Source organism: Malurus melanocephalus, unplaced genomic scaffold (assembly GCF_030028575.1).
Source record: "Malurus melanocephalus ecotype Western Australia unplaced genomic scaffold, MMel_1.1 scaffold_52, whole genome shotgun sequence".
Taxonomy (NCBI): Eukaryota; Metazoa; Chordata; class Aves; order Passeriformes; family Maluridae; genus Malurus; species Malurus melanocephalus.
This window is the reverse complement of record NW_026623284.1, coordinates 692,549-764,637: the sequence shown is the minus strand read 5'-3', so window position 1 is coordinate 764,637 and position 72,089 is coordinate 692,549. Positions and strand designations below refer to the sequence as shown.

At 43.4% G+C, this 72,089-nt stretch overlaps 2 protein-coding genes across 13 annotated transcripts in view; both read right to left on the bottom strand.

The window, feature by feature from the left end:
• The window catches only part of KMT2C (lysine methyltransferase 2C), a 189,509-nt gene extending 180,084 nt beyond the window's left edge, over positions 1–9,425 (bottom strand). For 11 of the 12 annotated variants that reach the window (XM_057365384.1, XM_057365382.1, XM_057365392.1 and 8 more), the window contains exon 1: positions 9,079–9,254. In XM_057365384.1, coding sequence (XP_057221367.1) covers positions 9,079–9,254 — 176 coding nt within the window. Of the gene's footprint in view, positions 1–9,078; positions 9,256–9,366 lie in introns of those variants that run through there. The other variant, XM_057365380.1, reaches the window with a different exon arrangement.
• Positions 9,426–47,663: 38,238 nt separating this feature from the next.
• Positions 47,664–60,795, bottom strand: XRCC2 (X-ray repair cross complementing 2). Its single transcript, XM_057365378.1, has 3 exons — positions 60,732–60,795; positions 56,290–56,371; positions 47,664–50,737 (listed from the first exon to the last, which is right to left on the bottom strand). Exons 1-3 carry the CDS (start codon positions 60,768–60,770, stop codon positions 50,022–50,024), a joined length of 837 nt encoding a protein of 278 aa, XP_057221361.1. The 5' UTR covers positions 60,771–60,795; the 3' UTR covers positions 47,664–50,021.
• Between the last annotated feature and the right edge of the window lie 11,294 nt (positions 60,796–72,089).

The window sequence follows — 72,089 nt, the reverse complement described above, 5'->3', positions numbered from 1 at the left end:
TCTCTCGAGACTGCAATTTAAAGGACTGGCAGTTATTGTGCTGGAATACGCACAATGGCAAAGTAGTGCAAAGCAGGGGAGAGATAGGAAATGTATGTGAACAATACGGGCTACATCAAAAGCAGCCAGTAATAAGGGTCTGAAACTAGAAAGAATCATATTAGGAATGGAAACAAGGGCATTTTAATGAATATAAAGGAACAGCATAAACTGTCAGGGATAAAAATCAGAAAAGATAAAAGCACAGCATGCAGTATTACCACTGTGCAGTATAAAAGGCAAACAAAGTTTCAGAAATATTTCAGAAGTAAGAAGAAAAACACCAAAGTCTGTACAAACAGTGTTTAGAAAGAACAAACGGGTAACAAAACAGACTCAAATGCCATTTTCTGTATTTTAGCCTTCATAAAACAGATTTATTGTAGCTAATACTAAAAACTGATTCTGTTACTAGACTAAATAATTAGAAAAATTCAAGTCAACAGGACTGGAAGAATTTCACACAATGCTTAAGAAACAAAGAGAAGTAATCTCTAAACTTTGAGCAATCATCTTCCCTAATACAGTCCTGGTGAATATGCCATAAGAGAGGCTGGCAACAATGAGTTAGAGCATTCAGAGGGGTTTTATTTGCAAATTCTTTTCAATCAATGTGGGAGAGCATCGAAAGAAAGTCCCTTCCTCCAGGACCTGTGTGAGGACATTCACACACACAGGAGAGTTATGCAGGACACAAGCTGAGGCTGGGGCTACAAACATTTTTGAAGACAAGATCTTAAMAAAACTCATTCTGCTAAATTGAAAAGTGACTCATTAACCAAGTGAAACTTAATAAAGATTAGCAATCTTTTAAAGGATAAATAATTTAAATCAATATGATGTTGCCATAGAGGTTAAGCTTGTTCAGAGCAGAACAAGGAGGTAGTCACCTAATAAATAAAAGTTTCATATAATAATTTTTCTCCATTTCAGCTGTGGAGTCTTAGCTGTGAGTAATACAAGACCAAACTGGGTTAATCAGCAGAAAAGAATATTTATTTTATACTGTAMAAAATTAGTTACTGAAACCAACTGCCTAGAGATACAGTGGAATTGTATTCACTACATATTTCAAAAACAAGTCAGAGAACCATTTGTCAGAAATGGTACACATACACAACACTCAGAAGGATGAGCAAGATCACCCTCTAGTCTTTTTTGCCCATACAGTTCCATTTATCTCCAGTGATACAGGAAAACTAAATATTCCTTTTMTTTAAAAGAATTTCATTGTACTTCTGAACTCCACACTTCAGGGAAAAGAACCCTAAGTAATTAACATTCTGGGTTTATGAAATGGCTTACTAATAAATCTCCCAAATTTTAAAACAGAATTACTTCTCTCTTTATTAATAACAATATGGAGTCATCCCAAGCTGTTCTACTGAGAAAACATTTACTGCCTAAGAACACTGCAGACAGTCTTCACTGCCACACRAAGACAGGAGGGTAAGACACCATTATTGGTGTCCATAAAGATTCCAAGAACACAAGGATGTTCCAGAAGTCATTCTGGATTAGCTGAAGCTGCCACACATGACTTTTAATTGGCCACCTCAGATATCAGTAAATGTTTAGTGCCAGAGACTGCACTTTTGGACCACATCTTTACTACCAAAAACCCCCTTTATCTTACTGTGCCATGAGTGAGTCAACTGCACATGCTCCAAGGAATATAAATATATAATAAGCAAACTAAAAAACTAGTACATTTTCCTAAAGCTGATTTTTTTTTTTCCTGATAGCCTAATTAAACTTGTTTTGGCAAGACTTTCTTTTCAGTAATAACATAGTAGAAGAGAAAAAGGCCTGGTTTTTTTCCTCCTCCTACCCAATGCCAAAAGTCTGGGTGGAAACATCCTAGGTTTGATAGTGCTTCCAGCATTTTCTTCAAGAAAAGCAATTAGAATGTTGATAAATACAGCATTGAAAAAATCAGTAATTATAAATTCRTATTGGAATGGCAATAGGATTGGGTGCATGTGTGATTTAAGAAAATACTTCCCGAAAGAATGTGAAAGTGAAAAATATTCTGAAAGAAGCAAGATCTCATGTGAGTTTATAATATTGCCTATRTATTGATATACTATTGTTAGGAAGGAGCTTCCAGAATATCAGAAACTATAATTAACATAAAACACTTATACTGTTATTTTAGCGTATTTTACATACTCAATTTAAGAATGATTCTCAGAATCAAAGTGGGAACTGAAATTCCTTCTTTAATCAATGCCAATGTCTGGGGCAAGAAAGATGAGAGCAACTCCTTTATATGCCATGAAGAACACTCCCAACATTTTTTTTTTTTCTAACAACCAATGAATCAGCATTATGTGACTACAGGCTGTAAAAATCTCAACYTCCTGAAATTACTCCTGTATTGGAAAGATCAAAGGATTCAGCCTGAAAACCAAAGACCCTCAAATTTCAGACCTCCAAGGCTGTACCTCCGCAGACAGCGCTRCAGGCTGGCAGGGCTGCCAGGAGCCRCAGCTCTGCCTCCCTCCCCGCAGCCTGGCCCTTGCTCTGGCCTCCTCCCTTGTGCTATCACAAACACATTTCTTTGCCAGGTTAGTTCTAACCCAGCTCAATTTCCCAGTGCAGCTCACCACAAGCGCCTGGGTCAGCACAGGGGAGAGAACAAACAGCTGGTAGCAGAGGGAGGGCAGCGCTGCTGCTCCTTTTCGCTGCCAGAACCAGCTGAAGATTTATGATGTTTGGGGAAAATAACCACCTGATGCACTCYGTACACTCCCAGCCTATGTTTCTTTAAGCACTAAATATTTCAGGTTTTAAGGGGTTTCCTACTTCATCTTACTTGCTTTCAAAAGCACCAATGGTGTTAGAAGAACTTACTCAATGCAGTTCTTGAAATAAGTGCCCAAACTTATTTTGAYTAACAGAAGAATGGCATGAACAGCAACGTCCAGTGCCATCTTTCCAGTGAAAAACCAAAGCAAAAAATGCAGAATTCAATACAAGTTACTAGCAAAAAAMGTACTTGCTGTAGTAAAATCTTGTTTCTTGGTATTTATCCAAACTATATGAACCATATATATGACCTGGTGACCACACCTATTAAACACAGAAAGAAGAGCTTTCGGTATTTCCTGAAATTGTCAGTCACTTAATTTTTAGCAATTAGTAACATTTTAGTGTACCTATGACAGCATTTTTCAAAAAGCTAATTTYACAGCATTAGTGTATAGTAATATAAGGGAGTGATCATTAGTGGTAGATAAGGAAATTCCATTTTTCCTAATAATACATAATCCTGCTGCCCCTCCAATACTGCTGTGGTGCAAAGGGTTAAAGAACAACTCCAGCCTGAGAAAGGCATAGTTCACCTATTCTCAGCAAGGCAACTGCCTTGGAAAACCATCTCTCAACTGAAATGATGACAAAGAATAGAAATGTCCATTTCCAATTACTTATCTTATAAAAGAACAATGATAAGAAGTCAGTAGGAGTTGAACATGCTAACAAGGAAAAAAAATCCACAAGCAAAGCCAAGAAAATGGAACTGTTTTATTGTTTTAAGCTGGGAAAAGTCTCCTTTGTGTCACTGCACACAGGATGAAGAGATGTCTGGTRTGTAGATGGCTCAGAGCAGCAACCAAGAGACTGGGTAAGACACACCTTGTTAGAATCTGTTGAGGTTTCACAGACTGCCATCAACTTGGTCTGTCACAACACTGTCCCACAGCTCTCGGAGGTGCTCTCACAAGTGCTGCAGAAAGTCAATGGATCATTAAATACAAACAAAAAAGAAACTAACAACTGAAYGTCAAAAAAAGTCTCAGAGCCCTTCACAGCAAGTGCAGTCTGTTTCAAATTGCGGAAACTCTCCATCTATTTCCAGCATTAAACCTAACTTCACTCGCCCTAAGACACTAGTTAGGACACCACATGAATCTACATTTTAACAACTTTGTGGCAAAACATTTTTAATAACTCCATGTATCATAGAAGTTCTCTTCAAGAACTGRAAATCTGAAGATTTCATTCACCTCCTAAGCACTGTGAGCAGTTCATGCCAGGCTCCTATGCAAAAAGTACATGAAGCAGTTGGGGAATTGCTTGGTAATTCAAACACAGTGCAGGAAGTCACAGAACACGGGGTGCTGAAGAAAATGGCACAAAGCTCAGCCCTGTTCTGCAAAGAGCCAGCTTCAATCCTCACACCTCATCTCCTCACTCTGTGTTCTACTATGTGTTTTCTGGCTTTTGGCCAAACAGTTTGATACACRTGGCTTGTACAGGCCAGTGTTTGCTTTAATACCTTAACCCTTCTCTGGGCAAAAATTGTACAAAACTTGTCCATCAAAAGACCTTGGTCTTGCCAGGTAGTGATGACCTTCATGAACTGCAATCTTGGATTTAGGAACATTTTTGCTCTACAACAYAATACATATCTTACATTTGCAAATGTTACATTTTGAATTGAGAAAAGGGCAGGCAAGTAAAGACACCAGTATCACACAGAAGGTGTGTGAGGAACTAAAGAAACACAGCTGAGCTATAAAGTTCCATCCAACTCGTTAAGGTTCTTTTGAAATGAGCGTAGGTATCTTTAAATATTGGCCTGCCCTAATGCAAATGCAACCAAAGTGATGATGGTAAAATTTCACAAATAATCATTTCCTGGCAAAACCACTATGCTTAAGGGTGCTCAAAACTATCTGCATGTGTAAAATCAATGGCCTTTGAAAACCTACTGGCGCTTGCATTGGCCCAAGTAATGAAAAATTACTAAGGAAATTAAAACACAGGTAATTAATAATAAACACACAAAACATTTTCCACAATTCTGAAATCATTAACATATGCTGCTTTAAACCACACACATTTGCAAAAATAATTTGCAACACACATCAAGAATTTATGGATGCTGAAAAATAAAGTTTCAAGTGACCTCAGACACTGATCTACGAAAGGTCACAATCAATGAAACTTCTGCTTCTAAATTTTGCTAAGAACCTGCATCTGTCTGTGCTTCTTATAATCTGCAGAGATTAAGAAAGTGTTACTACTTAAAACTGATTACAAAAATGTTTACTGCACCTGTACAATACTATTCTGGTACATTTTCACAAATAACCAGCTGTTCATACAGTGACAATACAGTTAAAACAAAACTCTTCCTCTATAACTTCTTTCTTTTTGACCACATTTCTATCCTTCAGCTCCCTACCCTGGTACTTGAAGTATAATCCAAGCAAGAGTTAAGTTCCCAAGATTTCAGGCCATTCAGTGAGAGGACACCTAATTATTTCTACTTTTTCCTCTACAATATCTGCAAGAGTTCTTTTAACCACGCATCTGAAAGCTTCTTTCTTCTCCATCATGTACTAGCTTCAGTAATGCAACTTTATTATCCTTTCCTGACTTTCATAAATTCAATCTCTCTACCRTTTAAGGTAGAAGGATGATAGTACAAAAATATTTTCCTCATTCACTGCTTTGTATACAGTTCTCTGTATTCTTCCTGACACACTGTATTCATGAACTTGCTCTCTATTTCAAGGCTCTGCATGGCCAGTTCTTGCCCTACCTCTTAAATTTGAATTGCTGCTCTGTACAGATATCCCCTTGCCAAAATGCAAGGAAGAAAATAKGAGTGTTGGCCTGACAGTTCAGGCAGAAAAACAACTATCTGTGAAAATCCTCGGGGTCCCAACCCTAACCCCCTCCTTTAAATACATCCTCCAAGGYGGATGGCAATGAATCACTCCCCAAAGCTGAGATAGCCACGGTTCTTGAACTTCTGCAGGTTCTTTTGCTCACAGCATTCTCACAGCTCCCTTGTGCTTTCCCAATACATTTCTTACATTTGCATGTGCTCTTATCTTTACATTTAAATTAAGAAATTGTTTGTGCAGGAGCAATCTTTGCTTATGCATTTGTACTGCATGTAGTGTAATGGTGTCCTGGCCTCTAGGCACARTTACAATATAAATAATAAAAATGAACTGTTCACCTAAGATTAACTTTCCTGACAGTCCTACCATGAACCTACATCCTTCAAACAATGATAAAAGGCTGTTCCAGCATCACATTCTACCATCTGTACGTTTCTCCAGGTACTGATGACACTGACTCCCAGATCTTCACCAACAGGAAACCTCCACGGTTCCCTGTCCCCATCTCTGTCCCCAGCACCACTGGAATTTTTACTGATACCCAGATAAAATGCAGAATGAGATGTGGCAAAGCACTGTCCTACTATAGAACCCTCTGCTCCCTTAACATAGACTACTTCTGGGAAGAGTTGAGAATCCCTGGCATCTCACAGGAGCAGATCCAAGGCAGTTTTCCATCTGTCTGCTTAAACTCATCAAATTTGCTTAAAAACACGGCCTGCAAAGAAGGTAAAGTACCAACCTACATCACTCTTCAATATGGCACTGCTGCTTAATGGAGGCATCCATAGCTGAGGAATTATTCTATTCTGGCTTTGCCAGTTTAATGCAGGGCTCTTGGTTTTATCATTACTTAGGCTGCACTTAGACTGAACATTCAGTGAAACATTTCCTATAATGGGATAAAGCGGTAGAACAATTTGACTGGCTAATAGTGATTTAGACRTGTGATTACAGTACAGAAAATGGTCTGACATATGCTCTTTTATCTGGTTTGCATGAGGCACATTAATCCAACTGGAAAGCATAGAAGTGAAAAGGAAGACAAGACCAAGCACCCTTGAGGAAAAAACAGAGTATAGTCTTACTTGTCTCATTTCTGTATTTGCTAGGCTAGTTGTAATCAGTATCTTKGAAATAGGGAAACTTACAAAACAAAACCATTTTCTTCACAAAATGGATGCAACTACAAACCACCAGTCCATACCTAYGTTGCACAAGTTAGAAAAATATCCATTTTTTATAAAATTTTGGTTTCAAAAACATTTATGACTTATGTAATGATGCCTTTACCAAAAGTACAGGGTTTCCACAAAGATGCAGTAGGACACTGAGCAACACACCAGCCAGGAACAATCAGTGTGGGAAGAAAAAGAGTATTGATTCATTTTAATTTTTGTCTCAGSTAATTTAATTTCCCACTTTTAAACAAACACTTAGGTGTTTGTCAGCATAAGCACGTATTTTTACAGGAATATTTTATTTCTTCCTAAACCTCGCCAACAATATTCCCATGACACCAAAAACCTAAATGAATACAAGGAATTACCTCTTCAACACCCACTTTTCCTCAAGAATGTATATACAACCTCAAACTGGCCTAACAAGACATGTCAATTTTCACATATAACACTCTTTACATTTTTTGTGTAGACTGGTACATTTCAGTTGCATTTACAGTTTGGTTGGTTTTGTTTTTTTTTTAAATCCTTTAAAAAAATAGCCTTCAAAGGTTTCCTATGTAAGTTTTCGATTCTAGTAAGTGGAGATTAAACCGAAGTATGTAAAACTAAGAGTAAAGGAGATGAATCCAAGAATTTGACCACAACTACATGTTTGCCAACTACTTTCAACAACCCCTATATTAAAATTTCTATCAAGCAGGTATGTTAAGATAATGAAAAATGRGAGTTGCAAACAACACACCTTCCCCAAAGCCAGAGGTGACACGAAAATCTTTGCAGGTAAACTTTCACCAATGACAACAAYAAMAAAAAAAAATCATGTATCCCAAACTAATGATAATTCTATCCTGGGATACGTGTAGYTCTGTAAAAGCAAACGCACACAGAAGATGCATATTCTTTGCCTGCGTTTAGGTCCAGCCCAGTAGAATCCCTTGTCGTGTTGCGGACTTCCACTGTGACCTTATGGTCGGGCTTGACCTTAAAGGTCTTTTCCAACCATAATGACTCCGGTACCGAAAGTGGCAGCGAGGTTTGGGATGGGCGTTTAGGGAAGCGCCAGGACCTCTCCAGGACAAACGCGGCAGCATCAAACTGARCGCGTCCCCCAAAACAAAGGGAACAACCTCTGAACCCCGAGGCTCGGACAGAGCCCACAGCGCAGGAGCTGTTTCGGTCACATCCTGACGCTCATTCTCCAAACGTGCCGCCCAGCTTTGCCCTATTACCGCTGCCATCAGCTATGCCATGGCAAGCTCCATCCTACTCAAAAATAACCCGCGGGGAGCGCAGCCAGCGCGGCAGCGGCGCTTCCCGGGCAGCGCCGGCCGGGCCCTCTCGCCGAGAGCAGCCCGGCCCCACTCCCCAGGTCCCCTCAGCGGCAGCGCGGCCACCCCCGCTCCCTCAGCGGGGTCCCCGCCCGGGGCCGCGGGGAGCGGGGCGGCCCCTCGGGAGCGGGGTGGGGGGCGAGCCGGGGCGGCCGAGCGCCCGCGCTCCCGGCGGGGAGAGGCCCCGCGGCGAAGGGAGAGCTGCCAGCGCCTGGGAACGGGCTCCCCCCGCCATCCTCCGCCCCCTCCCTCCGTGTGTTTGTTGTGCTTCGGCACCGTCCCGCCGGCGCGTCCCTCCGTGCGGCGGCCGCTGACAGCTCCCCCCGCGCCGCCCAGAAACTCCTGCCTCAACTCTGCGTGTGCGCGGGGGGTGCGGGGGTGTCCTCCCCGCCGCCCGCCGAGAACCGTGTTTGCCTTCCCAAAAAGAGGAGGGGAAGAGGGGGGGCATAACAAGGGAAAGCGACGAGGAACTGCCGTCAACGCACAGGGAGTACCCAGGCGACGCTGAAGGCAGCCGAGCGTCCTGGAAGGGAACGGACCCAAAAAGGAGAAGGGGGAAGGTGCAAAGGCAAGGGAAAAAGGAGGAAGAGGGTGAAGGGGGAAGAGCTAAAGACAAACTCCGAAGGAGGAGGAGAAGAAAGGGATAGGGATGGTGAAAGAAAAGTGGAAAAGGGAGAGCAGGCGGAGGAAGACAAAGGTGAAAAAGGAGGAGGAGGAGGGGAAAGTGCAAAGGGGAGAGGAGGAGAAGAAAGAAGGGCCCTTCTCAAAATGGCATTAGGCAGAGGGAGGGGGCGACGAGCAGCGAGTCTCCACTGACAGCTCTGCCTGCGCCTGGCCGCCTGCCCCGGCCCCTCTCTGCCTCGCACACACAAACGCTGAACTTACTTCTTTCTGGCTCTCTGGAAAGGGGAAGCGCCATCTTTGCGAGGCCGGCCCCTAGGTCTTTTGTCTGTGGCTGCTGCTGCTGCTGCTGGGGGGGGAGCTCCAGGCTCGGGGGGCTGCTGCTGCTGCTGAGGCGGCTCCACCACCGCCACCACCAGACTCTTGTCCTCCGTTGACATCCTAGTCAGCAGGACGAGAGAGACACATGGATGATGATGATGAGGATGAAGATGAGGATGGTGATGGGGATCCCGATGCTCCTCCTGCTCCCGCGGCTCCTCTCCTCCTCACCTCCGCCTCCTCCACCTCCGCCTCGCATCGCTGGCCTCAGCCGCCGCCGACCAGCACAGGTAGCAGGGGGAGCAGCATGGGGAGAGCAGGAGGAGGAGGTGAGGGGGGGAGGCGAAGAGAAAGCGCAGAGGAAGGCAGGAAGGAAGGGTCTCACACACAATAACACCCTCCCCGGGCTCGGCGGGGTCTGTCGGGGCTGGGGGAGGTGAAGAGAGCGAGCGAGAAAGACGCGGCTGGTCCCGCCGCTGGGCGCCCCCGCTCAGAGGCCCCGGGCGCTGGCGGCGGCTCCGGCTGCTGCGCTGCCCGGCTGCGGCGGCCGCCGCTTCATTGTACCCTGGCCCTGCGCCCTCCCCCCGCGCAGAGCCCCCGGGGGCGGAGGAGGAGCGGGCGGCGGCGGCGGAGGCGGCGGGGGCCGAGGCCGAACGGAGGAAGTTTTGACAGCTCCAGCTGTTGTGTGTGTCGAGGGGCTGAGTCCGGCCGGGCTCCGAGTCCCCTTCCCAGCCGGGCCGGGAGCAGGAAGTTTAACTTTGGGGAAAGAAGGAGGAGGAAGGGTGAAAAAGGGGGAGGAGGAAGGGGGAGGAGGAGGCGGTGCCCTGCCCCCCTCCCCGCGGGGTGGAGAAGGGATCCCGGCGCTGCCCTGGTGTGTAACCCCCCCCTCCCCGCCTCCCTTCCCCCCCCGCCAGTGCGACACATAGACACAGCGACCGCCCGCCCTCCTCCTCCTCCCCTGCCGCGGCCCCACACTGCGCCTGCCCCGCCCGCCCACCGCCCGTCCCCCGGCGCAGACACCCATCCGCCGCCTCGCTGACCTCACGGGCTGGGCTGCTGCCGCGCCGGGCTGCGGGGAAACCGCGGAGYGGCCCCGGACGGGACGCGGCGCCACGGGGCGCTCCGCGCACCCCACCCCGCACCGCGCTCCGGCCGCTGCCCCAGCGATCCCCCACCCTCTCCCCGCCCTTGTTATTTTTTTTTTTTAATTTATTTCCCTGTGGAAAAGGAGAAGCCCCGTCTGGATGAGAGCGGCCGCTCCGCAGCGGGGAGCTCCCGCCGCTCCCCGCACGCGGGCTGCGCTCCGCGGAACGCAGCTCCGGGGACAGCGCTCGGTGCCCGCCCCGGCAGCGCTCGCTCTCCCCGAGCCCCGCGGAGYCCCCGGGGAGGCGGCTGCAGCCCGGCGGCGGGAGCGCTCCCCCTTCCCCCCGCCGCGCGTCTGCGGTTCGGGGCGGTGGAGGCGGGGGGAGCCGCAAGCGCCCCGGGGGATGGGAAGGAGGGAGGGAGCAGAGTTCAGCGCTGTGTGCGAGGGAGACAAAGTCTGGGGAGCGTGGCCGCTTTCCAGCAGCTCCGGCTGGAACAGCTGCGGGCGCTTGGGGCGGGGGCGAAGCTCCCCGGGCAGGGGCCCGCTTGGCTGCCTGCCCGCCCGGCTGCGGGGCGGGGTTAAGCCTCATTACACGGGATTTAACGTGTCCCGGAGGCCAGCAGGGACTCGGGCTCCGAGGGGAGGCGGGGGAGCCCCGCAGCTTCGCAGCCGGAGAAAAGTCCGGCCACGGGGCGAGGAAGCGGCCGCTCCCCCGGACTTTCCTCCCGGGCGCTGCCCCGACGCGCTCYGCTGCCTGCGGCGGGAGCGGCTCCAGCGGAGCGGGGCCGCCGGTGCGGAGCGGCYGCTTCCCCGCGGCTCCCGCACCGGGCACCGCCCCAAGGGCACCCCTGAGCCGCCCCCGCGGGGCCCCAGCCTGGCCGTCCCTCCCTCCCTTTCTCCCTCCCTCCTTCCTTCCTTCCCTCCCTCCCTCCCGRGGCCGGAGCGGCGGGTGCGGAGGGAGCGGCTTCGGGGCGCGGATGCTGAATCACGAAACGGGGCGCACGGACGGAAGAGCAGCGCGGTGACTCGTGTTTGGGGCGGGCGGGTTCGGGAACTTCGCCGGACTTGCAGACGTGGTGGGGAGCGATAGCCCCAAGGGTGCGAGTAAACACATCCCGAGAGCCCAGCGCTGAGCGCGTCTCCGGTGGCTTCTAGGCTTCCGTTTGAATGCCAGTTAATAAAATGGCCCGGGGTATCAGACAGGTACAAAGAGGGAAGGAAGGGCTGATGTCTCCTTTTTTTTCCCTTTGTTTTTGCGTAAAAACAAACGCAAAACAAAGCAATCCAGACCTTTACAGTGCTATTCATTCCCCAATTTTTCATTTGTCAGTGTCGGAATTCTAAATTAAAATGATATACTGTGGCAAATACGACTTCTGATGGCCTGTTTTCTTCAGAACCACTTCATAACAAAACCTTTGCTGATTGCTTTTCTAGTTTGAGTAATTAAATTAGACCTTTGTGACATTTTCATGCAATGTGTGAAATATATCAGAAAATAACACATTTGTCTCCACTTATATATGTATAAAATTATATAAAGCCATCCCTATTGTTCAGCCATGCAAAGGGAACAGCTGGATTCTTGGTTTGGCTTTCTTGGCCCTATCACTGAAAATGTWCTCATTTATGCCAAATAAAAAAAAATCCTGAGTTAAATGTTTGTGTTATTAAGTCTGCAAATGACAGCATAGACAAACTGCTCATAGAGTTTCAGATATGGGATCTTAATGTGTTTACATGTTGTCTAACAGAAGAAAGTACYGTTGAATTTTGTTAACTCAGGCAAGTTAGCATAATTTAACTGAAAACATTTMATGTTATACAGGCCCAGGCTTGGGTGGAGTAAAGAGAAAAAGGGCAGGGAGARGGAAGGAAAGGGCCACAGCCTCTGYACATTGGGATCGCTGGTGTGGCATTTGCTGGAGTTGCCAGGTTGCCATCTGGTCTACTGAAAAAAAATGGCCATCTCCTGGAACACTGGCTGTGCCTGTGCGGAGGCAGTGCACATGCGCCACGGCTTGGGTGAGCCTCGGATGTGTCAGAGCCACTCTGCATGTGCAAATTGATTGGAGCTGCGACCCGTGAGCGCACCATGGGCTCACACCGACTGCTCCGTGTGTGAGGAATAGCTGTCACATCCCACGGCAGGAGCGCGTCCGGCCACATCGCTGGGTTCACTTGGCCATGCTTCATCCAGTCCTCCCATGGAAATGTTTTCTAATACCTTTAGATCACCTGCGAGTGGTTGAGCTTTGGGATTTGTCTCTCATACAAAAACAGATGTGCGATTTAAATTTTTTTCTCCTTTTTTTTTTTTTTGTTAATACATTCATTAGATGTCTCTAAATCAATATAAAATGGGAGTGGAGGCAGGACGAAAGTCAGCTTTGGTGTAGAGTGGTGTAGCGCAGGAGCGAATTAAGGGACTTAGCCCATGAGTTCTGCTGCTGTGCCTTATCTCCTTGCGTGTCCAAACACAGCTGGGCAGGTCTGTGCTGTGAACGGCTGCAGCCACCGCTGTGGCAATCTAAGGTGTGAAGATCTCAGTAGGACTGAGAGAGACTCCGAGCAGGAACCTGAAGTGGAGATGGAATTGGAAACTGTATTTGCTGGCGTTATCTATCACTCGGAGAAGGCAGGGGGACGAGTCGGGAGACGTGTCACCACACATAAATCCAGTGTGGGAGTGCTTTGTTGATTCAGGATATTTGAACAGTTCTGTCAGGAAAATTTTTACGTTTATACCTTGGCCACACTAACCACCTATTATAAATTATCGCTGTCTGGAAAACACACATTTTTACAGCAAATATGTAATATTGAGTGAACAGATTGTCTGCTTTACTGAATGTTAAGATATCCTCTAGTTCATTGTAAACTAACTCAGGTGAGCTGACACACCTGCTTTTTTTTAACTTTCAAGGGCAGGCAGCATTGAAACTTTCAACTAGGATATTGCATTCTAGCCTTCCTCTAAATAAACATTTCTGTAGTTTTGGAATTCTGTCTGAAATGTAAGTAAGATCCTTGCAGTACTGATTAAACAAAGCATGCTACTGGTTTTAACTTCAAAACATCTTAAACTGTCCCAATGTGGTTAATAACAAAGAGTGATACTTTCATAATATAAAAAGTTGAAGGCGGGATGTTTTCTTGAAACAGCTAGTTAAGGAAAATGATCCTGTTACACTTAAAGGAAAATGACAACTGGAATGTAAATACCATTTTGCCTTTATACAACTAAAGTGGTGTGTGTAACATAAATAATAAGAAAAAAAATCTGGGTTCTATCAGAAATGGAATCCAGATACTTTCTGGTTTATGATATTAGTTCAGAACTCTGCCAGCTGAATGATTGTTCATCACTCTACATAAAGCAAATAAAAGTTTGATTTTTGTTCTCCTTGCGTTTGTGTTCCCATTGCAGAAAAGTTATCACAAAGACTTCATGTAAGCTACATCAACAGCCTGCTAACATTTCAGATGATACATATTTGAACCACTTTGTCTTAGCCTGTGCTAAATTGATAATTGACTGTGTTCAACATCTGCTTACTTCAGTGTGCTGCTCTGAAAGATGGGGAGAGTTTGGTGCTGCTGCACATCCCATATGGTTCTTGTAGCAAACTTCAGGATAAAGGTGCAGGGGCAGTTGAGTGCAGCAGCCACATCAGCTGCCTGTGATACCTGTTTTACATCTGCATTTATATTCACCCAAGTAGTTCAGAAATATCCACATTACTGACGTTTTTTTCAGTATTAAAAAACAAAAGAGTTCTAGACAAAGCCTAAAACAAGTGACAAAATCAGGATTACATCATACAAATACGTGACTTCTGGTTAATTTGTACTAAACTTGGCTGGGCTACAAAAAATGTTAGCATATGTTAATTGTCGTATGCTAACCAATGTGTTGTGGAAGCCTAGTTTTAAACTCAAAATGTTTGTTTCTTCTTTTTATCAGTTTTGCTTACTTGTCATCTCACAGCTCTGCCTGACTTWAGGCAGCAGCACAGCCTGGGTAGTGGCTGTGACACACACGCACACACCCTTGGGCAGTGGGACTTTCCCAGCAGTTTGGGGAGATGCTTTTTGTTGCAAAGGTGCGAAATAAGCCTGGCTTCTCATCCTGAGTAGCATTCCCATAGCCAGCTGGAGAATTCCAGTGACCAGCTGCTCTGGAGCAGTGGACAGATAGTACGGAGGTCCAGTCCACCCAGAATCCGTATAACTGCTCTCTTTGGCGGCATTCACAGTCCATGAGGACTGTACATTTCATTCTAGTTCATGTTTTCTCACCTCCCCACTGTGCAATATCCTGATTTCTGTTGTAAAACAGCGGCCCCCCACACAAAGGGATCCAGAGTTTGTAAGAACGCAGGGCTAACACAGGCCAGGCCCCCCATCCCTGCCTGCTCCCCATCCCTGCCTGGGCTAACACAGGCCAGGCCCCCCATCCCTGCCTGCTCCCCCCAATCAGTTCAGCGTGTGCTGAAAGCAGCAGTGCCCACGCTGTGATGGATGTGCTGCCTCACACCTTTACACCTCAGCCTCACCAAACCCTAAGGCCTTTTCATCATATTAAGCTCCTTTGACTGGGCTAATGTGACTGAGAAACACACCTTTTTTTATCCATTAAGATGAGGCCAAAAATGTTAAGTGCTCAAGATGCAAGCCCCTAGGGCTTGTCTATMTATCGAGTTATTACACGTGGAGGCTTTTATCTTCATAAAAAAATGTTCTTTTTGTGCACGCCAAAGTGTAAATTTAAAACCAGTGGTTGTAGTATAACCCTCATGTAGACCCACTCATTCTGGCATCTTCTGGTTTTTTTYTYYTYTTTTTTTTTTTCAGATTAAATCTAACCTCTTTAATTCATTTAAGTGAAATTAAAAAAAAAGGTACTCGAAGTGAGTTTGTCCACATGAGGAATTATGCTTGCCTGCCTCTGGTAGCAGTATTAATAATACCTTCCTATGTGGAGAAGCTTTGTCTATTAGGAATGTTAAYTTTGCACATGTTTGCACTTATTTGCATTTGAATCATCCTATTTTGACAAGTGGTAGCTGAGGCACTCTACTGAAATTCATTAAGTTATTCCAAACTGAGGCCATGATCCCRGGGATGCTAAATTAGGCAGATAAATAACTCGATGCATAAATAGGTTCACAGAAGACAACTGCCTCCTGAATAAAGTTTGTTCCATATTTAAACATTTGCAGAAATGCCTAAATTCTTCCTAAACTGACAATTTATGTATTTTTTCTCAGAAGAAACAATGAACTGTGCTGTGTTGTATTTTTTAGCATCACTGTGAAGTCACATAAAGTATCTACAAATTACTTAGGAACTTCTGTTAGTTCTTTGTGATTTCCTGTCTGGTTTACACATTTATGAAACTGTAATTTTATAAACTTCAATATTCTTTTATTTATCTATGTGGTAGTGGGCAGCAGAAAAATAATCTTTTGTGACATATTATTAATTGCATGGATGTTTCAATCCAAAAAGGTAKAATGCTAGCAGTTTGAGTAAAATCAAATTAATACCTGGAACCAGTACATGCTGAACTGAACACTGCAGATGGATGGAAAAACCTGAGCCAGCAGCAAGAACCCAGGGCAGTAGCTGGGCCCTTTGTGTGCACCTCTGGGAGAGACAATAGATTGCTGTGAAGTTGGGACTTTATCATGCAGAAAGTTAAATAAATGTCTGAGCGGTGTTTGCTATTTGCAGGAGTGGTGTGTTACACTCAGATTACTTAACAGAAATTGTACAAACCTGGCCATGGAATGGGGGGAAGGATTTGTTTGGGTGCAGTCACATAAGGGGTTTTATTCTGTTTTATTCTGTTTTGCRCAGCACCTCGTGCACAGGTGTCCTTGTCTGAGATCTTGGGTGCTGTGATAATAGGAATTTAAATACTGTTTGTAGAAATGAGTTTGCCATAGATTGGCAGTTTTGCAGGGAAATAATCTCTGTCCCACATGAGATAGCCTCATATTCTGTGGAGGTGTTACAATGTGGGAGAGACCTTGGGCTGTAGTGAGGTAAACACCCGGACACAGGTGCCAAATCCTCTTTACAGCTGTTTACTCCAATAACATCGTGTGTCTGAGTGAGAAGGGCAGCACTTGGCCTTTGGTTTTTTACGTTAATTACAGACAATTAATGGGGACACGTCATATACATGAGTTCCAGACAGAATTCTGTCCACTTCTTTATAACTAATTTTTTTAGCCRATTAGCTACACACCCCTATTGAAACAATAGCAGAGCCTGCACAGCCAAGGCTATACTGAGATTCTAAATTACATATATAATAAAGGTTGTGCATGTGTTTTCTGGCTGAAAACCATGTTATATTTCAGCCTCAAGCAAAAATTTTCTTCAAGCYGTAGCCCCTCAACAAAAACACACTTTTTAATGAAAGTCCTGACACCACCTTAATTACAGTGTAGTAAACATTACCATCATAATCCCATTTCATCCTTAGGCAAGGAGAGTATCCCTGGGGGCCTCGCTGCTAGTGACCAGTTTTACAGAAACAACCTTTTCCCCAGTGCATTTTTTAATTTAACCTCTGCTGTGCTGCTTGGGGGGAAGATGCGTGTGGAGCTGCTCATGCTCATCTCCCCACACTCCTTGCAGCTCTCCTGGCACTCCCTGGAGGATCAGCCAGCCCTGGCTCTGGAGGATCAAGCAGTACCCAGGGATGCCCAGYTTGCAGCCACCTCTTCGGCTTCCCCACACCTCTGCCCGTCTCCTGTGGGAGCCCAGCAGGAGACAGTTCATGTCCAGCACCTTTGTAGCACAGGGGTTTCACCCTGGCTCTTTCCAGCAGCCCCCAGGCTGTGTTTATGGTTTATAGCAATGCTCAGAGACAATCYCCTTTTTTGCTGGCCGCCACACTTCAGTAAAATCCTTGCTTTGGATCCAGTAGTGCAGGGGGGAAGGCTCTCCCAGTTGCAGCCCTAATCCAGGTGGGTGAGGACAGAGCTGTTTGGAAAGCAGGGCTGTGCTGTGCCCAGCAGTGATGTGTTCATTTGAAGCAGCCTTCAGTGTCTCCAGGCTTTCACAGTGTTTGGGTGGGTAAGTAAAATGTGATTGTTTTCTCATTACCRTGTCGATTCAGTGCATAGATTTTGTGTGGGGACTGCAATATTGACAGGACAAKTTTGCAAGGCTGTGTGAAGCTGGGTTATTTTCCTACCAGAAATTTCTACCAGAATATATATATGTACACGTACACAAGGGGATACTTGTGGTTCTTACATTTTTTTTTCTCCTGCTTTCTTAAAGTAATAAATCTGTATAATCAAAAGAGTTAGAATAATCAATCTCACCAAATTGATCTGAAAATCCTAGTTAAGGCTAGAGAGAAATTAAACATGAGKTTTTTTGCTCCCTCTACAACATTGTCAAGTACAGTATAGTTTTCTATTAAGGAACTCCTAGAATTCTTCTGTAGAGAGTAAAATCATGCAGCTGAGATACTGTCTCTAAAACAAGCCAAAGCCCTGTGTCTGCTGGGAGGACGTTTCTGTTATCCTGTTCCTTTCTATTTAGGTTCTCATATGGTGTTAATCACCATGGTATCACAGCTTTGTAAAAATATAGTGCACCATATGTGATAAATCACTAATATTAAGAATGAAGATGCTGGAGAAAATACTCTTCCCAAATCTAAAGCAGAGATGTGCAGTAATGGACATAACCAGACAAGCAGCCTGAGTAAAAGGAGCATGGACACAAGAGATGGGGTCAGAATCATTCCTTAGGTGATAATATTTCATCCAGTCACTGTGAGTGAGTGTGAATGGCACACTCAACTCCTTTCTTCCCCAACCTGTGCTAGAGCTCATTGGAGCAGAGGGACTGTGTTTCCTCCACTGCAGACCAGTGCTTGCCTTGTAATGTTCAAGGGCATCAGTCAAAAGGAGATAATTTGCCAAAAAATGCAAAGTAAGTTTGTGCRTTTGTTGCTAATTAAGTGCACACATAATTACAATCCAAACATAAAGCAAAATGAGGCAGTGTACTACTACTGGAAAAAAGGCACTAAGAGTGGTCATAAGTTATCCTCCCAACTGGTAATCTCAGTTACATATTTCCTCATGTTTTTTTCATTTCCCACTTAGTTCCAGCCAGATCTGTTTTCTATTTATATTGTTAAGTGTCAACACATAAATAATTTTCTCTGTTGTATCCCTCACTACTACATTCTTTTTCTTGATAGAATAGCAGAAGTAATTATATTTATAAATGGAATGCCTGTTTTGCCTAAGTACCACATATAATTCCCTTCTGTAAGAGGGATTTTTATAATTCCTCTAAAAATGTCTTGGCAAGATCAACCCACCAGTTGGTAGTGTGGATCCAGCCTTTAGGAGCAGAACTCGGGATTCTGATCCCTTTGGCCAACAGGCAGGAGGGCATCACAGAAAAAATGCTCTTGTTTGTTTGAGAGAATAATGCAGTTCAATATGTGCAGTTATTAAGCATCCCAGAAACTAAATTCACTGAGAATTGCTTCCCACCTGTGGATTCCTCTGTTCAGCACAAAATTATTTTGGCAGCTGAAAAATTCTTTATTGTGGATGGCTGTGGGAAGATATTAATCCTGTTCTTCAAGTAACATGCATTCACTGATCTACTAGACCTGCTCCACCTCTACTGTTTCATATTGTGAGATGAAATCAAAGGAATCCAAAATGATAGGATGAGTAATCTCAAGTCATTCTTATCCCCTTTCTACCTTCTTTTTCAGCTGCTTTCTGCAGACAAGTTCAAGTGTCCCTTGCTCAATAGGAATAGAGCAGAGGGAGGTCTCTTGTGAGCTTTGCATTAAGGGAAGTTCACTTTTCCATCTTTGGGCACTCCTTGAGAAAACCTCAATCAAAATCATTGTATGGGGATGGCAGAATTCTGTCATGGACAGTTCACAACTGCCTCACTGGATGGAACAGCAAAACACCTCCTGGAGCTAATCTGCAGTAGAGGAGGAGAAAATCATGATTTTCTTACTGGGTTCTGCTGYCTGTATGTGTATGGGTGTTCTCTCATTACAGTTTCTCTAATATTTGCTCTGATTAAAGGTTATTCCTAAGCACCTACAAAGCAGTGAGCCATGCTATTCCTATATATGTGGAATCCTATTCCTATATAAGCTTGAAGAGTGTTGTATTGGACCATTCAAAACCCATGTCCTGTGTGGTTTGTGAACTGAAAATGAGGATGTGTGTGTGGGAGAGATGTGGGTGATGTAAGACAGGCCCTTGGCCTTGGTGGACAGAGTGCTTGAACCTCTGGAGTCTCACAGGGTTTGAGGCATGACCCAGCAGTGTGGTCAGCATTTCCATGGGCACCAGTCCCTCAGCCGCTGGAGCATCCATTGCCCAGTTTTCACTCTCGTGTGATCAGTGGAACCAAAGCCAGGCTGCCCCTGGAGCTCAGCCGCTCCCAGTCCAGTATCTTCAGCACAAATCAGCCTGAACTAACAAGGAACCTCCATTGCCGCATCAGTGACTTGGCAGCCGGCACATTCCCATCTCCATCCCTGCAGGAGGGGGTCCTGAGCTGGAAAGGCAGGGATGTCACATCCTCAGCCCCTGCAGTGACATCCGRGAGGGCCGTGAGCACCGGTCCCTGGAGAGCCGGGGCTGCCGTGCCCTACTTTATGCAGATGCTTGGAGCACTGGATCCTGCACCTCTGACAGCATCGTTCCAGCAGTGTCAGCTACAGAATCCATCAAACTGGGAATGCTCCTGGGTGCTTAGCCCTGGCAGGCCGTGGCTCTGTTCCTGTCCTCTTGGTAAGTCTGATTTAGCTCCGTTACAGCTCTGGCTCCACAAGCTGCAGCCTTTGAAGCACAGAGAAACCCGAGTCGGTTTCCCACTCCCCTGTACATTTATACAGAGGCCTCTCAGAAGTTTTAGACTGTAGTCTTTCCTTTTCCGTGTGTACCCCCACTAAGGGTTSATGTTTATTTAAGATTTAACTTTATGAGCAGTTTTCTTTCAGTACACACAGTTCAAATTTGGTCCGTTCCTTCAGCTTTTGCATTCAGTTGGTTCGACTGATTTAATGTTGCTGATTTACCGGTATAATTTAGCTTGTCTGAAGGAAAGGAAGATTGATGTTGGCTGAAATAAAATTCTGAGATGCCTATGGAGTTTTATGGCCCTAGATTTTTTGATTGCTATTTATTAAAAAAATGGGCAGAACTCTGACTCTAGATTTTTTAGGAATGCCTCCATTATGTCAGAGCTGCTAATTCTTTGAGTCAAGTCATTGTGGTTAGCCAACCTTGTTTTCTTTCTCTGTGGTAAGATTTTACATCCAGAAGGCTAACCTCAATGCTCCCCCATGAAAGCAGGCARGGATGACAAAGCATTTCCTTCTTTGACCTCTGTAGCTGAGTTTTGTAGAAAGATTAAATCTATCAAATCAGACCAAACACCGAATCACCTGCATGAGAATGAATGGGCCAAGCCCTGTTCCTGTAGCAATACATGGAACAAAAATGTACTGAAAAATGTTTTTAAAAGTAATTTCTCTTCTAAAATCGGGTTTTTTTCCAAGTTCAGACTATGAACTATGAAATTCTTTCTTGTGAGTTACATGTGGTTATGTATCACATCAGAGCAAACTTGAGGTTATTAGGATTTTTGAATTGTGCATACATGTCTTGAATTTTCTGAGTTTGTAATGTTTTTTGGGGAATAACTGTAATATTCTGATTTCTTTATATACCAGCTGGGATAACACTGGTCTGGATCCCTTCTGCTGTGACAGAGGCCACGTTACACACCCTCAGCACCTCCTCTGCCTTCACACAGGGGCTGGTCTCTCTTTCCAATTAGCAACATAATCATCCATGAACTAAAGAACTTGGTCCCACCCAGACTGGTCTGGGGCTGGCTTCATGAGTGGAAGATGTAAAATTTCAGTGTTATGTCACATAAAAACCTCTGGCTTGTCCCCATGGAATTCACAGGCTTGTACTGCTGTTGCTGCACAAAGCAGCTGAAGTGAACTGGCCATTTGGACCAGGCTTAGCTCCTACTTTAAATCCAGGATTATCACTATAGAACAGAGTATTCCCTATGCTGGAGCTGCCACTCTGCCTGCCCYGGCACTTTCAGGTCAGTGGTAGATCAGGCCAGTGACAGCAGGTGGGTGACAATGGAACCTGCCCCTGACAATCCTTTGCATGTGGTTGGAGGGACTGGTGACTGCACAATTCCCTCAAACTGGAGCATCTCAAACAATAAAAGAATGGTCTGGAAACTGCCTCTGATAGTGGAGGGACAGCTGACCACTTTATCACTGCTGCCACTTTGGCATCRCATAAGACTGACCTGAATTCTTGATCTGGCCAGTCTGTTGATCTATAATCAGAGAGATCCGTTAATTACTTGACTTAATTACAGCCAATTTATTATAATGAAAGGTTTAACTCTACCTAGCTTTGTGAGTTTCCATATTATTTTTCATTGAGGTAATTTTCAGGCATAAAAGATCCAGCAAGTAATGCCTTAAAACAACCCATTCCACAAAGAATGTGGAGCTTTACTGGCAAATTCTCCATACAATATTCTCTGCTCAGGCAGTAAATATCAGAGCCATGAGAAGCATCCTGTATTCTTCACACACACACCCCACAGGGGACTGGAATCCCTCTCARTGCCGTTTTACTCATGCTCTCGTGACCTGGGCTTCCATAATTCCTCTTTGSTGTGATACGAGCACCAGGTGTACCATCAGTACACCTCCCTTTTCATGTAATCCCTGATAGAGAGATGCAGTTAGCAAATGGCATCGGGTATTAATGCAGAACTGACCTTTTAATGTCATGCACAGATACACGAAGAAAGAACTGCCACTGAAAACTTCTGATTAAAGATAAAAGTAGACAGCCTGTAAAAACATTAAGATAAAAAGTAAATCCATTTGCCCTGAGTTTCCCCTGCTATCCCACCTCCTACTCTAAATTGATGTTGTCAGCACTCATGATTTTATCGCAAGTCTTGTGATGTTTGATGTTTCACTTACACTCCAGCTACTACAGTTGTGTAATGAGGTTAGAAACTCAGCTTTCCTCTTTCTTTAATTTAAAGTAAGTTTCTACTCCTAATGGTTAGAGTATAAAGCTTGCAAGTGTGACCCAGGTGCACCCTAACAGCTCAAAAACCAGAAAGCACAGTAAAAGAGCTCCACATTTATCATTTTACAGACAGGCTTGTGATTTCGAAGGTCAAACTGTAGTTCTTGAACATTTGGAGCTGGCAATAGCAGCTTGGAAAAAGAAGCGCATGAACAAAGTCCCACACCATGTTGCATTTTCCAGGGAGGCAGAGCAGTCATTAAACCACAGTGATAATTCCCTTTTCAGACATGCACATTTTCCTATTTACTTTGTTGTGCAGCATCTCAGGGCTCAGCCCCAGCCTGGCTGGTCTGGAGGGAATCATTCTGGTGTGTAACCACGAATTTGATGTTGGAGGGCTCGAGCTGCGTGTTTTACTGACACAGAGGAGAGGTTTGCAGCACTCCTTAGTCCCCACAGACTGGCAGGTTCGTGCATAAAAACCTGCAAAACCAGGAATGTTCTGACTTCCAGTTTAGGAAGTTGATCTGCCTTTTGTAAAGCTCCATCAAGGAACCAGGAATACCCCACCCCTGCCAATCCAGCAACAAAGGGGAGAACAACCAAACAAATGCAAATACGGAAATACGGTAACACTGAAAATGGCTGGTTTGACTTCCAGAGCCCAAAATATGTCAAATGCAGGTTTTGATGTAAAGACCAAGAATACTCAACTGTTGGTTTTCGAAAAACCAAGCAACCAACAGCAACAACTCATATTTGAAAGAGGTGCCATATTTAAATGGAGCTCCTAATTATTAAAGACTTCACAGTGTATCACTAAAAGTATGAATTTTACCAAGAGCTGGAGGGGTATCCAAAGCAATGAGCAGAGTCTGAGTGTGGTGTGGGCACATTGGCCAAAACTCCTCTGCAGTCACAGACTGGTGGTTCCAAAGGTCCCTCTGTGCTTGCCCTAAATGATGGTGTAATCTATTCTGGAGGTGACAAAATTACAAACAACTGTGACAAAATCTAATTGCAAAGAAAAGGTGGAAATCCATGAGACTCAGATTCCACCTGGGTATACAGAATACCAGGGGAGGTTTTATGTTTCACAAATATAAAAGTGCKACAAACTTTTGGAGAACATTTTCAAAGAACTAAAGAAGCTCAACTGATCTTACACTGCCCCTGTTATTAATTTTGCCCCTGAATTTGGCACTAATTTCTATGTGGTAATTTCCATGAGACTGACCCTTTGCTTCTAAACTGCTTTCCCTATAGAAAGGGAAGAAACATTGAGGATTGACTCTTGATCCCTTTGCTGAGTGTTTCAGAGGGCACACACATTTCTATGCATCACAAACCACATTATTTAGGCCTGTGGACTGGATATTTTTTGTCTCTAATTTAAAGTGCTGTGAAAAGTCTATGTCTTACAAGAGGTGTACTCTTTAGCCTTAGAACTTCTAAATAACTTGGAAAAGGATATCCAAAACTTTGGAAGGTTTTGCATCTCCTTATATTAGTTTCTGTGAAGAGGAACTTMCTTTTTGATCTTTTCCAGCTTCTTTCTAGCTCTGTTATCTCTAATTACTTTCAAATACACCCAAATCATCATCCCTGTATTGAAATGAACTTTCTCTTACTGTAGCTATGCAGGCTCTGGTGCTGGGATAACAAGGTCAGATGAGTTTTTGAAATCTAAAATGTATAAGGTTTAAAAGATTTTTCCAACTGTATGGTCCTTGCTTCCCAGGCAGTCTGTGGCAGGATTCCTGTTGCTATGTTAGGATAATTCAATGCTGGTAGTTGTTTTTTTAATAATAGAAAGTCTGTAAGTTCTTTGTGGCACTTGTGTAGATAAAGCTGCGTTCAAACGCAAAGTCAAAGCTGATTTGACTTTGAAACTCCACAACATCTGAATTAAAATGCTGGTATTGCTGTCCTCTGAGTCCATCTCCTTTACTGCCTCACTAAGCATTAATTACTTGGTCTCAATGCTCTGTTCTGCTCTTTTTCTTCTCTTTCCTTCTCCCCACTCCCCACTGTCACTCYCAGTGGCTGGGGACTCTTCCCATTAAAGCAATCCTGTTCATCTCCCAGTAAAGGGCCATCAGTCAACACATTCTGGGCCTTAAGTCATCTCATAAGTATTGGTACAGGCTTAAATAAATGCAGTCCCTCAGTTAATGTACTAGATTTCAATGGAATTACATGGGGAATTAATTTTCCTCTGTTTGTAGTCTGGAAAAYAATAAAATAGGGAAATGCTTAGAATCTATGGCTCAGCTTTCCAAACTGGATGAAGGATGGTTCTTGCATGCAGCCCATTAATGAAGACAGTAGCATTTCACCCCAATGGTCATGTCTTTTCTGCACAAACGTGATATTTTAGCCCTTACTGACTCAAGGCCTGAAGGATCTCTAGGTGGCAGCTGCCCTGACATCAGCCCGTGGACCTGTCTGTGTAATGTCAGGTATTTCAGCATGTGTCTAATTCCTGTTACATGTGACAATACCTATTTTGGGATGTTTCTGTCTTTGGGTAATAATCAGAGTTTTCACTTGTGTAGTACTTTACAAAGTTCCAGCAGCAGGTACAGGGGGCAATGTGACTCCAACAGAGTGGGAGCAGCTGGCCTGGTGTGTGCTGTCCTGTGTAGCACTTGTTCACTCCCTGTGCCTTGTGACTTGCTCTGTACCTCAGCAAAAAGCTGAATATCAGGATATTCCAGTACAACTGGATTGGAAGTCACACAAGTAAAGGACTCATGATGAACTTTTCAGCTAAAACTTTTTAAATTCCATTTATTCATCTCCCATCTTTTCTGCCTGCATATTCTCTGTTTCTTTACCATCATTTCCCCCATTGCTCTGTGCCTTTTTCTTCCCAGATGAAACATCCCTCTTTTTTCCATTGACTGCCCTTTGYAGGTTCCCTCCATATAGCTCATAATTTCTCTCCCTCACCTCCCCCACTCATCCCAAYATCTTGGGCAGGAGTGATTGAAGGGATGGAGTCTGAAAGAGCAAACCAGTCTCTAGAGAGAGAAACACTGCAGATCATTATCTTTCTCACTCTGTTAATGGAGAAACAGAAAATATGTGAAGTCAGCTGATAACATAATAAATGTGTAGATGAAAGTCCTTTTGCTGCGAGAGGTATCATAAATATAAKGTACGTGTAGGTTTTTGATCTGAGCAAAGTCTTCCTTGACTCTCAGTATTCCCATTCCAGGTCCATGTATAGCTGATGTCTGTAGGAACACACTGAAAATCAGATCTGTACATTAATTAAATGAATGGGGGTTTAGCTTGGAAGGTGCAGGAAAACATTTTTTGTCTCTTGTGGTCAGCACACAAATTCCAATAGTTTTCATGGTTATTGTTACCATGATAAACCTGACCTGCACGAGAASCTTTTGCTGACTCTTTATGGATCAGTTAGGTCAGTTCTCACAGTGAAAAGTGTTTGAACTGTAGCGTTATCATTTCAAATCATTTTCTAACTGCTGAAACTAACAGCTAAACATTTTCTAACTAACTGAAAATAGAAGAAAAATAAGAGCACAATAGTTGAGACCCCTTATAAAATCTTCCTAGAGGAGTCTGAGGATACTCACCATTGGTCTCAATGGAGCTTTCACACATCCTTGAAAGGAATTCATTAAGCTGGAAAAGCTGGCTAGAAACCAGTCTTCCTATAATGTCTTCCATAATTTGCTCCAAGGGACACATTTATAGTCACTCAGCCTTTTTYATAGATCTTGTGCAAGATGAAGGGCTGGGTCACAATTGCAAGACTTTAATGAATAGATGCTTGTTACATGCCACAACCCAAATAATTTTTCAAGCATCTCAGCGCTGCGCAGTCTTTTCAGTCTGGATGTCCCCAAGGATATGGGACAGGATAATAGCTGCAGCCTCTGGMATCAGAGGGTGATAGTGACTGGTTTTGTTCCTTCTTCCACAATGACCCATTGAGGTGTAGAGAGAAAACATTCAGCAACTGCAATTTCTACTCCTGATTTTGTTTCACAAAGWTTTGAGGATCTCAGCTTTTTTAAATCTACAGGCTTATATCAAAACAGATTACAATAGGAAGGCTCCAATTAACAAAACTTCACTGAAATTTTTAATATCTATCAGTCATGGCCAGATCCCAGGATAATATTCTGCTTTTCAACGAGTCCTGAAATCTTCTTCCTGAAGTCAATTTAATTTTGAAAGGATTGTCTGTCATTTCTATTCCACCAAATGCTGCCATTTTTGGCTGTGAAGCTCAATGGAGTTTTAGAATAGGGTGACCTTTGATTACCAAATAAAAATTTAGTTAGAAATGTCTTAACCTGAAGGTAGCCYAAATTAAGAACTAACTCCCTTCCCAATTCTCCTTTTCTTTCTGAGAAAACTGGGCACATGGACACTGTACATTTTTTTTTCTGGACATTTTCCACCTGGCCACAAACAATGGAAGTCATGTCCTAGCATGGTAATCCAAGTAGGTGTTGCACAAAGGAACAATGAATATATTTGTATATTGCACCAGAACCAGCCCTGAGTCACCATACTGATATACAAAGGATCAGATAGTAAACTTCTCATTAGCAGCCAGGAATTTCTTTTGAAAATTATTCTTTTTTTGACATGCCTACATATGGGCTGAAGGATGCTGGTACTGTTCTCCTTCTATCAAAATAGGATATCATGTGTGACTGTGCTCTAGAAAAGTGTTACCTTTTTTAACAGATTTATAATTTTTTAATGTCAGACCACCACTGAGCTTTCAAGCGATAGCTGCTGGCCAAAATTACATTAGGAAAGTGCACRTTATGCTCCATTTCCCTCAAGGAAGGGGAGGTAAACATAGGCAATCTGGACTGGGAGGGCTGAGCAGAGGTAAGGAAGCAGACTGCTCYCCTGGATCTTACTGTCCTCTTCCTGGGCTGCTGCTGGATTGATCTGTGGCAGCTTCAAAGAAAGATAACAGAGACTYTCCTGGAATTCTCAGCCCCTTGCTTTCATGCCCATATCCACCTTTAAGAAGAAAGTTGTGTTACWGAAGAGCAGTGGCTGTGCCTCAGCTTTCCAGGGCAGCTGTTGGGCTCTGAGCAGACAGAGAGAGGCTTCTTCTGGCCATGGCTCTCAKTGGGAGTGTTGGCTTGGGCACCGAGCCACGCTCACACAGCCCCATGGCTCCTGCACAGGGGCTGGCACCAGTCCCCTTGGCTTGGACTAGGGGCAGGGTGAGCTCACATCTGTCTGCACCTGTCTGTGCTGACAGAGCTAAAAATGGGGGTGGAAAATGAAACAGCAGCAAACCTAAAGGAGCACCTCTGAATCCACCTTCCGCCGGCAGCCGGAGCGCTCCCAGTCGGGGTGGGGGTGCTGGGTGCAGCCACACACGGCCCGAGCTGCTGGGCTGGACACTGCCTCTGCAAGGGACACAGGGACAGGCTCTGGAGCCTGCTGCTTCCACATTGCCTGCAGGAACTCAGCAGGAAACAACAGCTCTTGCAGAGTTTCAGCAGGCAGCCCATACACCCATTTTTTCCCAAAATGTCAATACAAAAGTAACAATACAAAATACCAAAGCAGGGATATTGTATTCTGCTGGATCCCAGCTACTCKGAGAAATGGGAAACAGTGGGATTTTTGCCTCCTGAAGGAGAGATGGAGCCAATATTTGTGTGAGGGRGAAACAATATTTGTGGTGAATTAGCACTGCTGACAGACATACCTGATRCACAGGGCTGGTGGAGGCTGTTCTTTCCATCTGCAGGGGGAAAGCAGTGCACTGTAAAGCTCAGTGGCATTTTGAAATACTTGTAAAATCCGTGCAGCACAAYCTGAAACTGTTATTAACCAGTTAGTCACAGTGCTGCTAATTGCAAGTCACCTTAGACCAGGGTAGCTGGGTTAAGGAACTGAGCTCAGGAAAAAGGACCACCTGCTTTAGGCCCCCATTAGTCATGGCTGAAGTTAAGAGGCTTGACTCCAGCAGGACAAGGCAGGTGACCTTGGTTAGATACTTGGGCTGACATGCAGAGAGAGTCAAAAAGCCAGCCTGCTTTTCTAGGGAATGGAGGGGTTGGGGGGATGTAGACAATGCTAAATGTTGTGTTTGCTTTCACCCTCCTCCTTCCCCTCCCTGAACTCCCAGTGCTCACCTCAGGACTGCCCTGGATCCTTTGGGATCTTGCTCCTGATGGAACTACTTCTGTTGGGGACTGAGCTAACTTGACTCCACACTTTCTGAAGAAACAGCCAGAGGCACTGGGCTGGGCAGAGCCTGCAGTGCCCTTTTCCTGTTGCTTGTGGGGTACCCAAAATAATGTGAAAGAAATGGGCAGATATTCCACCTCAGCACTGGTTCTGTTAGCATTTGTCAGTGCTTTCTGAGTGTGCCCTTCCAGTGATCTTTCAAGTTCTTTGTAGGATCTGGCCTAACTCTGGATTGCAGAAGAATTTAGGTGGGAGATTGACCAGGGTCCCTCAGGGATCAGGCAGTGATGGTGGTTAGACACTGCTCTCTTTGGCACATCTGGAACTCAGGTATCTAAATTCTGTCCAAATCCTGAGGTTTAGGAGCYGGAATAAACTCTGACTATCCTTCTAAAAAAGGACTCAGTACATAAATTGCTCTCCTGCCCACAGACAGCTGCATTGTTTGGGTCGGTGGCAGAAGGAAGCGGGGTCAGGTGTTTCTTTTGTGCTCAGTGAAATGATATCTGTGAGCCTGAGGAGCTGGAAGGGATATCTGAGGTCACTGAGTTCAGCCCTTCACTACTGCAGACAAACATGATGTAATCCCTTTCATTACATGGGCAAACTTCCATTCTAAAAGTAATTTTGCTTGTTTTCCTTTTTTTTCCTCCTCTTGCTTTGCTCTCCTGTTCTCCTGCAGTGAAATTATGCCCAGCCTTACATTTAGTTTTTGAGCTTGTGTTTATTCCCAGCTAGTTCTCCTATTATACTCTTAAGTCTGGCCCTTGTCTCCACATTTTTGGTACTTCTGGTGAGTGGAAATGAAAGATGATAAAATCCACAAGAAGAGAGTTCAGCATCTCTATTTGTGCATATTAACTACTCAGCCCAGTAGTGCTTGAGTAGACAATTTTGAGATACAGGCAAATGATAATTATATTGGTCACAATACATTTAACTGAACATCTGAAGTATCCATTAAAAAGAAAATCCTTCTAGAACAAGAACTTTTATTTTATTAAACAATTTAGAATTTAGTCCTATGGCTCTTGAAGATACTTATAGCTGAATTATAAAGTAGTTTATTTCACTTAGTGTCACTTTACATTTTACCAGTTGGAAGATCTGCAAAGTGTTTCACCAGGCAGAGAGAAGTCCCCTGGAACCTTCCAATTCCATCTGAAAACCCTGGGCTCCTTTGCTCTCCCTTTGTCTTAGCACATTCCAGCTATCAGCAATGTCCCTGTCAGGCAGAGCCCCCACCAGCAATCTGGCATCTCTTTGCTCTTCATCTCTGTCACATTGGACTTGGGAGATGGTTTGAAGCCAGTTTTGTAATGGAGGTAGAACAGAAAAGCAAAGGCTTGGGAGCAAAATGATGAGGGTAGAAAAATGTTCTCTAAGTGTGTGCAGGTGACTGTGGTTAAAAGGGAGTGTGAACATTTGCTGGCTTGCCCAGCACAACAGAACATTGCAAGCCACCTTCCCTTGTGATACATTCATGGCAATTTTATTCTGAATTTCTTTCCAAGTAAAATTTTAAACGTTTTCTGATCAATTTAACACATTGGTCCCTGGGACATTCTGCTCAGTGCCTGTAGGGCTGCTTCTTCTTCCCATCCATGTTCAAATCTTGGCTCTCCCCATCAGCCACAAAATAAAAGGACTTGGGTGGGTGCAATCAGCACTATGGATATTGATTCACAATAATACAGGACCAGTTGGGATTTGTATCTGTGCCCCATAAGCATGTATTCACTCACAATCACATGGAGCCAATTTGAATTTATATATACRCATAATCAGCACTGCACGTCGTGGTTCACAAACACAGAACCAATTTGCAAATACATACATAACCCCAGGTGGCACGTGGCCATTTGGATGTCTCGACCCCATCTGGCTGAACTCACAGTTTTTGCAGAGAGGTCTCCTCTTTAGCCCGGTTCTATGAGTGTTTACATAGGTACAYACAGACCTGGGAGCACCGACTGCCTCTGTGAGATCTTCTTCCCTCTCCAGGGGTTGGCTGCCAGCTCAGACGTGGTGTGCCTGCAACCTGGGAGCAGGCTACTGGCAAAAAAGAATGTGGGAGGAGCTGGAAGAAGTCCCATTGGCAGCTGACCCCTTCTCTCAGGAGCTGCTCATGCTCCAGCGCCCACCCCAGGTCCATGCCCGAGTGATGCTGCAGCTATGTCTAAGCCTGGCCACGTCCCTCACTGACCCTCACCTTGCTGGATCTTGGAGCAGCCTCATCCCACATCCACGGTGCTCCCTGACCACTCCACAGGGTGGTTCATGCACCTGAAGCCCAGAGATGTGCTCCCCTTGCCTGTTTTGGGGCAGGGAAGGCACAGGCACATCTCCCTCACATTCAGGGTGAGCAGTACTGGGCTCTGTTCCTGAGCAGGCACCTGAATGCTGTGGCCATGTATCTTTCTATAAATAATTACTTCACTTCATCACTTGCAGCCTCTTTTCATCACCTCTTTTCCCTCAGACTGATGACTGTTTTGCGATGGAGGACTTTTTTCCTCTCTAGCTGGACCAAGGCCATTCGATGGAGTGAGCAGCAGGAGGTACTGAAAGAGAGATACTGTTAGCACTGTTTCCACATGCCCAAAGACTGATCTTTATGCAGCTGAGACTACAAGGGATATCCCTTAAAATAAAGGCCAGCTTATTACCCATCTTCTCCAACTCCTGTGGAACTAAATATCCTGAAGTTGAGAGAAGCTGCTGCACAAAGCGTCTTTATAGCTCTCAGTGTGCCTTCTTTGCTGGCTCCAGCTGCCCCTACACTCTGTTTTTCCTCAGTCTTTTCTTCAATATTTTTTCCAGTTGACTTACTTATTACAGTACATGGACCAGACTGAGGAAAATACACTGAAGGTTGGAGCTGGCAGAGCAGGGAGAGCTGCGAGGGAAGTGCTTTTGCCATCCCATGACATCATCCGTGTGTTAATTGGTCGCATTCCCGCRGATGGGAGGCACTGGCCAGTGTCCTTGGGCTCACTTCCGTGATACAGAACAGAGACAGTGCCTGTCTCCTGCCAGCCTCTTTCATTGCCAGCCTTCTGGCAAAGCTTAGGACATTTATAAAAACAGTACAGTACTTTATTTAGCCTCTAGTGAGAAAAAGTCACTTCACAGCTCCAGTTTAGGCACAAGCACTAACAAGCAGATTAAAAAAAAATATCCTTTACATAAAAACATTTCAAATGAATACATGAAAGTTGATTTGTATTCCAGATGACCTCGCAAACCAGGAGATTGAGCTGTGCCTTTTATCTCCAGAGAAATGGGTTCAAATTCTGATTAGCCCATAGAGGAAATTCCATTTAATGGTGTAATTTTGGTGGGCTGAAAAGCTGTTCCCTGCCTAGAACCACCATCTATTGTGGCGTGATTGGCACTCTGTGTTCAAGACAGAACAAGAACTTCACCTCATCTCTACTCCTATTACTTCAGCCTGCCATGAGCTTGCAGTACCCAACCCTCAGCTCCCACAGAGCCTGAGAAAAGAGGGGATTTGTGGCATGAACAGAGTCCCCACAGCTGTGCCTGGGCAGGGCAGAGCCTGCCTGCGGCTACTGGGGGCCATGGTGGGGCCAGGAGAATGGAGAGGTGGCACAGGGAAGCCTGAGAAAACAAGGAAGCTGGAGGGAAATTTCAATGGAAGGACATGGAAAGTAGATGAGAAGAGGAAAAAAAGGAAAGAGGACAGGGAAATGATGCATGSATAAGCAAAGGGTGGGATGAAGGTATGGCCAGAGCTGAAGGCAGTAAAGCTGAATGGGTGTAACTGTCTACACAGCAGAAGGAAAGTCAGCTGTGGGAGGGAGTCCCATGGGGTCATGATGTCACTGAATGTTCTCATTGTGGCTGGTGGTCCTGATATAGAAATACCCTTAGACCTCACAGGATTATTGCTTTCCCAAGTTTTCATACCTCAGAGCACAAAACACTGTTTTGCAGGCAAGCAGAAAATCCGCAAGGTAGCAGCAGCCAGCTCAGGCCTCCATCATATCTTTGCAGAAGCCACAGATTAAGCAAAGACAAGTTCATCTCCAGTCTAATCAGTGCAGTATTTCCACATTGTCTGGCATTTTCTCCTGACAGCGGGGAAAGCTCACACGGGGTCTTGCCAGGTGTTCTCTGTAGGCAGAGCAAGTGGAGGAAACCAGCGGAATTTTCACTGTGACACTGGTGAGCCCTATGACCCTGTCCAGAGTAGGGCTGTGAGCAGACACAAAACAGACACTCTCATGTGGTACAGGAGTGGATGAGGACCTGTCTAAACAGGTAGGTGACAGCTTTGCAGCCAGACCTTGCTGTTCTCTCTGTCCTTTTCATAACCACCTTGGGCATGAGAACAAGGGATGTGCTTRTAAGACACCTGTTTGGAGTGGTCTTACTCAGGACAACAAAATCTGAATTTAGAAGGGCATTGATCATGAGAAAAAAATGTTATAAAGTCAGCCTCATAATAAAGTGCAAGCTACAGAACTCTGGGAGAAGAAATACAAAAAGAGGATTTCCCAGCTGGGCAGCAGCATCAGGAGGACTGAGGGTGCAGAGGGAACTAAAGGCTGAGGATAAGGACAATATCAGGTTTCCTTTCCTGGCTGCAGTTCCTCCAGCAGCAAAAGCTGCTGTCCATGACCCTGTTGCTCATCATCTCCTCCCACTTCAGGTTTCAGCTTTTTCATGCCTGCTTATCATCAGCCTCACCTGGACCTGTTGAACTGGTGATCAGGAAAGGGCTGTTATTTGAATTATTGCCTCTAACCTGAACCATTCACCCAGATTGTGTTCGGAGTGATCCCCCGGCAGTTACGCTGCTGACCTGGGAGGGGGAGAGCCTGCAGCTGAGGGGTGGTGATAAGCAGCTGGAGTGGGTGAAAAGAAATAAACTTTTCACCCAGCTCAGCTGCAGGCAGAACAGGATGTGTGACTGCAACCTAAGACACAGGAGATAATTATTCTACTCCACTTGGCACCGGTGAGGCCTCAGCTGGAATAGAGTGTCCAGTTTTGGGTACTGCRCTGTAAAGAAAAATGTGGACAAACTGGAGAGAATCCAGGAGAGAGACACTAGAAATATCAGAGGCATAGAAGGAACAACCTAGGAGGAAATGTTGAAAGGGTTGTTTGTTTAGTCTGGGAACAGCAGTCTAAAGAAGAGCTGTGATAAAAATCTTGCAATATGTTAAAGTTTATTGTAAGGAGGATGATGATAAATCTTWCCCCATGCTCACTGGGGGATAGGGAAAGAAGGAACCAGCTTTATTTGCAGCTAATAAAATTTAGGTTTGACATTAGGAAAAACTTTCTAGATAAGAGGGTGATGCAGTAAAGCCAAGCAGGGAGTGCATGGGTCTTGTTAAAATTCACAAGGGTGTTTTATTTTAATAACGAGCATTGAAAGAATAAAGATGTTTCTTGTTTAAATAATGCTTCTGGGCTAACGCCTGGGACTGGGTTTCCACACGTCAAGAGTCCATGTGGATGCACTTGCAAGGAATAGCTCTTGGCCTGAAAGCTCCAGGGCATACAGTCTTCATCGTGAGCAGTGTGTACAAACCCCAGCAGCTTGTGACTGATCTCTTTTTGTGGGATTTCTACATATTCCTGCAACACAAATAAGCCATGGTGGAATACAAGGATCTGTATAAAATTTTACAAATGCAGGAATACCCTTTCTCTTATGATTTCATTTCTGGCCCCACTATTTTTTCCTTGCAGGTTCATATGCTGTATCTCTAATCCCTTGTTTGTAGATTTGCTGTGTGTGCACAGCCAGAGCCATATCCCCGATTGCTGTTAATCCTTTGAGTGTTTTTACATTATACAGCATATGTCCAGGGAAAGTTCTGTCAGATGCTTTAATGATACTCCCTGATCCTCTAGTGACACTCCTGGAAACAGAAAATCACACCATCCTGTTTCCATCCCAGAGAGTTCTTAGGCTGGGAATTGGGTTTTCTTCCCCATCACAGAAGCAAAGAACCTCTGAATATTTCTAGAAGTTCAGTCTGACATATTTGCAAACCTAGAAAAGAAATGGATGGTTGTGGAGGTAGGAAGTCAGCACATAAAGGCCCCACACTGAGTCTTTGGGCATGCCTGTGACCTTGCAGGGATCAAAATCCATGGCTGGAGCTGGTCATATTTTTTTTTTTGAGGCTTATGATAGAATGTCTGGTTTTCTCATGAAATAAATGCTACCAGAGAATAAATATATTTGCTTGCTTGAGGGTGGTGAGGCACTGACACAGCTTGCCCAAAGAAGTTGTTGATGCCCCATTTCTGGATGTGTTCATGGCCAGGCTGGATGGGGCTTGGRGCACCTGGAAAGTGTCCCTGACCAAGGCAGAGGAGTTGGAATGAGGTGATTTTTCAGGTTCCTCCCAATCCGACCTTTTCCATGATTCTATGATTCTGACAGTAATTGGTTTGGATTTTAAGTGGAACTTCAGGAATGAGTGCTTTGGATTTTCTGCTGCAAGATTTTACTTTAGTTGTAAAATCTGTCAGACATGTTTTACTTTAAATTCCCAGTATATGTGCTTAACCTTCATTCCACCTTGAGGTAATTTATCTGTAAATGAACACTAATCAAGAAACCTGAAGTCATGTGGGATGCTTCTAATATTTTGAAGATAAGTAATATTAAACCTAAATCATATTTAAAGAGGATATTAATTGAAGTAGCAGAGCAGGACAAATCAGTAAAACAGAACAGCCAGTCAAACTGGGTTATAGTTGCTTTGCTTTCCACAAAAGCACAAAGCACCCATGGGGTATTAATTACCATATTAATTAATATTTTTTACAGTTCTTTGCAGAAGATAGGTGTCTACAGCATCTGTTGTGCATAACCGAGAAGTGGTCAGTCTTGTCTATTAAAATAAACTGGGAAAGGAAGCCATATGTCAGGAATCTCCTCTGCTAGGAGGGTTGCTGGGTCACAGAAGAACTCCTGGGTATGGTTTGAGCCCACAGCTCCATGATGAGCCTTCCAGCCCCTAACTCTTCTGCAGAGGATTAGGATAACTGTGTGCTCCCAGGTCTTCCTGTTAGAGCTGTGGCAACATGAAAGGTTTACTGGGAGAGAAAGAGAAGACAGGAAAGGGTTGGAGGGAGGACTCATCATCCTTGATGTAGATATTGAACAGCTGGACTTCAAAGACAGTGTTAGTCACCCCAGGCTCCACATACAGTCAGTGGAGAGGAAAAGGAACTCAAAGAGTTTTGTCTCCTTTCAGGACAGGAAATGCCTGTTTCCCTGCTGCCTATAGGAGACATGTAGGTACCTGGATACCAGTGAAGTTAGCTGAGGTGACCTTGCATGGCCTATTGGTTATGGCACTTTCCTGTGAGGAGAGATCCTGAGCTCTGGCCTCTGCTTCAGGGACCTCTGATGGAGTTTGTGCAGATTACAGGTCMCACGGACACAAGCATTAGTGAATGCAATGTCCCTTCTTCCTCCAGCTGAAGAGAGTGCATTATCCCAGAGGGTTGAGTGCATTATCTCAGGGACAGAGGGCATTATCCCAGGAGCTAATGCATCATCCCAGCGGCTGAGGTATTGCTGAGAAAAGTGGGAGATGCATGTCTGAATGTCCTTTTACAGGAGAAGGAACTCRGTCCATGTATTCTGTCCTGGAGAGTGCTTTGACCATTAAGCAACTGAAAGTGGAAACCACCTCCTGTACAGCCCCTGYTCTGCGAGGAGCAGCGGCTGCTGTTACCTTCTGGGAGGAGGAAGACCTGCCAGGAGGTCTTGCCATGACCCAGCAGCTTGGACAGACTGGTTGCTTCAGGGGGTTTAAGCTGAAGAGCAATTTCAAAACCCCAATGGACTTGGAAGTGAGCTGGATGCTGAACTTCCAGGCTTGTTGGGCCTGAGGCTCTACCTGGGGAGGAGCATGAAACATYGCAGTTAAAAAATTGGCTCTTCGCTGTTCATACCTGACATCTGGGCAGAGCAAACCTGACATCTCTCATGAGGGCATCAAACCCAGGTCCYRTTGGCTTCCCCTGGGTTTCTGGCAGCCTTTGGACAATCCATGGTGGATCACAGGGATGAGGCACGGGCTGAAGGGCTCTGGGTGACAGCTGCTCCAGGGCACTGCTGTTTTTCCCAAGCCTTGCAGCACACCCCAGTAAAAGCCTTGTAGGCAGAAGGCTGTGCTGCAGACCAGTGGGAGGGAGAGCAGGAGGAGGAATGACACAACACATTACAGCCAGAGAAGAGAAAAGGATTCTGCATCAGGGGTTATGTAACTTTTGACATGTCCTASATATCACAATCCAGTACCAGGGAGCTCACACTGTGCCCTGCCACGTTAGCAGGGCTCACTTTAGACAGTCACTGGTAAATGACATTCCCGTCCTGTCAGAGCTTCTCCAATTTCATGTCTACTACGTCCTTTCGGGGCAGCTCCTTGGATCCCGTGTGCTGTGCAGCACCAGGCTGGAGCTGCACGTTGCATGTGCCTGTGCTTGAGCAGTGCCAGGGGAAGCTGCTCTTATCTCCTAYTTCAGCTCCCTGCAGAAGGAGGGAAGCTTATGGATGAGCCCTTCACCCCCCTACAGACCAGCACCCATCATGACGTGGTCTGCATTTAACTGCACCTCAGGAGTAGGAATCCTCATTTGGAAAGCAAAATCCTTTGGCARTGTAAGCAGACCAAACCTATCCCTGCTGGCTTTATGGCCCCTGATGGCTTTTCCACATTTCACATGGGACTGAGCTCTCAAATGCATTTTACAAACTTGACCAACTCCCTCCAATATCCACTGGGGTTCTTTTTCCCACTGATATTTTGCTTATTCTAAATGAACTTCACACCTTGATTTTTTCATGATTTTTTTTTTCTTTCAGCAGAGAAATGGGCAAGTGAAAGTGCATCACATGTACAGTCTGGGAAGAGTACAGAGGCAGCCAGGCAGCCATTGCAGGGGTTTGGCACCTTGCTCAAGAATGAGCACATGCAGGTAGAATGTTATTCTGCTGCTCCTGCTGAGCGCTCAGCAGTTCACTCTCAGCTGAATCCCAAAGTCAAGCAAAAAGCAGCTGGTTAAGGTGGAATTTGAAAATCAGTCATAAGATAAACAGGTTGCAACATTAAGCACTCTCCAAGGGAAAAGCAGTGTGCAGCATATGTTATTACTTTGGAAGATATTTTAGAAAAAAAAAAAAAAAACTTTAATGGACTCTTCACTGGCTTATGGTAGTGGAGCTGTTAATTAATTAAATAACTGTATGTGAATGGCATCCACTGGGAAAGAGCCTCACAGCTTCCAGATGCCAGTTATTGGCCCCATTATGGGCCTAAAACTATTACAGTAAATCATTACATGCTCCAAGATGAACTGGCACACGATTGCTGTGAGGAAGGATGGAGCTATTCTCACTTGTGCCATTTTGTGCCAGTTTTTATCTAGTGAGATTAATTAGTACTTTTAGAAGTGCAAGTCAGAGCTATAAAATATTAAAGGATATTCCATCAATGGAGTGGAGACCTGCTTAAGCAGGGCTTTTAAAACTTTTGGATGTTCACAGATAGATAGGAGTTGGAAGAGATAATGAACAACATCTGATTTTGATTTTTTTAAAGAAAGGTCAGATTTATAGCTAGTGGGACTGCATGAARCCTCCTTTGTGTGTAATGGGAATACTCAGAGGAGGACATTAAAGTTTATCACTGAAGTTCAGGTGCCAGGTAAGCAAACAGTTTCTCAGGCCAAAACCAATCATTTAAGCAGTTATTCCAAATAGAAAATCAACCAGAAAGTATTAAATAACCTTTTAGCCTGGATCCCCTGCTGGGAGAGGAACATTTTCTGACATTGGATGGAAGCCTAGAATCTATGATCTGGCCTAGAAATGGCTTTTTTTTTTTCTTCTTTTTTTTTAATTACTAAGCTATAAATTTTCACCCCAAATGACCACTATGGACCTTTCTGCCTTTTTAGGCTGTGAGAGGGAAAACCACTGAGTCACCTACATCATTGCTTGCCCAGACAGAGCGTCCTTTGAAAATCCTCTTGCCTGCTCTGTCTGTTTCGAAGCCCAAAAGCTGAGTACTGAAGAGGCACTCCAGGGACTGTTTATACAGTTTACCCAATAATTAGTTCTTACAGACATTAATTCATGGATAGACACTTCCTCTGAGAAATTATTCCACAGCTGAAATTCCTCCCACAGCTGGACGAGGCAGGCTGAGCACATGGGGCTGGAGATTTTGCAGCCCATGAGCCAGAGCTGGGGAGGAGCAGTGCTGAGGGATCTACTGCTGACACTGTCCTCTTGCTCCAACTCCCAGATCAGACCACGTGTGAATTCTCTCGCCTGAGCCCGAGTTCAAGCAGGGTTCAGGAGGGGCCAGAGGGCCCAAGGAGGCTACAAGGAGCCACCTTTGCTGGGGCTGGTAACCAGCCCTCCCACACAGCCCTGCTGGGGAGGACTGAGAGATGCCATCACTGATAGGCCTCTGCTGCTTAGCACAACAACTTGTTTGTCCAGAAGGACAGAAAGGATTTCCCCTGGCTCAGTGGGAAAGCATCCCAGACTGTTCCRGAACAAAGAGCCTCCACACACGCCCCCGGGACACGGACCAAGAGTGGCAGTGGGGCTGTGGGTAAAATGCAGCTCTGCTGCTTGGCCACATCACATCCARGTTAGCCTGGCTGCTTGGAGGACAACATTCCTTCCCTACACCACCGTGTATGGGACACAGGGTAGACCATGTGTCCAAYAGCTCTTCATCACAGGTACAAAAATCAAGTGTTTATKGGGTGGGGGAGTCACAAGAGAATGGAGAGCTCAGGAAAACCAACCTCATCTCGCTGCTTCTCCTAATGCGAAGGTAAGGCCACATTCACACAAATCCTACAGGGAAGTGGAACTTACTGCATRAGAAAAGCATGAGTGAGGGTTTGCTGACTAACCCCTTGTTAAAGGAAACAAATTGATTTATTATATGAGCATGACAAATTGAGGCACCGGTCGTGCAAGTTGGGCTGTGTGAACAGCTCCCTGTGTCCACGTGGCTCTAATACAGCCCAGTAAGGCTGAGAACTGGGAGCTGTAGTTGCCAAACCGGGAATATTGCTGGCTYGATCGCAAGAGGTTGGAAAGTTTGTGGTTATACTTCTCTGACGCGCCTGARATTTGGGTGGGAGCCATGGGAGCTACGGCTCCTCTGCTGAGGCACAAGGACAGGCAGCTGCTTTGTCAGCCTTCCCCAGCGTGTGTGCTGGTAAGAAAGCACAGCCTTTTCTGTTTTTAAATGAAAACAAATTGCTTTTAGGACCTTGGATCTGAAGAGGGGAGTGTCATCATGTGTCCAACACAAACAAAAAATCAAACTGAGCCAAGACCAGCCCAGGGCTTGTCTCCCATTCTCTGGCTGTAAACACAAGAGACTACGCTTGGCTTGTGAGAGAGTGGGAGGGAATGCAATCACAAAGCAAAAAATGTTGTTTCTACTTGATAGTTTAATGTCATGTAGGCAGAAGTTGTGCTTTTCTACTGAGCATTACTTTTCTACTCCGTGGAGTCTTGGACTGGCCTGTCCTTGCAGCAGAGGAAAATAAACTGAGATAGGAAAAATGCAGCTACTTTTTTCTGCAGCACAGATTGTTACACTTCATTGCCTTTTTTCCTGTGTGGAACAAATATACCAAAAATACCACTAAGACACAATGACTGATATGTTTGATGGGAAAGGGCTCCAAGTCACCAGGGTGTGGAGGGTACAGGGGGATGGGTACAGAAGATGTGTAGATTGTGGATTTTGATCCAGAACAAGGTGGAAGTGAGTGCCAGTTGCCACAGGCTCACTTGTCACGGGCTGGGAACAGGACACACCCCTGTGTGTGGTGAGCCTTTGGATATCACTGCAGGCCTCACAACGTGAGACAACAGCCCCTGTCTGCACAGCCCAAAGTCCTTCTCCAGCCATCACCACCTGGCTCTGCCCATGCATGTGCTTCCCTAGCCACCACAGTAATTTTTTCATGACCCATGTTCTGAGTAATCTGGGAAAGAAGTAGGAAAAAGGAAGAGAGCCATATATAATGATCGTAGAGTTAATGGTGGATTTCAAGTTGCTAGGTGGAGCAATAATGGATTAGTGTCTGGTTCAGTTATGTATGTTCTGGCAGACACAGCTGGAGGAAACCTTGAGGTGTAGATGAAAAGTCCATTTTCACTTTGTAAAGATGTATGSACACCCTTAACTTTAAAGGTATAAATTTTCCCGTTGACTTCCCTGGAACTATTCATGCATTAAACATATGCATGAGCCTTTCTAGAAATAGAGAATATAAATGAGGCTACCAAAATAGTTAACCAGAAATACTTTCTGTACAATGGAATAGAAAAATTTACAAGAGGTGTGCACRTAGCTTTTAGGAACAGATAAACGTAGGCCACACTGTTAAAGGACATACACGGCATCATTGCTTGTGTATGAGACGGTGTTTGCAGCCACCTATAAAGCAGACTGGAGTGCAGTTTGCATTCGTTACGTTAATTAAGCAATTTACTGGAATTTAGCATGTGGCAGATTGGCAGGAGGCAAGTTTAGCTTGGGTTGTGTGGCTGAGATCCTTTCATTGCGTTGACAACCTCGAGTCCTGCCAACAGAGAGGCACACTCAGTGCATTTCTGCTGGTGGCTTCTGTGCTAAGTCCAACTTAAACAATTCCATCGGGGCCTGACAAAGGGAATGGATAAAAATGAATAGGATCTACATTACTTAAGCATTCTGTTGCGGGCAAGATATCCCGAGTCTGTTCATAAGTAATGGATTTTCATTTAAGGAGTAGCTTCCCTGGGCCAGCAAAAATGCTGTTAGTTATTAGCCTCTAATTATTTTTAAAATATTTACATGGGAAATGCTTCTATTTTTATTGTCTGTATCTGTTTCTTCACACTGTTTTTTCTTGATAGGTTTATTGTGTAAGTTATGCTGTAGTCATTAGCATTTAAATCTATAGGTTGTTCTGGAGCTACCATGGCCTGTTTGGGAATGTCAGCTACACAAACTTCGAGCAAATAAGCAATATTAAGATTGAACTGGGGRTTGGAGAACAACACGAACCCAGCTTACTGCACTATCAAAACCATTTAGAGGCCAAAGGCCATTTTTGGCAAAGCTGCCCTATACTCAACCCTTTCAGACCTGTGTTTGTTAAACCACCTTAAAACAGACCTTTAAGCTTTGCTGTTTAATGGCAGAAGCCTGGACAAGTTGCATCCTCAACCTTCCTCTGTGYTTCCTCTGATGAATTAAAAATGCGGGCTTGAACAAGATTGTCAACTAAAAGTCTGCAAAAAAGCAATTCCTTATTCAGGAGTACTTAAGGCTTTTGTACAATTTCACAGGATTGGGAGGGGTTTGGGTCTTTGTATCAAGACTACACTCTGACCTCTATTTTCTTCYGTATTCAAAACCAAATGTCACCCTGCCCAGGATTATCCGGATCTGCTTTTGAGTAYCAAGATCAATGAACTGGTGAGAAGGAAAGCTGTGGGGGAACAAGGCAAATCCAAAATGAGATGAGGCTCCAGTCTTTACTCCAGTCTCCACTTGTATTTATTCTGGTTTCCAGCAGGCTTCTTTTGGCAAGGACAGATTTATTGCTTGAGCTTTGGCAGAGTCTTTCAGACAGGGAGGAGATCTGGGACAGGAGACTRCAGTGTAAGAAAATGTACCTTGCATTCAGTTTTCATTATCAAAAGGATTTCTCCATTGCCCTTGAATGTCCTCTTTCGTGTCACGATGACTTTGCAAGACGCAATGCCTTCTGTCCTATCCATGTGTTGCTGTTGTTCACAAGAATCCTGGAGGCAGTTAAATATACGTTTTAGTCTGTATGTGAATTAACATTTTAGCTTTAGTACATCCTACCCCRTAATTATACTGAATTGTTTTGGAGAGTCTAAAAGCCTACCTGCTTYCCAAATATAATGGTTTTGGCTTCAAATAAATGACAGGACAACAGTGACACTGAAATCATCCAGAGCAGAAAGTAGCCAGGACCAATTCTACATCCTGAGAATTCAGCACGTTTTGAACTTGATTTGATGATTTTGAACTGATATTTGATGATTTCTTATCCTAACAGAAATCACTTTTATTTGTGTCACTTTTATTTTCCTTGAAGCTAAACCTTGCTCTTGGAGAAAACAGGTTGTAGGATCAAAAGATCTAGAAAWGCAGCCTTGTTATTCTCTGTGTCTGCATTTTTATTATCTTCAGGCTCTAATTTAGCTCTGCTGTACATGTAAAAGTGCARACTCAGAAGGAATAGTTCAAAGTTTGACTTTTGGCTTTCAGGTGCTGCAGAATTTGCTTCTCTTCATATCCAGAGTTCATTTAAACACCTGTCTCCAGCCRTGTCTTCTCTGTGTTCTAGCACTCCCTCCTACTTTTCCCATTGTCTGTGCTATCTTTGATCAATCCATGAGTGGAACAACATTGYTGAGGGATGCATAGCCCAAACTGGAGTATGGTTTTAGTTAAAAAAATARACCCAGAGAATGTCCTTTTCTTGCCTTTGGGGTAGGATACCACACACMCTCTATGTCTTACCAGAAAAGGAAGTATTGGGAAATTTTGTTTCCTAGAAGAGATATCAGAAGCAGCAATAAAACCCAAACCAATACAAGAAAAGCCTGTTTTGTAATCTTGACACTCTGTTATGCTGCTCTTTCTTGTTAACATGTAGTTCATAGTCAGCACTGCCATGAGGGTTGGGTGAGGCCTCACTGGGTGGATGCAACCTCTGTCCTTCGTTCAGAGCAGCAAAACCACTTGAGCTTCTTTACAAAACAGAAGTGACWTCGACACGAAACACAGGGATGAGATCTCAACAGAGCAGAGCCATGAGCAGAGCTGTGGAATTTGATCAGAATGAGAGAAAGGGGTTTTCTTTAGTGGTGTCTGTACTCTGTGGCAGTGGTCAGGAGTCACTGCCACCACATGCAAGCATTGTGCTGCTCTAGAGAGGAGCAGAGCTGGCTGACCCTGACCGGGAGCAATGCCAGCAGCAGTGCCCTGCTCCAGGAGCTGTGCTGGACCTCCCAGCAGGTGCCTCCAGGTGGGTGTCCTTCGGGCTGTGCTGCGGAGCTTGGTCACGGGGGTGATTTACTGACATCAGCGTGAGTTCACCTGCAACCAGCAAAGACCTGAGAATGTCAAAAAATCCCATTTCCACCACTGAGAAAGGTTGATTAGCTGCTGCGGTGTGGTGAAAATCAGGCATATTAGGATCTCCCTTCTGAGTCCAGGGGGGTCTCATTGACTCCTCTGCTGTGGTGGGAGATGGAACCTTTCCTGAGCATTTAGCAGTCAGCAGTGGATCACGGACACTCTGGCAGGCACCAGGCAGCTGAGCCCTGCCTGCCTCCAGCTAGCACTGACTGCTCCTTGATTTAACCACACCTGCGGGAGCGAMGGAAAGAGCTCTGCCAGTTGTTAGGATACTTATGGAATCCCACAGGACATTTCCACAAAATTGACAACTGTGCTAGTAAGTACTTTTTTGTGTCTGCTCGAGGGACTGAAATGTCTAAGTTATTATCTGCAGCAGGGACTTCAGGCTTAATAGGCTCAGAGTGCTTGTGCAGGCCATACAATCAATGGGAAGGGGCATGTAGTGTCAGCCTGCAAGATTTGTTGTGGACAGGATTGCAAAATAATCATATTTGGAATGCCTCCATGGATTTTAAAGATGGTGAGCCCTTTCCTTTAACTGTGTGGGTTATTCAAATTCCTGACTCCACTGGCTTCTGTAACTTCATTGCCTATGCAACTGGTCTATGGCATTTGCTTAGGGGACTCATAAATTTTTTTTAATGCATCATTTTTTTCTGATAGGTGAAAATACAAGCACCTGTATAATTTCRCAAAGTGTGATTTTATAGTCAGAAACGTGCCACTGATGCATACGGTAATTGAAATGCAAGCAGTGGCAGCAGTATCACTGCAGAGGCACTAAGTTAAGGCATTAAAATAAAAGATGAGGGAGATTTCAGCCATGACCTTGTAAGTGAATGCTCCTCATCATGGGCAAGACTGCTCAGCAGGATTGGGACAGGGTGGCCTCCCACTACGTTCCTGCTTCCCAGAAGGGGTTGAATAGTGTCCCATCTCCAGCTGAAGGAGCTGTGACAGGAGCTTCTAGTGGCAGTATGTGCTGTTCCACCAGGACATGCTTTTAGGACCTCAGAGGAGCAGAACAGCAGCTCTTGAGGTGTCTCCTCTCCAGCCAGGTTTTCCTCTTCATGGTGGCCACAAACTGCTCTTGGAACCTCCAGACCTTTTCAGAGTGTGCTGTTTTTCAGCTAAGACATTTTTTGCTACTGTGGGCATTTTTCTACAGGCTCTGGAGAGAAATGTAGCCCTTTGCTCGCCAACTTCTGATGACCAAATTGCTCTCCTGTTTCCCATGCTTTAGCAAAGCCTTGAAGAGTTTCCCAAATAGCATCCCCTCTTCTCAACCCCTTCCCCCTCTCACTTCCCTCTTCATAGAGATATTGGCATGGAGACATAATTGTCAGTGACAGAGTCTGAGATGTGCCTCAGCAACAGCACTGTTCACCACAACATTGTCCTCTCTATCACCAGTGCAAGAGTGTGCAGATCCTCTAAGTCAGAATTCCTATTCATCCCTTCACAGGAGATGTACAGTCTGCTCCTTGACCTTTGCCAAGCCACTTTTGAGGCCTTGACTTCTGTCTGCCMCTACAGGAACCTCACAGTCTTGCCTGGCCTCYTTTTGGAGCAAYGGCCTAAAAATCTTGTCCTTCTTAYGCTCAAACTCCAAGATTTCATCTCTTTCCTAACTCCCCCACAGCTAGGAGGTCTTTAGCACAGGCCCAGTGAGATGTATGAGAAAGAAGCCTGGCAAAAGGTTTAAATTAACTCTAGTGGTTGTGCCAACTCCTGCAGAACGAGAGTGCCAAGATCCAAACATGGCTGTTCACCAGCATTTGGCAAGGCGGTGACATCTCGTCACTGCTATCCTGGAGCACTGAGGCCCACACAGGTACAACGACCAGCTGGCTGGGGCAGCATGCAAAGCAGGGTGGGAAAGCAGAGGGAAGAGTGCCAGACTTTTCCCAAAGSAAGTCACAGCCCTGTTTCTTCAAAATCATCTACTCAAATGTGACATTACTCGTGACTGCCAACAGAATCAAGCCTCCACAGCTATTTACCAGTTACACTGATGTGTCACATGGGTTCAAGCTTCCCTCTCTGGGTAGCCCAGTCTGTGCTGGTAATAAAGAGTGTACATAAACTCTCAGCAAAGGAGAAAACYACTCACTTTCAGTGACACTTGGTCCTGCCACAGAAAGCTGCAAGAGTGCTTTGGAGTGAAGTGCTGACTGTTGGGAAGGTGCCTAGAGCTGGAGGGAAAAAAAACCCAACATAAAATAGGAAGTCTGTTTTTACATTTAATTCCTCCAGGGTCCAGAGCAGCAGGGTTTTATATTTTCATTATAAATAAGCTATAAAGCATCTACATAGCGTAATCCATATTCCCAGGTGGGAGCAACTTGCAGGTCAACTCTAGTCGAGTTTGAAAGCATTACCATGATAGACAYGTCAGTGAACAGTTCACGGGCCCTTTTGTCACACTCCATGTTTTTCATAGCCAAGTGCCACTCTGCTGTCTTCTCTCACACACAAAAGATGGACAGACCTTTGATTCCAGGATCACTGCAGGGCATCAGATCTCTATCCAGATCAYGCACACGCATTGTACTGATGCCTCTTTCCCTGTCTGAAATTTTTTTCCATTGCCAAAATCTTCCAAGCCCTTCCAGTGTTTTCCCTTCTTTRTGAAATGCTGGGGTCCTGTGCTACTCTGTAGTTGTTGGACACATTGCAACTGTCTGCAGCTTTTACACAGATGAGAATTTACTGCAGCTGCCTACATCAGTTGGAGTTTGGTGGTGTGGCACAGCTTTCTCCTGAAGTGGGTGTTAAGTCTGGCATCAGGCAGATAGCAAAATGATGCTGCCCGTTGCCCCAGTATGGTATCTGCGTATCAAAAGTACATTTGAATAAAGAGGTTCAAGAGACATTTTATTAGAGCAGTCACAGAAAAGTAAAAAGTCATGTTCCTCTTCAGACACAGTCCAAGGCTTCTACACAGTTGCCATCACAGTGGTATTTATTTCTTCTTCCTTTGTCCATTACTCTCCAGCAAAAATACAACTGCAGRTATGTTTCCACAAGAGAACATTTATCTTCTGCCATTTCCAAACTCCAGGGAAAACTKAGTTTCTGAGATTAGTTATGTAAGAAAAGGAACTTGAATTTTATGTGCAAGTACAAACTTAAACCAAGCAAACTCTTATTTGTATTTTATTACTCTATAAAAAGTCAAGGAMTACAAAGACCTTTTAACTGAATATAAAACTCAACATTTTCTTTCCAGGTGTCCATAAAAATACTAGTTTAGTTGAAAATAAATTTAAAACCTGCAAAATACCTTAATTTGGTTTTGCTAAGAAGCTCTCTCATTATGAAAACGATGGGGGAAATGGTGAACTAGTTCCTCTTTATTTCAATCTTGCTGCTTTAATTCCATGTTGCATATGAAGCAACAAACAAAAATTCTAAGGAATGTAAAATGTTCCTGTGCCTGCAAAAGCCTTARTATCACCTTGAGCTGAAGAACAATGGCACTGACATGAAAGGATTTTAATTTCTAAGAAATACCTGGCTAAATCAGAGTTCAGGAATACACACATTCCATGCTTTTCCGCAGGGCTGATTTAGCACAGACCTACTAACCCAACATGTGCTTCCTCTCYGGGAGACTGAGCTGCTGCCCCAGGTGAGACAGTGGGCTGGAGGCAGGGTGGTACCTCAGGTCTAGGTGAAAGAGGAGAATCTGCATGAAACAGGATATTCCAAGGATAATCCTACATTTCATACACTGCTCCTGGCTCACAAGGATGATGCACAGTCTCCACTAACTACAGTCAGTACAATATTTTGAGAAAATGCTCTACTTCAAAAATGGCAAACCCCATTTTTAATAGCCATAGAGCATGAAGGTAAAAATAAGATTGCTGCCTCCTAGGTTATCACTATTTCTTAGACTTGTATCCTGAAGGTCCATTTTTCCAAATGGCATAATTTTGTCAGAGTATGAGGTCAGTGCACTCACAGATTATGTACTGCCTATCCTTCCTGCAGTATTACAGGGATATGCAGATGCTCAGCATCTTGGAAATCCAGGCTTGCTATACAGCTAAAACAAACATGCAGAGCATGAATATTACAATTACCAGAGAATTAAAAAAATCTGTCTGTATTCAAAGTAAAAATAAAACTGAGAAATTTCAAARTTTCCTGAGGTGCTCTTTTTGATCAACTAGAGCTTTGGCTTCATTTCAATTTTGGCATTTCTTTTATAGTACAATGCAAAATACAAACTACATTGTGAATAATAAAAAAGCTTTTTTTCCAGACAGTAATCCCAGAACATATCCATTGTTTTTTTTTTTTCTCAAGCATATTCTTTAGCAAGTATGATTTTATGAAGAACTTAATCATCAAGCTATATTCTCCAATGGAAAGGGGGGCTTTTTTTTTTTTCCTAGTAGAAATTACATAGCCCTAGATTTTTCAGAATTTAAACTTTTCTAGTTCTACTTGAATTTTCCCATTCCTCTTTACAAAAAAAATCAAGAATGCCTTTTATCATAACTCATAGTAGAACTGTCTACTGATGGTAAACCATCTAACGGGTCCACTCTAGGCTGAATGGTTGTTACATATTTTTTCATGGATTTGTTTATTTATGCAAGTTCTGAAATAAAGTACATATTGAATGAGAAAGCACAAACAAAGTGACATTCTCTAAGATCATCAGCTCTGGGGAGACATTGAAAAGGCAAAGTTCACTCATGTGCCACAGTGAAAGAATTGACTGGCATGAAGAAGTGTTCAGATGGAAAGTTTAAAATGAGAATAAAAAAAAAGGATGTTTTCCCATAGAAAGAATAATTAAACTGAACTCAKTGTGAACAGACACGGTGGAACCCAAGGGGGTAACTGAACTATACACAGCTGGGATTCCAGACGTATATTCAGTTCCAAAAAGCTGCTTCAGAAGTCAGGAAATTCAAAGGTGTCTCACAACCGAGTTTTTTAGGCATCTTCCTCAAAAAGATACTGAGCTAGATACTTCTTCTTAATATGCATTTTTGTTAATAATCTCTTCATCTAAACTATAAAACGTGCTGTGTAACATGACTGAACAAACATCGCTGTGAGAAATATTTCCCCTTGTTTGAGTAATTTGAATTTGTAAGCTAATGTAATTTTTTGGTATTAAATAATGTACTGTGTGCTATTTTCTTTCTTGTAAAACACTTTGAAGCTTTCAAAGGGCACTCTAGGTTCATAAATAATATGGTGCTCTTTGCCAGAACTGTAGGGCATTTCTCATAAGTTCTCAATCTTCTTTGCCAGAATTGCAACATGTTGCATGCCAAATCCTGCACACAAATGTTCTACATGTGGCAAATACATATTGGTAAAGACCAGAGGCACGGCATTCCTGGATTTCTTAGAGAGAGTGGGGAAGGGAAAGAATTGGGAAGGAACAATGAGGAAGGGCGGAGAAAAAAAGTCTGGGCATCATTTAAAAAAAAACCCAAACAACAAAAATACAACCCCCACTCCAAAACAACCCATAATTTGCACTTAAGTCTTTTCAAAAACTAAGCTCTTTGCTGCATGCAGCACAAACTCACAGGTACCCAGAGCTGGGTCTTTACTTTTCTTTCAGTTATGGAAATAAGGTCTCCATATCTTTAATAGCTGAAGATTCTTCTAAGCCAGATGTTTGTAAGGGTCAGAACACCTACAATCCCTGCTCCTCTGAGCACTTGCAAACGTAAATGGAGAGGCTGAGAGCTGGCAAAGCACAGKATCGCCACTATTTAATAGGCTGGGAAAATTAATCTCCTTGTCCAGGCAAAATTGTGAATGCATTTCTTATGCCCAAGGCTACAGGGAATAAACCAAGACCAATGTTTATAAAGAGTGAACTATGGCCTCTTTGCAACCTCTGCCACAGACAACCAGGCTCCTACTTCTGGAGCTTGGAAGAGAAGGAGTGTAAAGCAGCAAGAAATTCCAGCAGGCATTTGGCCACATAGTTAGATTGCTGAAGGATACCAGGAGTTTAGTGTGTCTTGGTTACATTTTCTTGATGAAGCACAAACAAGTAATGCCAACATTCCTCTATAGTTTGGACTGAACTCCTGAAGTAATAAAAAAATTTTATCATTCCCTGCTCTTCACTACATTTTAAGAAAATGTTGACAAMAATTCTTAATCACCCAGAAACAACCAGCTAGTTGGAAAGTTACTAAAAGCTACTTAGACCTAAACAGGCCTCAAGCACCAGGATTTCATAAACAATTACAAAATAAACTGATGTTAAAACTGAACTCCACATTCTGCAACACTAAATGAACGTTTTACTATCTGGTTTCTTTTGAGGTGGCAAGAAATTACTGTAAAGCCTGTGCTGTTGCCAGAATTACACTGCTTAGAGAAAAATATCCTGTGGGTTACCATTTGCTGCCATGATTTACAGAGATACGGTCTGTAGTCTGTATCAGTTTCATGTGGAAGTTTTAAAGGGAAAAAGCTTTCTGCAGAGTTTGCTGATTTCTGCATTAGTGTCTGTGTTGTTGCAAAGAGGATCAAGTGGTGCTGTGTCACAAGCTTTTCAAGGAAGTTAGCACATTTCTTCAGGTTCATCTCCTGCAAGGTGAGACTCTCCCCTCCATTGCTTCTGTCTATCCAATAGAAAGCTGATAAACTGTCTAAAAGCAAGACACAGAGTGAGGGGTGAGCACAGAACAGGTTTTCTAGAGAGTAGAGAGTGAGGAGTAACTGAGTGCTACTATTGCAGCTCACAAGGAAAAGCCTTCCCAGGCATTGCTTTATCATTTCTTCCGTCCCTTGTGCCAGTCTGTTCTCAAGAATGGTGACCAGACGGAGCATATCGAAATGGTAATCTGTGTCAACAAACATGACTTCTACTTCCAGTCCTCCTTCTGTTTTGGGAACGATGCAGCGAGCTATTAGGTGATAAAGCATTTCTGTTTTTCCTGTTCCTTCTGGGCCATGGAATTCAACAACGTCTCCTGTTCGAAAACAAAGCAACACGTTGTCAGGTGAGCATTTACAGCCCAGAGTTGGTTTTCAGCGTTTTCTGAACSAATACTCGCTATTCCACAAATTGGAAAATGCATTTTAGAAAATTTGACATTCATAAAACTGTTTAAATCCTGGTTAACATATACAAAAAGCATTTCAGTTTTCAAGAAAGGCCTCTGAAGTGAAGTAMATCAGTTGTGAACAAAGGCTGAAAACCTCTGCCAGCAGCATCCGGGAGACTTCTATCAATAAAAGGTTCGCAACTGGACTTCATCTGTGTCATTACAGGCAGGTGAAGGCAGWAGAGGAAGCTGCTGCACACAAGTGGCTAAGAAACCATCTACACTACGCACACACAATTAAGAAACAGCAAAGTAGAGAAAAAAAACAAAAAAAAAAATTGACATATTAGAGGTCATATCACATAGATGCCACATGCTGTATATCACAAGATTCCTACAGGAATTTGTGACTGGTGAAGAGAACACCAGTAAGTTTATTTAGCACTTACATTTTACTGTGGTGATAATAATATGAAACCTTTTGACAAGGGAGACTCAGGGATTCCTTCATCTCCAGGCAACTCCTCTGTCTGAAGCAAAAGATCTCTGTTCATAAAAGGATTCAGCCTAATTACCTCATCCATGTGGCTCATAAAATACATATAATAAAAATTTAAAATGTTAATTAAAAACAGCTTTAAGCTTCATTAGGAAACCAGTTCTTTTGTTGGATGTGAAATGTAAGATACTCTACAGCCTTATCCGAAGTCTTCTGACTTCTTGTATCAGAGCAAGACTCTAAAAAAAAGTAAATTTATTGGCTGCTCTTTATAAATTTCTAATTTTGGGAACTGGATTATTTATTTATGACATTTTGGATTTTAGGTAGAAGGGTAAATACATGCAGTAAGGAGAATCACACAACTGTAACTGCAGGAAGGTGAGAGATTTCTATGGCCCTGGCAAGTGCGAATGGTCCATAGGGGAATGCAAGAATAGAAAATTAATTGCAACTTTCCTTAAACATGTTTGTGCCTGCCTGAGTTAACAGGGTTTTTCAAGTCACTGCTCAGCTTCCAGAGGAAAGCTCATTCACAAGTGGCTATAAAGTAAAGACGCATCTTGAGATGAGGGGAGGAGGGTGGTAGTGAAGAAACCAGGCTCTTCTCCCTTTGCAAGTGTTAAAATCAATTTATGCCTGATGTGACTAGTCTGTCCACTTCAGTGACACTCAGAAATACCATTTCTATGAATTTCTGATACTTTGAAATTTATTAAAAAGCTTGATTGCCTCCCAAGCCCTTATTAAGCTGTTCTGAATGAGTCCCTCTCTTCTGAGATGAAAGATGACTACACTTCCTGGGACATAAATTTTTATTTTCTCTTCCTGTCCAGAGGTCACAGTGCCCAACTCTGAGACTTGCAGCCAGTGGCTCTTCTGTCACACCGCCATCGCCAGAAACATAACCACACCCTGGCAGGATGAGATACCAGCTTGGAAGAGCTCCTCCTAAATGTGCTGGCTAGGTCATTCCCTCATATTTCATCTCTTGAAATATTTTAGAACAATTGCGTAAGGCAGCTCTTGTTAAGGAACGAAGTGTATCTTTTGCCACTGGCTGTGGCATAAAACCTCTGCCACCCTGACTGGCATTTCTGAATCCAGACCAGTAACTGAGTGGGGCCAACAGGCAATACAGACTGCTTCACCTGCCTTTATAACAAAGTATGACCTGTTTGATTCAAAATTATTCTGGGATATAAATGCTTCACTATTTCATTTGAAGATGTTCTAGCAGGGTGTCTGTGTGCTACAGAGTAACCCTGGATGAGGCATTTTATTGGTAGAACTAATAAAACTTATTTAAGTACAAATTTTAAGTTGAATGACAAAAATAATTCTCAGAGGTTTTTGTGGTGGTGGTTTATAAATGTGAACCGCAAGACAGCCAAGCAGCCTGAAAGTCTGTTCAACATTGCTGAAAGAGATACACAGCTGCCTTTTAGTTTGACCAAGACACTTGAGTTACTCTGAGAACACTAACAGCTTGGACTGCAAGAAAACCTCAAGAGAGCTGGGGATTTCTGTGCCTTCCTGATTATCCAAGAGGCTGCCCACAAGAAGAACGGGAGCAAAACAGAGGCCATTTATAGCAACATCTATAAATGTAGGGTTTCATTGAATTAGCAACCAGGCTGTTACAGTAAGATAACAGGGGAAATTCATTTCTCTGGATCGGAGAGGACAAACCATGACACAGCAAAGGAGGAAGTGAGGCCAGCAACATTTTCAAGAAGCCTCTGACACCCTGACAATAGGTCACAGAAGAAACTGAGTGATCAGGACTAGCATCATCCATTAATGTCAAAACAACTTTGAAAGGAGGATTAGTAAAAAGATACTGTCACAGGATGAGAACAGGCTAAAAGGGAGACCAGGAACAGACACTTTAACATGGAAGAAAGTTAATGGGAATTTTTTCTATTAGAATTGGTGTTGGCAGATGTTAAACATATCAGTAGATGAATGTTCCATTAGCTTGGCAAAACATGCAGAAGACAAACTAATTGGGTTAATAAAGACTTAAGTTTGTGAAGATTTAGCAGATGGAGATGGATGAGCAGAGCAATTTCACATGAAATTCAGCACTGGTGAATTCAAGAAGTAGGTTTTAAGGATTCACTCAACACATTGCCTGGCTCAGGGCAGCTTGAACTGGCCCACTATGGGCAGACTAGAGAGAACTATAGTCCACTTCTATGAATGGGCATGCGGGTTAAACTAAATGATGCTGCAGCAATGTAAATATTTATGAAACACTACTATATTTTTAACTGAAACATTGTCTCAGTCCTGGTCATCAATTTGGTATTATATTTTGAATAAGAGCCTTATTTTTGTCTGCAATCAATCCACTAGCAAACTATTTTCTGACACTGCAGAACAAACAGGTTGTTGGAATACTCATGAATAACTTCATGTATTTCACATCCTAGGCTACCTTGAGGTTCCTGGGCTGGTCATTTACAATACCATGCAGAAGCTGTCACTAATATTTATACCATTTTTAAGTGAAGCAGAAAGGCTCAATATTTATTCTAAGTTAATGYTGGGTGTCACACTATTGCTGAACATCAGAGCTTTACATTGACACACACACCTTCGTGCCAGTGGCACAGGGGAAACATGACTGGCAATAATGGAAGATTATTTAATGCTTGTGTCACTTTTGCTCCATTCCAGAGGAGCTTAAATGGTATGTAATTAATGTACTTATGTGTCTTAAATATGCAAGTCCATCATAATTAGTAGCAGTGGCTAGAGTATCACATTAATACCTATATTACCTGTCCCTATTTTACAGTACCCTGCCACACAAGTTATGAACACTTCACTAAAATGTAACCTTTGGATAGTTTATTGAAACATCAACATATTTGTTTGGTTTAAATACCATCAGAARAAAGAATAATTTAAGTCTTTGCTTTGCTTTAATCACAGCATTTTAGATTAAGAGCTGTTCAGTGCAGATTTCATGGCCAACATATTATAGAATTCCACAGTGACACACTAAAAGTCAAGTTCATGACAAATGGAGAGGTAGGCCTTCAACAGGGATTTAAGACTGAGTAATGAGAACACACATCAAAATAACACAKGGGCTCACATGAATACTGTGGTATTAAAAGACAAAGCAAAAACGTAATAAAAGGTGAAGTCCATTTATATATATACAGCTAAAGAGCTGTGCTAATATGTTAGGCAGCTTCATTAATGTCAGCCAAAAAGCATGACCAGTACGGGTAATAATTGATACCATTTGTTGAAAGCAGAAGAAAAATACAAGTGCTTCAAAAGCTCAATGACTGTGTTGGAAYAGAGAAACCAGTGATGAATTTGAGAAGGTTTCCAGCCATCTTAGAACTGAGGTTCTGGAACCATCTTTGGACAGACATGAACTACCTATAAAACGTTAAGAGCAAAGCACATAATTYGACATGAAATTATACAGTGCTATGGACTGCAGCAAAGACAGTTAGTGATCCACAAGAAAACTTCTTAAAGTCTGTTTGACCAGTACATAGACTCAAACATTTGTTTTTTGTGTGYAAAGTTGACTGAAAAATACCAAACATCCAGACTAAAAGATGTTTGCATTTGATATTTAGTGTTTTGAAAAAAWTACAGTAACAGCTCATCTTCTTAAAAAATTAAGAATTTCAGAGCTGTGAAGCATATATCAATTTCACTCCTGGTCCTTAATTCTTCTTGTGAGTAACACAGCAGTTCAGAAATGAGAGCATTTAAATATTCCTCTGTGCTCTACTTGCACTGGCTTAGCAGTATTTCTCTGYCCTTTATCTTTGTTATGTCACATTGGAAACTTTCAGGGCAGGAATCGTGTACTGCTAAACACACCATGTATTCTCTAGTGCTGCAAAACAATACACGAAGAGTCTCACAGTGACTGCGTCTGTAGACTAAGCATCATCTCTCATCCAATWATGTTGATTCTTTTTATTGCTTTTTCTGCTATTTCTTCTGAAGCTTCTATGTTTGTGGGAACTCAAACTGCAGACAAGTGTGCTGATAACCACCTAAGCCACATACCTGCCTTATGAAATCCACTCACTCATCCATAAATTCTACAGTAGTGGCTCACAYGATCCTTACAGTTTGCCACTCATATGTCTTTTTTCATACATATTTTTAATCTTGTGTAATCAGAGTTGACTCTTCCATTGTGTAATTTCATACAATCTGGAAAATCAGTCTGACTTCCTGAATCATGTGTTAATTTCTGCTTAGCTCAGAAATTTCTTTCATTAAAATATCCAACCTTGATCTTAAAATTTCTTGTACTGGTGTTATTGGGAGGTTGCCTTATTTCTCCAATTTTAAATTCTTGTTCATTCACTCAAGGTCTCTATGAACCATGTTGATCCTAACATTTTGAACTCATTCAACTAATTACTACCTATGGCCATAATAAGGAATTGTTTATAAAGTTCTAGGTATAATTAGGATTTTTCAGGTCAAGACCAAATGGCTTGATGACTTGGCTGTTTTGAAAAATACTGTTTGCTMATGCCCCTTATCCTAACTTACCCAGACCAGTCCATATCACTGAATTCTTTGCTATTTACTGAACCTCATGTCCTTTGCAAATTTCTGCAGTTATAACTTTGTGGTGGTTGTCTAGACCACTGATTAAAAAGAAAACAAACAAAGAGGTTTAATAACCGACTCTAGAACAAATTGCCATAAAACTACTAGACACTGATCAACATGCTTGGTATTTACTCACCTACACCTATGTTTTGATATGCATAAAGCAGATTTTGAGGCCCATTTCATTATGTTTGGGATGGTGATATCGCATTATTCACTTTATCTAGTTCGCATACAACTATATCAACACTTAAAATTCTGATCTACAGCAAAATAATTTACTTGTACGCTTATCTCTGTCAYATTGCTGAGAATACTTTTACATGGACATTTTTCCATAAATGGCATAAAGACACATTTTTACCATGAACAGGAGATCCTTCCTCAGCAAACAGATAAGGTTCAAGATTCTTTAGAGAACTTCTGCCCTCCAGTCGTGCAAGTAGCTTTWAAAAAAAAACAAGAAGCCATGTTGTTAACTTAGAATAATGGACATCAGGAAACTAATTTAAAGGATTCTAAGAACTGACAGTTTTCCATGACAGTACTTTCAAAAGACTAGCCTGATTTTAAAAATGTTTTATTTAATACATGTGGAAATGTATTGTCTGGACTAGAGCAACAGCAAGTCCCATCCTTACAAACAGTGAGCACACTGTTTGTGTGATTCAGAGACAATGAGGACTGGACATATCAGGAGAAATAAAGCYTAAAAAGCAAAGGCTGCTCAGGTACATTAGTGAGAGGGATTGCCTCTGGTACACAGCAGTGCTGCCATTCCAAAGAACAAAGGGAAAGAACATCATTTGTAATAACCATGGCCTCCAAAAAAAAAAAATACTGGCTAAGAGGCGAAACCTTACCCATCATCAATCCCCCAGTCAGCCTCTCTGAGAATTAAGCAGAACCATGTGCATTTCACCTGAAAAGTTACACAGGACTCCTCTGGCCTACAATCCTATTATATCATAGTTACTTGTTCAAACAGAGTATGGATTAAGAATGTTCAAAAGTAATTAGTCACCAGTGGCTGTGCAACAACCTTTCTAAAGCAAGCTCGAATTYGTTAAGCAAGTTCTCCAAAGCCCCTTGTAAAATAAGTCCATTGTAAAATTAATTAGTTCAAAGATCGTGGACAGTTTCTTAAATTGAGAGGTATTTGCATAGAAAGTAGACAGGTATTCACATAACCTGCACTATTAGTARTTCTGGCAAACTGTACAAAGCAAGAATGAACATTTCCCTCAGCACCTGAGCTGTTGCTCCCTACGTGTATTAGCACACATGGGAAAGGACACTATTGAGATGCTCAGTGTCAACAGAGCACATACCCTGGTGCCACATACTTCATTCTCCAAGAYACACAGCTGTCACTTAAAGATCTGAGCAAAACAAATCCTGTTCAATTTTATCCCATCCTCAAGACCAACTGAGCAATGAGCACAAACCCTTAAACTGCTGCCTTCTCTTGCTTTCCTCCTTGCCACATCCATGAGCAACATTTGCTCTGAATTGTCTTAAAGTTCTTAAAATAGCTCTGTGCATTTGCCTTTARCAGTAAAATAAAACTCCTTTAAAAGGCCCTGAATTTACTTCATGTGGTCACAATGGMAATCTAAGTGTGACATTTTCATTGACATTTTMAGAGTCCCTTCCATTAGCAAAATGTCAGTGTGTTTGCCTTGGCCTCTTCACATGTATCCAGGAGAGTTTTCTGACTTGTCCWCTGAAGGGCCAGAAAAACACTCCAATAGACCTTGCTCTGGATCTGCAGATCCTCCCATTATACTTCACATATTTGTGCAGTACAGAGAACACTGGCACGGTGAACTCTTGGGAACCAGCAGGGTTCCATGATCTGGACAAAGAAAAATCCAGATGGTCATATGTACACAACAATACAGGAATCTATGTTGGGGTGCATAAACCAGCAACTTYCAACTACCAAGAGGGGCTTGGCAGACCCTACATGTGCAGCTCTTCTGTGCAAGCCACTGCCAAGGCCGGGCCCTGCCTCTGGTGAGAAGAAGGACCAGGAATCTCTCACCCCATTGTCTGGCAGTGGAAGCTGAGAGAAAGAGGAAAACCACCACAGGCTGCAGTTGTCTGATCTCTTGACTTCTTAGCAAAGGAAGCACCACTGCRGCACTCAGGGATAACAGGGGCTCAATTATGGGCACTGCTGGGGCCAGCAGTCACAATTATTGCTGGCTTATACACATTTCTGCAGCCTCCTGCTCCTAAATTAATTTGCACATTACCAAACACATCCTCTGCAGTTTATTTCTTCAGGAAACAGTGAGCTCCTGTCTCCTTTTAGACTATCACCTCTTCAAGTTTACTCAAAGAGCTCTGRAAATACATGGCAGATTGATCGCTATCGTTTAAATATGAATCTGCAGTTATTTAAATGACAAGTTTATGTATTAATTTTAAATAACTACAGGTGCTTTCTCTGAGTACTGCTCATGTAGGTAATTTATGGTAATTTGCTGATGATAGCGCACCTGTGTTTTTAKCAAGCTTGTATTTATTTCCGAGTTCTGAAGCAGAATCTCCAAAGGCACTTGCCTCATTAGTGCCATGCTGGGAGCAACGGGGTTCCTGGCAGAAACAGCCAACARTTTTCCTTCAACTCTCACAAAGGTTTGTCCACACTGCAGCAGAAGTGACGGAAGCAAAGCTGAGATGAGACACTACACAGGCATCTCTCACCTCTGCCCATACTACAGACAGGGACAACACGGGCTGTTCCAAACGGAGTAAGAGTCACTCTGGCTCTGTTCCAGGGGAGGCATTTCTGTTTTGCCTCCTCACATGTTCTTCTGTAAAATGACAGAGGGAGAAATCTACGGCATGTAAAGGGAAATCTAGAGGGCAGACGTCAGGTGACCCAAGCTTTGTCACAGACAACGTACAAAACACAACAGTACAGCACCACTGGAGAGAATCTTGGAGTAGGAAGAGCTTAGAAAAAAATCCCAAGTCAATTTCAAATCCAATATTAGAGACTTCAGATTTTATAATCAAACTGGAGATGCTCATCTCTTCTTTCATAAGCCTCTCCATCTTCTTTTACACAAAACACACGTTGTAGCAACCTGCTAGTGATAGGTCCTCACTCTGAGGTATTCTTTGAAAATGTAATTATGCCACCAAGAACTGCACATTTGTGCAGTTACATGTAGAGAACAAGCTGTGCAGCAAGAGTTCAGTAGCAGCTGGGTTAAATGTCACTAATGACAAAGCTGATGGGACTCAAATATTTCAACTATGCCTTTTATAATTTATCGTCCTTTTAATAAACAAATATGCATGTAGACATTCCTACTGACTAATGCATGATGTGCTTATACTCTGTTGGTTTCAACAGAGCTGTGCATAAATGGAAACACACACATAGGTCTTGTCAGGAATGAGAGATTACTTCATTAAAATGTTAAAGAAATTCAAATTAAATACTCCAGCTCTGTTAGCGGCTGTGAGCTAACCTACAGGCTATTTATACAAACCTATCTTGAGTACGAGACAAAATTTAATTCTCAACCACTGTAACCACTCTGAGTGAGCTTTTGTAAACTTTGGGTATGAAGACATATGGAAGCTATTTATCATTACTTTTATTGTGATATACCCAAGGTGTTTTGCAGAAAGTTCTAATTTGCTCTATTAATTAGATTCAATAATAAAAGTACAACACTGCGGTTTCAGCATAACTCAGTAAAATCTGACTTTACGCATGAGACTACTTGAGGAAGTATTGTTTTAAATTAAGTGCTTTCYGTTTCAAGCACTTTTACAATTTTTTTCTGCACACTGCATTCATATATTGACCCTTCTTAACCCACTGGTTGTCAATTCCTCCCTTGTTCCAGGTTGGATATCCATCCACTGCAGGCAGTTGATGCCATATGCATTCCCTGTTGGCACCACTCRTGGACAAATAAATGCATTTACCCCCTGGACAGAAAGCACAGCTCATGTCCCTAATTCGTGTCTATTTGCTGATAGTGGACAGCTGGCACTAATTTYTTTATTTTTTAAGTGTCAAAAGGGCTTAAAAGCTCAAATCCCACTAAAAACACACAGAGCTGTAACAATAAACATTATCACCCTTTTCTATTTTATGTGAACTATTTAGCATATTCTGGGAGTTACATATAAACCTCCAAGCAGTTAAGTTGCTGTTTGCAAGTGGAAGTYTCTAACAAATAAACCATGCAGAAAATAAAAACCCTACTAAAACAACACAACAAAAACCCGAAACTCAAACCCGTTTTCTCCTGAGAAGAAGGAAGCAATTCCACCTCGCGTACTGTTTATTTATACAATAATGAAGTAGGAAGGGACCTTTAAGATCAAGTCCGAACCTTTAAATCAAACCTTCCTCACATCTTCCTCCTTAAGCACCCCCTCCAACGCTTGGGAGGGRAGTGCTAAGGGAATATTTATCAAGCAGTTACCGAGACACCTGAACCAATTCTCCTCCGGTGCTGCAAGAAGCGCCCATGGGCAGGAGCGCACCTACATCCCGACACTAAGCCAAGAGAGGAACCCACGGGGCCCCGATCCCTCCTGGATCCGCGGGAAATGCACCGGGAAAGCCTCCGCGGCGTTTCGAGGGGGCGGAACTCCCTCCCTCCCACACCGCGCCCTCAGAGTCCCCGCGGGGGCGCGCCTGCCCCTTGGCGGTGAGGCGGAGAGACTCGGCGCTCCTTTTACCCCCRGTTGCGGCCTCGCCCGGCCCACCCCGCCCGTGTACCCGGGCCCGGGGCTGAGAGGAGCGGGGCGGGGGCCGCACCTCACCTGCGTGCCCGACTCCGCCCCGCCGAACGCGTCACCCATGGCGGCCCCGCTGCTCCGCTCTCGCCACCGCCCCGCAGCGCCCCCGCTCGGCCGCGCCCTCTGCGCCTGCGCGGCTCAGCCCCCCGGGAGCGCGGGGTGGAGCCCGCGGCCTGAGGCTCCTCAGGTTCGAGTCCCGCCTCGGGTTCAAGTCGTGGCCACCCATCCCCCTGATTGTCCTCCGTGGTTTGGGATTCCTTGGACACCGCAGGAAGAAGATCAGATTCAACTAGTTTGGAAAACACCTCTGAGCTCATCGAGTACAACTTATGACCGAACACTACCATGTCAACCAGACCACGGCACTGAGGGACATGTCCAGTGTTTAACATCTCCRGGGACCATGACTCCACCACCTTTCTGGGCCGCCCTTTTCAATGTGTAATCTCTGTTCCTGAACAAATTCTTCCTGATATCCAACCTAAACCTCCCCTGGCACAGCTTACAACCATGTCCTCTCATCCTGTCCCAAGTTACTTGACCAAAGAGGCTGACCCCCCCTGGAAGCAACTGTTTGTTTATTTAAAGACCTTTCTATAGGTGTGTGAGCTTTTCTTCTGCTCCTGCTGGAAAGGAGCCAGTGTCTGGGCTGCTGTGACTCAGGGATGCTCCTCTGTGACACCGGGGCAGCTGTGACTCAAGGGAAGCTCGTTCGCGTGGCCGCGATTAAACTCTTGACGCCTGCAAAATTGCTCTTTGCCAAAGCCAGCTATCAATTATGGCCTAAATTAAAAGAGGTCTACAGTATTTTTAATAAGTCCCTGGAATAAACTGGGSTTGTGTGGTGTGATGCTGCAGGGCAGGAGCTGATGGTCAGCGGCTCGGTCACGTCAGCAGCCGTGTGCCTGTGGCCAGCAGCAGGACCTGCTCCTCGCGGACCACCGCCCGTCCACTGCAGTTGTGCAACCTGGGCAGGCAGGAGGGAYGGGCACAGGGAGAACATGGGAGAACCTGTTTGTGTTTTCCATTCAGTGCAAAACCAGCAGGATAAGAATAGCAGCTCCCATTATCTGCATATCAAAGAGCAGTAATGATATAATCCCTTCRGGTCTGGTGAGGTTATCGGTGATACAGCACGTCCTTACAGTTAGGAGGGGAAACTGGTGGTGGAGTTCTCTGTTTCTTTAAAGAAATCATGTTTGTCTATAGAAAAGAGTTTCTACTAGCATGCCCCACAATAGAAAATCTAACCTCAGATGCAAGGCACCAGCTTTGCTTACTCTTTCAACCCTCTTTTAGCCCAAAATATGCTGCCCCAACACAAAATACACTGGTGTTGACTCTTGACTAACTCAGGTGCTAGACGGATGCCACCAGCTAGATTTAACCCAACTCAAACCTCCAGTTTTAGTGTCCAGTCCTAATTCTGTTCATTGAAGTAGAGAAATGAGATGGTTGCTTTGCACAGCCTGAGTAGTCTTTGTCTTATTCCGAGTATGGACACACATGCCAAATTATCARGAGCATGGAAGGTGGTTCTCTAGTGAGAAAGACTCAGATGGCTGCATGGAGGGGACAACCTTAAGAGCTGTGTGCCTGAGTATTCTTACAGCACCTCAGCAGTCTGGGCCGCATTCCCTGGAAGAGTTCAAAAGCTTTGTTAATTAGTAGTGATTGCCCTTGAAGCTGACTGAGGAGTGACCTAAGCCAAAAGCAGAGTGGACTCACTGTGACGACAAAAACAGTACTCACTGCGTCAACCACATGATGTTTTTTTTAAATAATTATAGGTTCTTTGTTGCTCTTCTCCTCTAATTAAAGACGTTGCACTAATTTTTAAAGTGATTGCCACTTGAATTTAGAGCCATAAAATATACAGCACAGATAAATGCCAGTTGACTGAAGCCCACCTGACCTCATCACTTACCACTGTGAGTATCCCAGTAGGGTTCTGTGGGAGCTCTTCTACTGCTCGGCTGAACAGAGCTTTGGCATCACAACCTAATGCAAAAGGAAGGATCACAGTTCAATGGAGATCAAGCAACCAAGATTCAAGAGAGAGAGGGTAAAAACATTAAATTCATCTGAGCAGCCAAAAAAAAAAAAAGGCAATTTAATTGATTGAAACAGTTAGTGCGTAATAATTAGAAATGTGTGAATCAAATACATTGGTCACCTTGACAGGCAGATTGYACATCAGCAGTCAGCATTGCTGGCATATTACCACATTTTGTAATATTTTATCAAAGCTGTCTATGTAGTTCTCATAGACATTGTTTGTTTGTTTATTTTTCTCCCTGCACGGTAAACCTCTTCATTGACCTTGCTCCTTTGGAGAAAAACAGTAACATAGATAAGGAGAGAAATTCTTTACCACTGATTTCAGCAGAGGCAAGATTTTAATTACACCCTCTATTGTTTGGGCTTCTGGTGGGGTTATTTATTTATCTATATGTTTTTTTTTTATTTCTGATTCATTCTTTCATATTTTCCTGTAGCATTTCTGAGTGACMGTGGGTGATCCAGGAGTACAGGATCCCACCCACCCCTTACTCTTCTTTCTTAAACAGCAGAATCCTCCTTAAAGCAGTACAGCTCAGAGTAGCTCGTAGCATCCAGGGTMTCCATGCCCCAGCACACCTGTTTCTACAGGCAGAAAATTAGTCTTCCTTTGTTTGGCATGAGGGGAGCCTGAGGGGGCCCCTGGAGCCACAGCACTGCTCTTGTAGCAATTCAGCAGSAACAACAAGGACTTTCCTAATAGCAGAAAGATCAGGCTCTAGGGTGAGCAACTGTGTCTTTATGAAATGTGCATTTTGGAGAAAATTCCTCTTTTCTAACCTTGATCTTGAACATCTCCCACACTGGGATGCTCCATTTTTTGTTGCAAGAAAAAAAAAAAAGACAGTGCAAGACAGGAATGTATTTAAAGTAGAGTTCCAGCCCTGAGCAAAATTATTTTATTCTATTTTTTAAAAAATTATTTTCTTATTCATACATTCACTGTTGTTCATTTCAGCCAACAGAAGGAGACTGGGATGGGTTCTGGGGAAGGAAAGACTAGCCCAGGTGCCCATGGGCTGTAGAGAACTGAGTCTACTGTATATATAAATATTTAATTTATTTTTAAGATGCAAAGGCCTAAATTTAAATTGCCAGTTGGTCTRCAATAGTCTCAAGAATTAGATTATTAGACTTTAGATGCTAGTGTAAAGCTCTAACACTCAATTCTACAATGAGGCCTGAGGTAAGAGCTTAAACAAAAGGGGAAGAGCATGAAGAAAACCAGTATGTTGACAAGAAAGTTAGATTGTGTGAAGATGTTTGCAAAAAAAAAACAAATCAAAATTTTATATTAATTAATAGCTAATTTAGAAACTGGAATGTAAATGTTTCCTCCTTTGAGCAGGTTTTTTTCAGCCACAGAGATTTTGCTCCAACATGAGCTTCATAATTTTCAGCATATTGTCAATTAGTGTTCCCTCACAAGATTTGTGTGGGTGACATTCCAGCRCAAACCAGCTCCAAACAGATCTTCTAGCTTGAAAACAGTTTGTCTCTGATCATAGTTGGACTAAACTCTTTCAGTAGTCACTTGTTGTCTTCCTAATTAATGTCCAGACTCTTAAATACCTTCATTCCAAAGGTGACAAAATAACTCTCCCRAAAGTAATTACACAGAACAATCACTCCCAGAAACAAAATAGAAAGGCTTCTAGTTGAGTCTTATCTCCTCCTTTSTGTGGCAGTGCTCAAACCCCMAAAGTTTTACCAGCCAAAGACCATCTCAAAGTTGCAGGCAGACTTAAAAAAGGATTAATAATAACAGTAGTAGTGGTAGTAAGAATTAAGACTTGAAGTATGTGTTGAGTCTYGTGTAGAGAACGCCATCACCCTCTCTGCTGTGTGACTCCTCCAGTTTCACGGAGCTGATTTCAGCCTCACTGTTCCAAGTTTCTCTCAATGAGTGAAGTGATCTGTCACTGGGTTTTATTAGATTTTTTCCTTATATTTTTTAGAGCAGATGGCTTATTCTTTTTACCTGGAGAGCTGCCACTTTCTTTAGATGCATCTTGGATTTTGTGGTAGTTTAATTTATCAGTTTATTTGAGAAATAAGTAACCTAAATTGCAAAGGTGTTGTAATTTCACTGACATCAGAAAAGCTGATAGATTTGCTGCATAGATTTCCTAAATTCTGCTGCAAAAACAAAAACAAACCCACAAAGAGAATATAATCCACTGGTAGCTGGACTACTAGCCCTGAAAAAACAAGCCCARGTCTTTATTAGTTCTGGCATCTGTGGTCATAGAATCATAACATGGTTTGGGCTGGGACCTTAAAACTCATCTAGTTCCAGTCCCCTTGCCATGGGCAGGGGATCTTCCACCAGACCAGGTTGACCAGAGCACCATCCAACCTGGCCTGGAATAGTTTTATAGCCAGTTGCTGGATATTCTGCTTTACATTACAGCTTATTCATCAGAAATAAACTTGCTCTGTGTAGCCATTCACCTGTATTTATATCCAGATTTCTTATTTGCCTTTCATAAGCTTGTGTTCCTGAGCTAGAATTACTTCTTGTTTGTTTGTACCACATTGTCCTTTTCCTGTTACTTCTTTCCTGCCTGCACTGGCTCACTGCAAAGTTGCCAGGCACCCTGTGCTTGGACAGGGTTTGGATTGGTGACCTGGCCAGGGGTATTTTCTTGYGTGTCTGTGGGCACAGTTTGGGGTTAGCAATATGTAAGTAAAGGCTTACAGAGCAGAACCTGTGATTTGTAAATCCACTTTCATAGCCAGCAGTGACTACAGGCGAAGTTTCTCTGAGTACCTGAGCTCTGACCTGCAGCCAATGGAGGGAGAGGTCTTGTGTTTGACCTCGTGAACCTCCCTCTCTGCCCATACCCCACTGATGGGAATAAAGAAAATKTTGCCTCAGTCAAACATGCTTGTGAAAATGTTCTCTGCCTTCTACAGTGCTGTTCAATAAAGCATGAATGATCTTTCTAAATTCCACTCCTGTGGGTCATCCTTTGCTTGAGTGTGGATGCCCTTACAAGCCCCAGCTTTTACAAAGAATCCATGCAGGCACTATGACCCTGCTGAAGAATTCACACAAATCTTAGGCCTGTCAATAGGAGTGAATCGTATCTTAATTAATTAGCTATTTATGCTCCCCTRGGCACACTGCTAAAAGGTGCATCCTTTAGAAGGGTAGTTGGCACTGAGTTCAAGCTGACTGGTATTCCTTGGTGAAAACAAACCACAATTCGCCTATGTGGTACAGAGAACTAATGGTACATTTCAAGCGTGCAAGAAAAATAACTGTATAATCCAGGCCTTTTTTAATTTTTTTATTTTTAACTGACTAGGGAATCCCCATTTTATCCTTTTTACACAAATTTAGCATTAAAGTTTCTGTTTTCTGTAATCCCCATGGACCTCCTGTCAGCATGGAATATACATCTATTTCTTTTCTTTTTGATCTTAACACTTGTAAGTAATAAATAATTGATTGGCCGAGGAATTCTGGGAATATATTCAGCCTTAAATTGAGCACTAAACTATTTGCAAATGTTCTTAGGCACTAGCCCAAAAGATACATCAAAAGAATGTCAATGGATATTGGGAAGTGAAGTGCCATCACATGTTAGAATTAGGAAGCATAAAATATAAGTAGAGAGATAACACTGTCAGATCTGGTGCCAGCAGTAATAGAAAAAGGTATGTTTTTATAGAAGGCTATAAACCTTGTTCAAGCTAAACCAGACTTTTACCTCACTCCAGACCCCATTCACGGAATGCCTTGCKTTTTGACTGTTGTCTTGAAACTGGTGCTTGACTCACCCCAGTGAGTCCTAAAGCTGAGCCCGAACAGCCTGTGAGATCCATCTGTCAGAAGGACCTGGGGTACATTTCCCACAGTGAGCGCCCATCTTTGGCACTGCAGACGGGTTTTTTGTGGCAGTCTGATTTCAACATGGCTCCAACCCCCCCACACAAGCTTGCTCAGTAAAGCTGACCAAGTCTGTGCTGCTGTGAGTAAACTGTAGGGTCTGAGCTAACCCCACTACACCTCCACTACTGTGCATGCAGCAGARTCATACCCCAATATCTGGGCATCTGTGAATAAATTTAGGTGWTGTATGATGATGGCCTGAAGCTYAAGTCYGCTCCTCATGGAGCTCATCCTCTGGGAATCCACTTAAAAATGACAAGATTGTAATGACAAAGAAGAGCAAGGATGRATTTATTTACCAATGATAAATTGTTCTTGACCAGCCTGGTTGCTTTTTATGGTGAAATGACTGGCTAAAAGGATGAGCGGATGGATATAATCTATTTTTTCTTCAGTAAGGCTTCTGACACTATAGCATCTTTATCTGGAAGATGAAGAAATACAGCTTGGATGAACAGATTGTTAGATCTGATGAAAACTGCCTGGACCATGAGGTTTGAAGACCAGTTATCAACAGCCCAAAACTCAGTAATTATGTATCCCAGGATTGGTAGTATTCAATATTTTCATTGTGATCAGTGAAAAAGCAAATTCTAAAAACTTTTGTGTGAATCTAAACCAAGGGAAATGATTACCACCCTGAACAACAGAGCTTCAGTGTAGAGGGATCTTGAAACACCTGTGGATTGGACTTGAGGACATTCAGTAAGGTGTGTGAAGTCTGGTACCAGGAGCAGAATAACMTCAAGCAGCAATACAAAATATTGTGAAACATGAAAACTCAGAGCAAATTTGAGGGCAAGGGCCAGAGTATGGATCTTGAGAGATTCAAATGTGACATTAGCAGTATTTCTTCAGCAGGAGGASAGTATAGCACCGGAATACATTTTTTGGAAGAGTTGCAAAATTTTGGTCTTTACAGGTTTTCAAGACTATTTTAATTCCAGATRAAGCCAGGGCTGATTTGATTTATAGCTGGTGACAGTCAGGCTTTGAGTGGGAGGTTGGTTCATATAGCCTTCAGCAGTTTATTCTTGTTTCTCTGATTCTGCAATCCTTGTTTCCACACAGCAGCTGGAGGAGTCTCAGGTGAGTTTTCCTGTGACCTGCCTGGGTCTATAGGGTTTTCCTTGCTTAGAAGTTTTTTGGAAGTTCCAATCTGTGCAAATGGGACATCTGTGACCATGGATATGGATGAGAGATGGCTTTGCAATGGCTTTGTCACAGACTTTTCTGTCTCCTGGTACTGTGGAAAGCTGCATCATCATGAGGGATGTTTCATCAGCCTCGAAGAGTCTCTTGTGTAAGGTAACTTGCAGTAACTGCTGCGCAGTTGCACAKGTTGCAGAGAATGTGCTGCACCCTGGCCATGCTTGTGGTTCCTCTCATGATGATGGASGATGGTCATGGGAGCAACACAGAACTGGATCAGTCAACAGTTTAGCGATCTGTRGTTCTCCTATCAGAGAATATGGTCTGGCAGAAAACAAAAAAAAAATTGTTCTAGACTCTCTTGGCTGAATAAAAACAAGTTGGATAAGTATCTCATCTTCAAAAACTTCAGGTAGAAGTAAAAACCTTCACAGGTAAACAATTGGAGAATGAAAACTGTCCCATGAAACATTTTTTTCTGATCCGAACATTAAATACACTAAGATACTTGAATGAAAGGAGGCCATAGTTAAAATGAAACATTTAAAAATGTTCRTGTTGGCTCACTGGTGAAGGAGAGTACAAGACTTTGCTCTTTGGGTTTTGAAATACTGAAACTCCCCTAGGAAGGGAAACCTCTTCCTACYGTTTGTTAAATAGTCATCTAACATTCTATTAGGTTAGATGGCTTGTCAGGACCTGGGAACTTCATCCTGTGTTTTGATTTCCTATACTCAGTGTGTCCTGACACAACTGCAAAAATTCACTTTGGGATAAGAAACATTTCTCTACTTTTTAAATGTATTCACTTTGTTTGTGTTCATACGTATTTCAATGCTTGATTTTCTGCACATACTCTCACAATAAGCTGCTGATAGGAATGTTCACTGAAGCAGCAAATTGGTAGGGCAACATCCAAATATATCTGYAGAAAATTTATTCTAAATAAATAATTCCAAGTAAATATATATAAAAATACATAAACCACTTTTGTTTGCATGAATTGCATGTTCTGTGTACTCACATAAGCAGTGATGGCCTGAATCTTCTGATGATGCCTGTTTTTAACAAACCTGCTGAGGGACAGGTTACAAAAAGAGTTCCTCTTACATTTGAAAAAAAAGAGTTCCTCTTACATTTGAAAAAAAAAGTTACAACTGAGATTTGGTAATGCTAGTCTCTGGGGGAAAAGTATGTGATTACATCCTTTCCCTGCAAATGGGGTTTTCTGACATAATTCCTCCTCTTGTGTAGATCATGCAAATATGTTCACCTCTTTCCCTGCCATAATCTGTCATAATCAGTGCAGCAGTGACCAGTGTTGTATTGAAACATTAAGCACTTMTCAAAACCACACCTGAGCAGTTTAAAATTTTCCATGTGCAGGCTAAGGCTGCAATTGCCTGATTGTTTTAAAGCAACATAAACCCAAGCTGCTCCTGAAAGATGTGATCTCTCTCTGGGCTGCATGTTCTTGCTGCCTCCTTTGGGCTGTGCTGGTGCTCGTGCACTGAACCCGGTGACCCTGCTGGRACCTGATGGAGGTGAGAGGAAGGAAGGTACCCCTGGTTTTGGTGCTCAGTTCCCTGATGCAGAGAKGGCATCGTGAAACCAGATGTGAGAGAGGCCAGGACATGCTGACAGCCTGTATTTAGGTGGGCCTAAACTGACTACAGATACAGGGAGGCCTCAAAGCACTGTTAARTGTCAGATTAATTTATCTTTTGTGAGATTTACAGACTCAAAAACAAAGCCTGAAMTTCTGAAGCATGAAATTAAGCATCCAGAAGAAAATACCTTGTTGCCAGGACACCTGTAGATGATCCAGAATGGTTTTTGTGCCTGACCCCAACATGGGCAGTTTCTACCCTTTTATTTATGAGGGGATTGCAATGGATCTGTAGGCTACAACATGTTTCTGGATACCAGTTTCCTCTGATGGCAGCAGAATTTCAACAAGAGTGATTTCACACATAGCAACTGCAGCAACAAGTGTGTTACAGTGCTTCCCCCAAAGACCTGCATGCAATACTTGCTTGGATTGATTAAACAGATGGTCAATAACAAAGGAGATGATCCAGGACAACTTGGAAAGCTGGGAAGCAGTACCAGTTTGTGGGAGGTGCACAGCCCATGACCATGGATTCCTGAGAGCCTCTCCATGTCCAACAGTATTTCAGAAGTTAACTGAAATATTAAAAAATTACTGCAAGGATCCTATGCAAAAAGAGCAGAGTTTCTGATATCTTATCAACAAAGGTCTTGGATTTCTAAAAGACAATTGTAGTTTCCATCAAGTCTTTCTGTTGCAGCCGGCTGATCTCTGTAGATGTTAACTCGATAATCTACTTCTTAGGATGCAGTTGTAGGGGGAGAATGGGACGTGGAAACATCTGCAAAATATGTGCATCACTAAAGTGGAATCACTGGTCTGACTGGTACTGAGGATGCTGAGAGCAAAGGATGAGGAAAAAACAGGGCTGGTTTGCAAGAGAGGGGAAATGGGGGCTGATGTGCTTAGGACTCTGAGATTAACACCACAGCTTCTAATTGAACATAACATTAACACCACAACTTCTAACTGAACATAACAGTCCTTAATACTGCTGATCTTTTTTTCCTGAAATTTAAGATAACATGGATTATTTAGAGAGTGACAGAGTTATAGGGGCACAGAAAAGCTCTTCTCACCCCATAATCTGGAGGCTTCAGCAGACTGTTGTGTTTGCCTGCCCTTCTAAAGTGAATCTTACAGTTCCTTCAAAAATAAAATTAAACAGCCAGAATCTTTCTCTCTATTCCCTTTTCCCTCTTGATAGTAGCAAAAAAAGCTCCAACAGGCCAGAGCCTTCACTAAAGTAATTCCCAGTCCCACAAATTTACTTAAAAAGTAGCATGGAGATGAAAAAATGAAGGTATAATTTGGRTGATTCTACACATTATTATAGCAGTATGAGCAAGTGCTCTCCACACTTTCAAGAAATGAGGTGCCTCTGAGAAGTTAAATAAAGCTRCCTCAGGAGCATTGAAAGGGAACACAAATAGGTCAGCTTGCTTCCACTCTGCTCATGTTTTAATGCAGACATAAATGAGGGACCTGGAGAATKAACAGGAAACAGTCCTGGTAAGTTCGAGTGATTGTGGAAGTATCTTTTGGAGGTAGAATTCAAACTTTATCTCCATCTTCAATATTGACCTCTTTTCTTGGGATCCTGTTTTGAAAAAAAAAAAAAATCTCACTTCACATCCAAGGGAAATAGCAAAAAAACCTGCTAAAATCATTAATTACAAGCATCTCTGCTTACGTATGACCATGTATGGCCAGGTGAAATGAACCACAGCTTTCTTTTATCATTTCATCACCTTTTATTTTCAGTGCCTTTTGTCCTTATGGTGTGCTGTCTCGCTGTGCTTTACCCCTGGGATATTTCAGTCCAGGTAGCAGCCACGTGCTCTCCTCCTCACTGGCAGCTCTTTGACCCACTGCCTGCTCTTTCCTCAGTGGCAGCAGTGATTTGGCACAGAAAAGATGCTTGGAGGATTACCAGAGCCCTGTCTTTGCAAGGGCACCCAGGTGTTGCCCACGGCAGGAGACATAAATGTCCATTCTCTTTTTCTCAGGCTTGCCCAGCCCCTTTCAGTTGGACAGGAGGTGAACCAAGCCCAGCTGGTGCTGGGATGCCTGCTGATGCTCTCCAGCTGTGCATTCCTCATCTGCTTCTGTTCTTTATTTCCYTCCCCACCTCYGTTTTGAAGGATGAAAGTAAAGACAATGTGGGATTCTAAATATAACTGAGCTGCTTGCAGGTTCTGTGATTGTGCTGTGGGCTGTGTGAAATCTGAGSCTACAGAACGCCTGCTTACAGTGTTGCTTTAGGTGAGAATCTGTTTAATGCCCTAAGACAAGGCTGGAGACACACAAAAGCCCAAAGGCCAACACACTGAGGGAGATGTTGGCAGTGGTTGCCTGTATGCCTCTGTTACAGGTAATGTCCCTGCTGGAAAAGGATGCATTCAGTGGCAGACCTTCATTACAGCAAATCAGGTATTTCCTATCAAATGAAGCATTTCAGGGAAYGAGCACATCCATCCTCACCAGGGCAGCCCAGGAGCACTTGATCCCAATGAAGAAGTTATTTTTTTTAGGCTGCAGGCCTCAGAGCTGAAGAAGTCCCTTCTGCTCCCTCACCTCCTCCTACTTCCAGCCACTTCTTCCCACTCCCTTACTCCTCCTTCTGCTACTCTGGCACAAGCATTTGGGCATGTGG

What these genes read in the sequence shown, in the direction of transcription:
- XRCC2 (XM_057365378.1), bottom strand. Translation starts at nt 60,770, where the DNA reads ATGGGTGACGCGTTCGGCGGGGCGGAGTCGGGCACGCAG. An exon ending in GGAAGGATCTCCTGTTCATG is followed by an intron (nt 50,738 to 56,289) that starts GTAAAAATGTGT and finishes GTTTTCGAACAG; the next exon opens with GAGACGTTGTTGAATTCCAT.